Source organism: Pelecanus crispus, chromosome 11 (genome assembly GCF_030463565.1).
Source record: "Pelecanus crispus isolate bPelCri1 chromosome 11, bPelCri1.pri, whole genome shotgun sequence".
Classification (NCBI taxonomy): Eukaryota; Metazoa; Chordata; class Aves; order Pelecaniformes; family Pelecanidae; genus Pelecanus; species Pelecanus crispus.
In genome coordinates this window covers 18,653,410-18,714,114 of record NC_134653.1, presented here as the reverse complement: position 1 = coordinate 18,714,114, position 60,705 = coordinate 18,653,410, and the positions used below count along the sequence as shown (strand labels likewise).

General features: G+C 50.8%; 2 protein-coding genes across 2 annotated transcripts; one reads left to right on the top strand and one right to left on the bottom strand.

Moving 5' to 3' along the window:
* The first annotated feature begins 7,089 nt into the window (after positions 1–7,089).
* Positions 7,090–34,101, top strand: PPL (periplakin). The gene is made up of 22 exons (XM_075718257.1): positions 7,090–7,151; positions 16,982–17,081; positions 17,659–17,813; positions 18,352–18,472; positions 19,418–19,543; positions 19,826–19,867; positions 19,995–20,156; positions 20,620–20,727; positions 21,262–21,357; positions 22,386–22,508; positions 23,418–23,564; positions 24,445–24,596; positions 25,167–25,264; positions 25,564–25,721; positions 26,683–26,861; positions 26,965–27,103; positions 27,921–28,114; positions 28,467–28,617; positions 28,918–29,001; positions 30,007–30,123; positions 30,802–30,894; positions 31,393–34,101. The coding sequence occupies exons 1-22, from the start codon at positions 7,090–7,092 to the stop codon at positions 34,075–34,077; spliced, it is 5,292 nt and encodes a 1,763-aa protein (XP_075574372.1). The 3' UTR covers positions 34,078–34,101.
* Positions 34,102–35,381: 1,280 nt separating this feature from the next.
* On the bottom strand, positions 35,382–60,367 carry LOC104023872 (ubinuclein-1). The gene is made up of 18 exons (XM_075719325.1): positions 59,950–60,367; positions 58,299–58,385; positions 57,235–57,330; positions 56,813–56,947; positions 56,329–56,432; positions 55,165–55,603; positions 51,767–51,837; positions 50,215–50,344; positions 49,870–49,988; positions 49,247–49,375; positions 48,178–48,321; positions 45,069–45,119; positions 43,846–43,888; positions 42,293–43,516; positions 41,086–41,338; positions 40,675–40,764; positions 38,012–38,117; positions 35,382–35,495 (listed from the first exon to the last, which is right to left on the bottom strand). The coding sequence occupies exons 1-17, from the start codon at positions 60,235–60,237 to the stop codon at positions 38,065–38,067; spliced, it is 3,456 nt and encodes a 1,151-aa protein (XP_075575440.1). The 5' UTR covers positions 60,238–60,367; the 3' UTR covers positions 35,382–35,495; positions 38,012–38,064.
* Positions 60,368–60,705: the final 338 nt, after the last annotated feature.

Sequence of the window (60,705 nt, the reverse complement as noted above, 5' to 3'; positions counted from 1 at the left end):
TAATTATTTATATAATTTGGGGTACCATTCTTGCATATTTTTTCGCCCTGTTTCAGGTCGTCTGGTCATACTCAAGCATCTGAACAGTCCCTCAGACTATTAAGAAAACCCTGGGAGTGAGCGCCGGTGGGCAGATGGAAACTGTTTGAAGTGGGGGGGCTCGACCACGTAAATTATCCCGGAGCAGTGAGGTCACAGCTGGCCCCCTCGTGCTTCCCCATATCCAGCTGTGGTTGGGATGGATGGACAGTGGGACAGGCAGAGAGATCCCTGATTCAGGGTGGTGGAAAAGACACAAATGAGCATCAACCTGCAGCACGATGCATATTTTATTTCTCCCTCTCCCCATCAGGCATAGTCCCACGGGATCAGCCTGGGGCTGGGTGCTTGGGGATTAGGTGAGTCCCAGGGATTATGAAATGCATCCGTCTGTCCCCATCCTGCACGGCCTGGGAAAGCTGCCAGCCCCCCAGGGGACAGGTCCTGTGCCCACCACTCCCCCCTGCTCCATGTAATGATGGGACACTTGGGGACTAACTGGGGAAAACACCAAATGGTAGGGATGGTGACAATCCGTCTGTCTGGCCACTGCTGCCCGAGCTGAGGCATTGGGCACGGCAGGTCTCTGGGGACTTGGTGGTGACCAGTGGCACCTCCAGCCAGGGCACGAGTGCCTGCGGGAGACGAGCCAGAAGACCTCAGTCCTTGGGGTCAGTACGGCTGCCCCAGCCCATGCCACCCACACTGTGACAAAGAGGAGGGAGGAGGCCAGCAGGCAGACCCGGGACAGGTGGGTGCAGGGCCCCGTGGCACCCAGCAGCCACCCAGGAGGATGAGCCCATGCCTGGGGCAACAGCCTGCAGGCACTGCTCATCAGGTGTTAACGAAGCTGCCTGGGAGAAGGGGGTGAATTAAGGCTGACCCTGCTCAGCATCCTTTCTGAGTGACTGTGGAGGATGTGTGGGTGCCAAAATCCTTTTTGCCTGCTGCCTCCCAGCCTGGTGACAGGTCCCCTGAGGAGGCACAGTCCTCTGCCTGGGACAGCTGCCACCGCCAGCACTTCATCCCTATGCAACTTTAGGGGTGCAGCTCTGCTTTACACCCTCCCCTGGGCCAGCCCTCTGCAGCACATCCCTGGCCAGGAGGACCCTTCTCCGTAGGGACACCCCGCAGAGCATTTGGGGTGCACGACCTTCCCCAGCCTGATGAACCCTCCTGCCGAGGGGTGCTAGTACCCCACACCAGTGCGGGGAGAGCCACCCACTCCCAGGGCTGTTGCAACCAGGTGCCAGGCAGTGCTGGGTGTGAGCCCCAGGACCAGTTTCTGTTGCCAGGAGAGGACGGGCAGCAGGGTTTGCCGAAACCGCTGGGAGCAGGCAGGTGCAGGGGTGCCAGGGTGCTGCAGCCGGCTCGGGGCTGGGCCAGCCCAGCCTCTCCCAGTCTCACCGGTCGGGATTGTCAAAGGCAGTGTCACCCCGCTCCAGGGCAGGACAGTGCCCAGGGGCCACAGGGATGGCGAGGCCACCCTGATCCTGCGATCCTGCCCTGGTGCCAGCTGTCCAGCTCTGCCAAGGCGCCTGGTGCCCTGGAGCATCAGTTCCACCTCCCTCCCTGCAGCTGCCAGGAGCCCGCAGGGACGCCCCATGGACGTGTCCCCCCTTGCCCAACAACCCTGGGGGGGGTCACAGCATCCCCCAAGCCAGGCTCATAGCGTGAATCACAGAGACGTGCTGGGGAGCGACACGCTGCCTTGCCCTTTCCTCTGAGAGTTTCCGTGCTGGCGGAAACGGAGCATTATCTCCCTCGCCCATCAGAGGCAGCTGCCCGTGGGTGCGCTCCATCTGCATATTTATACAGATGCAAACATTACACCCCGGAAATTCCCAGCCTTTACATCACAGGCCAAAGCCTGCAGTGTAGGCTTGACCTTTTTCTCCCTCTCAATGGGTCCTGGGGAGCCTGCACCAGGGTGGATCCTACCCTGGGACATCCCGGCCAGGATCTTGGCCACAGGTGATGCTCCCCTGTGGGCAGCAGGAGCCTCTTTGGCATCAGGACCATTGTGATGGTACAGAGCTGCAGAGGGGCATGGCTCTGAGCTTTCACAAGGCTGGGACTCCTGCACGGGTGTCCAGGGCTGCAGCATTGTGCCACACAGGAGGCAGAGGGGACACCTAGGTGTCCTCCCTGGGGAGCTGGGACCCCCCTCCCCTCTCCATCCCTTCATGAGACAGGAGAATAAGGACCAAGAGCAGCTGCCACCACCTCGGATGCAGCAAGTGTATCACGATCTTAAAATCCTGATGCCACCAGCACCGTCATACAATGCTCAGTACCTTTCTGAAAGCCATGGCTGGGGGACACAGGGTAGGAACCCACCGAGGAGGGCGTGTCCCCCTCCGTCCATCCCCCCACAATTTGGTGCAGATGCATCCGATCCCTCCTCAATGCCCTCTGTGTGTGCCACCACTTGGTGCCTCCAGCCTGGCACAGGTGGCACCAGCACCCCAAAGCCACCACACCAGCATGCTCAGCTGCACCGCCAGTGACAACGCAGCTCCTCTGCTCCATACCACACCAGGAGGATGAGGAAGAGCTGGAATTTAATTTATTCCACGTTGCATTTTCATGCCAAATGAGTCAGAGCACAGGCCTCGCTCAACCTTTGTTTTGCTTGGCTTCTAGTGCTGGCTTTTGCTTGGTGTTTGTTAAATATTTAACTCCCTTGATGGCACTTGGGCTCAAACCAGCAAGTGCAGCAGAAAAAAGCCACTTCCCTGCTGGGGCAGGAGCTTTCCCAGCCTTCAGCTCCACTTGGGAGCGATGCACTTGTTTTATTTATTTATCACAGCTTGATGAAGCCCCGAGCTTGGTCCTTTGAGCCACTGCATCCCACAAGACCCGTTTAAAACTACCGTGGTTCACAGGGGCTGCAGGATGGGGCAAGAACACCTGGAGCAGCCGGGCTGGCTGCTGATTTCAGAGCAAAAACAGCCTTAAAAGGAGCTGAGGGATGTTTTGCCCAGCACAGGACCAGTTAGGAACGAGCATGGCTGCATTCCTGTGCACGTGGGAGATGGCGAGAAGGAAGCAGCAGCACAGAGGTGTTTTGGTGCCCTGCTTTCCTGTGCTGCGCCGCTGCTTTCCTTCCCACCCTGACAGCCAGAAACCCCCCCAGACATGGGAGCAAGTGGTTCAGCTGGCCCTTCCAAGGAGGCTGTCAAAAAGTCCCACCCAGAAAATAAATGAGTTTTTGGCCAATCCACTATTGGTTTGTGTTCCACCAAGTCTCTCAGCTTTTGGAAGAAATTTCCACCTTTTTTTACCCCCTCCATCCAAAGCTAAATCCTAAAGTTCTTCATTGGGAAATGCTGCTGAAAAGCCCCCAGGGCTGAGTATCCCCATGCCCAGCTCCTCTGCTGCGATGGGTCCCTAAAACCCCTCCGTACCACAGGACATGCCAGGGCTGCAGTGCCTTTTGGGGTGCACGGAGGGGGGCATGCCATTGCCACGATGGTGGCTTGACCCACCAAGCCCTGATGCCTTCCCGAATTAGGATGGACTTGCGTGGGTGGGATGGCGGGATTTGGTGGGGTGGCCAAGCTCATCGTGAAGGTGTCATCAGGGAGCAAGACTCCAGCAGCTGATGCCCATCCTGCACCTCTTGGCAGTGGGGTTGACCTTGGCCAGCGGTGATGGGGACAGTGCAGGGTGGAGCAGGGCGAGTTCAGCAGGGTGTGGGATCTGTGCCGGCAAAGGGCTTGCCAGGAAAATGCAATCTCGTTGCATAAAACGTGTTCCTCTCCTGCTCCCCTCCCGCAGCAGTGGCTCAAGAGCTTCTTACCCAGATTAAGTCAATATTGCCACATCGCTGCCTCTGTCGAGGTGCTCACCCCCGTGGAATGAGCTCGATGGGTGTTTTAAGGGCTGGGGAGGAGTCATGGGAGGGTGACTGGGTGGGGGGGTCCTGGTGGGCTCCAGCCCTGAGCCAGCTTCTCAGGATCCCCGTGAGCAGCACCCAGTGCACCACTAGGTCTCGGCATCCCCCCCACAAGCTCCTGGCTGCTCTGCAGCTCCCTGGGCACAACAGGGCCAAAGCCCTCTCCCCAGCACAGGGACACCCTTACTTCTCAATGCTCAAGAAACTGCAGAGGAACTGGTGCCACCACCTCTGGGTACCAGCATGGGGATGCGCCAGCAGCAGCAGCGGGGGGGCATAGACCGCAGTGGGGATTGGCTTCATCAGCAAAGCTGCCAAAAGGCTCGTTTGCAAAATAAACACTGCAAAAGAAACCCCCTCCTCTCTCAGCTCTGAGCTGTGGCTCCGGCAGACCCCAGCTGGGCACGAAACCTCAGCACAGGGTGTGTGGTGCTTTGGGCAGGCACCAGAGCTCTTACGAGAGCTGCCAGAACCCCCAAACCACAGGCCCCCATGTCCCCAGAAGCACACTTTGTACAGTGCCTCTGATCCCAAGCCAACGTAAAGGCAAAATACCTGGGCAGTTTACATAAGACATAGTTTTCCACTACGACAGAGTTTCTCACCACCCAGCTTTTCACCCAGCAGCTGCAATTTTGCGTCTCTCAAGGGCATTCACACACAAAAATGAGCCACACCAGAGATGCGGGGAGATTAGGAGAATTCAGGCTGCAGAGCTGGTGCAGGAGAAGATGTAATGCAAAACCCCTCCGGTAGGCAAAGGCATTTCATCCCTAAACCCAGCCTCTGCTCACCTTCACAAAGGGTTTAAGAATGAGTACAGCTCATGGGGGGAAGCTGGAAGAGGAGCGACCGGTCCCCTGAGCACCTGGGAACGTGTTGTCACTAGATATTGGCGGGGGGGTATACAAAAGCACAAAATCCAGACAGTGTTTCTAGAGCAAATAAAGACACACAGAACTTCACACAGTAAAATAAAAGTAGGTGGGTTGGACTTCTTCTTCCTCACCTCCCCTTGTTTCAGGATCGGAGCCAGTGCATGCTGCCTGGGGCAGGGAGGATGGGGATGTGGGCGCTGCCTGGCCAGGCAGCACTGCTTCTGTGGCATGGGGATGCTTGCAGCCTCTGAATGAACCACAGCACCGGGCAAATCCTCCCCCCGCAAAATATAGGGAAAGCCTGGTCTGCTCCTTAGTCCGGACAGGAGCCCGGCAGGGATACATGGCTGTAGTGGGGAGTGTGCCAGCCCGGCCAGCCCGCAGGGATTAACTGGTACCAGGGGGATTGGATGAATGGTTCTTACCAAGGGGACTCTCATGAACTGAATCTATTTAGATGCAAGAATTGAAGCTGGACATCCTGAAGACAAAGCGGTAACCTCAGTTATGGTTAAAACAGAGTAGTCATGGCTGGTAACTGATAAAGCCCAGAAACTTGGCCCCAGCCAGTGTGGGGTCAGGCCAGAAGCCCTGATTCAGGCTGTTTCAGGGCTGGTGTAGGAGGGCTGCCGCTGTCAGGCTGCTCCAGCTTCACCCCATCATCCCCTGGCAGCAGACAGGGTATGAGTCTCATTGCACGTTTTCACTCCACAGGAAGCTTGATCCCAGCAGGACCCTGCCAGGACATGGCACCACCAGATCAGGCTATGGCACAGCCTTGTGCACCTGCAAGCATGTTAAGTACATCTCCACTTGTCAAAGGCTTGAAGATGTTAGGCTGGATAAGGCTATAAAAACACAAAGCATTGCTATTTTGCAGGGTGGCAGCCTGGCTCTGAGCAGGGTCAAGGCTCCGCAGGGCATTGGCTGCAGGTTTCAGCCTCACAGCCAAGCTGATTTCTGATGACTAATTTACCACGGAGAAGCAGCTGGCAAAGCTGGGGAGCACAGTCAGACCACCCTGGTGCTGCAGAGCCTCTGGCAGCCTCCCTGCTGCATGCCAATGCGCTCAGCCTCATTAGGAAGCTGCCTTTTGTCCCCCAAAAGCAGCCAGGAGGACAACCTGTGCCAAACTGGGATGGAGGAAACCCTCCTACAAATACAAATACACAGACACACACACACACTTGCCTTGTGCTGTTGCCGCTGGGACCCGCAGCCACCCAGCACCCCGGGCAGGCGAAGCTGGACCCACGCAGCAATGTCTCGCCAGCCCGAGGGCTCTGCGCTCTCCAAGGGCGCCTGGGATGAGCTACCCTGGAGCAGAGGCAATCTGACGTATGCAGGGGATCGGGATCAATAGGTCACCACATGCATTGACTTGCCCCCAGAATGAAAATCAGCAGAGGATTTGGGACTGGTAGGAAAGCTACAATCAGGCCTTTAATCCCACACGGGCACAAAATCCTGGGATAAAAAGGCCAGAGCTGGTCCTAATTGCTGACTGCTGTGTGCTTGTGGATGTGTGAGCAAAACCTCTTAGGCTGCAGTGGGCCTGGGGGAGGCATCTCATTGCCTTCTTGCTGACTGTGTGACCAAGCTCCCCGGGAGGAGGGGATTCCCCCCCCCCCTTTTTTGGGGGAGATCTGCCCCAGCACACACAGCTCTGGCACTGGCTTCCTGAGAGGGGTTGCAGGCCCCGGAGGGGGATGCACCTGGAAGGAGCTATGATGCTCGGCACACCGGGCCTCTTAAAGACAGAAAACACCCGGGAAGTGCTGGGGCAAGGCAGAGGGTGCAGAGGCGCTGGGGTGGGGGCAGAGGCAGAGGCAGCCAGCCCCCTTGGCTGCCCCTCCACGCCTGTGTCCATCGCACCTGGCCGCATTGGGGCTGGGGGAGCACCCCGGCTGCTCCCGGCTCTGCTGCTCCCCGCCTCCCTCTGACTCCAGGGGGATGTCACGGTTGACCCTACACGTTTGGGCGGTCCAGACCTTTCAGGCAGGGCTAGAACCGGGAGCGCTGGGCTCCGCCAAAACACTCCTGGAAGCCGGGAAGCGCCGAGGGCGGGCGGGGGAGGATGCTGCGGGGCGGGGGGGGGCCGGGCCGGGCCAGCCCAGCCGGGCAGAGGCAGGCAGGAGGCAGGCAAGAGGCGGTGCAGCCCCGTCCCCGCCTCCCGGCGCGGCCCGGCCCGGCCCGGTGGCGGTGCAGAGGCTGCGGGCGGCGGCGGGGGAAGAGCAGGCGGAGCGCGGCGGGCGCCGTGCCGGGGACGCGATGCACTCGCTCTTCAGGAAACGCAACAAAGGGAAATACAGCCCCTCCGTGCAGAAGAAGAGGTGAGTGTCCCGGCTCCGGGCAGCCCCGCTCCCCCCTGGCCAAGCAGCGCCGCGATCCCGGGGCTCCGAACCCGCAGCATCCCCTCCCGGCGCCGGGGCTTGGCGGAGCCAGGGCACCCCCCGAGGTGTCTGTCAGCTCCTCTCCGAGCTGTCAGCTCCTCTCCGAGCTGAGTCCACATCTCTGGTGCCCGGTGAAGACACCGAGACGCTTTTTCCCCAGTCCCCCTCGCATCGCAGTAGCGGCAGCTCTGGGGAGCAGGTTCCTTCACTTCCCAGGCGTGTGCTGGATTAGATCTTAGGGAAGAAAAGTCTTGCTGTCCTCAGCCTTCATCCACTTGTTCCATCTGGACCAAGTATTCAGTCGATCGTCTTTTTCTCAGCTCTTTCTGATGGGGTGGGGACGTGTTTCAGTTGTACTGGTCATTAAAAGAAGAGCAGTGTGTTGAATGCGCCCTGTGAAAGGTCACTGTTAAAAGGGAAAAGCTGTGAAAATCCACACGGCCCCCCACCCCCGAGAAAGCTTTGCCCTTCACAGGGCCGGTGGCACAGGGTACATGTTTCCAAAGAGGTGGATGTTTGGATCGGTTCAGAAGTGCGTCCTGTGTTTCCCAGAGGAGCTTCAGGGGCTCTGGAGCACGGGGAGCAGGATGGCTGGTGCAGATTGCGGCCCATTGGTTTGTTCATCCCTCTCCATCCCTCTCCAGAGGCACCTGCCCTGCTGACTGGGCTCAAAGCAGCTGCCCTGCTCCCAAAAATCCTCCTTTGGGAAGGAAACTGGGGAGCTGGTACAGGGGCTGACGTGCCTTCAGGGACCCAGAAAGGGACCAGTCAGCCCAGAAGGCACTGACATGTTCCAAGCTGGGGGAGCCCCTCGTTGCTCCCTGCCCATGGGTGCGGTGCTGTGGCACATAGGAGGGGTGTTCCCCGAGAGGGGAGGGTGCTGCCCTGGCATGGTGGCTGCTCAGGCTTTGGTATTTGCTGAGCTCCCTCCATTTGGGCTGAGGGTCCAGTGTCAGCCCTGGGGATGGGCTCCCCCGGCAGCCTGGCTGGCTCAGCAGGGCCACACAGGCTCCTGCTTTCAAAGCCTGGGGCATGCTCTGCTGCTGGGGAGGGGCTGGCAGGAGGAGATGGGTGGCACGGAGCCCCCTGAGTGTCAGCATGTGCCTCCTTGATGGCCCCGGCTCCAGTCCCAGCATTCCCATGCTCAAAGGATGGTGTAAATACCCAGTTGCACTTCTAGTCTTCAGGGGTGTTAGTGGAAGGCTTGAAAATGAGAAATGCCACACCTGGGTTGACATCTCGGGACTCAGAGCAGCATCAGGGTGCTGGGAGGCAGGAGGAGACAGACCTCCTCTACACCGGGTACCCACCTTGTGATCCCCAGCAGGGTCCCCACTGCTGTGCTCCGAGCCCTGCCAGTGCCAGATACCCCATGCTCACATCATTCAACAGCGGATGGGGCTCAGGAAGACAGTCTTCCCTCTGCCGCCCTGCCCGCAAGCCCAGCTGGCTCTGGGCAGGTGCCAAAGCACCTCTGAAGGCTGCAGGCCAGGCTGAAATCTTTATTTTTCTGGCTGGCTGGTGGCAGCTGAGGAAGCAGCGCAGGGCTGTGGCCTCGGGCCACCCTCCCTCCCTGCACCCCAGCTGTCCGCGCACACCTTGGGGAGAGCTGTGCTCATTAGCCCAAATTTGTTAATTCCTGGGTTGGAGTTTACAAACATCTGTGAATCCAGGGAACACTCCCACCGTGTGGAAACAGCCCCACCATCAAGATGGGGAAGCCGGTGCCGGACCGGTTAAACAACTTGCTGGAGAAGGATTGCGAAGAAGCGAGGAGCTCCTGCTGCCCCGTCCCCTGCTCCAGGCGCTGCCAGACTCCCAGCCGGCTCCCGCCCAGTTTTGCTGCTAGAAAAACAGAGCAACACTGCTAAAATCAACCAACCACCCCCGCCGTAAACAGAGATGGAGATTTCAACACCGTGTACAGCCCAGCCTCATCCTGCACTTCAGCGAGGCTGTGCAGCCGGCGGTGCAGGGGCTGCACCTTAAACGAGGTCTTAGTGCCAAGGTGCTGCCGGTGACCGAGCCTTCAAAGCACAGCAGTGACAGGGCAATAACCAAGCACTGGTTTGGCAAGCGTGCAAGTGTGCTGGAACATTTCCTTCAAGCAATGAGGAGCCTGGGCTACTAGCTCAGCTGATTTAGTTAGGGATTGCCCAGGAAGCGCCATCCTACAGCAGGTTATAGTCTGACAAGGAGCCACTGTGAGTCTTGGTGGCTTCTTCAGCTTTGGGACGAGCCCTTCCCCTGATGGGGGCATCTTGATGAGCAGCGCTGGAGAGTCAAGATCTCCGTGAGTCTGTGCAGCTCAAGACAGGCACTGTAATCTGCCCACAAACAACACTCTTTGTTCCCCTGGATGCAGACAGCCAACTCCTAATTGGCCCTTCAGCCTCCCATCCAAAGCGCCTTGAAGTGTATGGGCTTTGAGCAGTTCCCCTGCCTGTCCCCGAGCTGCCCGCAGCCTGCCTGGGACTCAGGGGGTGACAGGTTGGGGTGGGCAGGGACAGGTTTCCCTGCTCCATCCCTGCTGCCATGCTGGGGATGCAGCTCCCCACAGGAGCCAAACCCCTCTCCAAACAAGGAAGGAGCCATTTGTGGCAATCTCGATACTGGTCAGCCCCACTCTAGCATTAAGAAGTAAGGAGGAAAGCCAGCCTGCTTTGAAGGTCTAATAGGGCAATGGCAGGGAAAGAACAGGAGCGGCATTAAATCCTGCAAAACTGCGATGGTTTGAAGACAACTTGGTGCTGGGTCCTCTGGCCTGCTGTGACTCATCTGGCCTCGGCAATACCAGTTGAGTCTTGGAGCGCGCCAGCCACATGCTGTGCCACAGCTTGGCTGGTGGAAAACCACAGCGACGCGCTGAGCTGAGCATCCTGGACCACATCTCCATCCATCCACCTCCTAACGCCACTCACAGCACCAGCAGTTACTTTACCCCCAGTGTGCAGGTGATGCTCCTCAACAGGCATTCCCCATGGTTTTGTTTTTCGGATGCACAAATTAGCAGGACCAGGGTCCAAGTCTCTCCTTAGGAATATCTGCTGCAGCTCTGGCCTCAGCTTGTGGTCTCCAGGCTCAGCAGCCAGCCCTGTCCAACCCTAGGCATGTCAGTAGGTGTGTGGGCATCTCCCTACCTTGTCTGGCGAATGTGGATGATGATGATGACGACATTTCTTTTGTCTCATGGGCTTGGTTGCTTTGTGTTCTTCTTGCTCATCCCATCCTAGTAGCATAAGGCCCTGGGATTCAGCTGGGACTGGCCACGACTACTGTGTTGTTAGCCCATCATATATATATGTGTGTGTGTGTGACCCTAGAAGGGAAGGTGGAAGCCTTGAATAGGGATGTAGGGAGAAAACCATCACCCTCCTTCCCTGTTATCTTCACCAAACACTTGGCACGCTTAGAAAACAGGAGGTTGGTTTCTCTTTAGAAAGTCCAGGCTTGGGAGGTAGAAAACACAGCTCAGCCTTGAGAGGTTGCTGCTGAAAGTCACCCTCCTGCCAGCAGGAAAGATGTTCATCCTCGGGGTCCCCTGGTGAGAGCATCCACCCAGGAGGGCTCCCAGGCCTGGAGACCCTTAATGCTGTCAGGACACCCAGTGCCCATCTAAGAGGGGGCACAGGCAGCTGGGGCAGAAGCGGGGAGGGCTCTGCCTGCAGGGCTGGCACCCCTTTCTAGAGCCTGTTTGGTAGGACTGGAGTCAGCACAAAGGACCAGACAGCAGGTGAGTCAGGGGAGCTGCTCTGTATTTATGGCAGAGCAAGCCTTGCCATCGCCTGGCCTATTTCTGCTTTAATTTCCATGCACATTACAATAATATATCACCATTACTACGAGGCAAGATAAATATAATTGAAATGAGCTGGACTAAGCACAGCAACCCTGTTGTCCAGCTACGCCCTAACATGGGTAGCTTGACGGCACGCTGCTCTGGAGTTTTGAGCCAGATCTTAATCTCTCCCAAACCTGAATTACACTAGCCATAGCCCAGCCCTTTTGTCCTCTGCTCTGCCTCAGTCTCACTCCAGTGTCGTTATAAGTAAGTGGCACAAGGGAATATCATGCAGTGGTAGCTGCAGCTCAGGGATCTTTAAGGGCATTTATAGTTCTGTGCTGTGGCTTTCTGGAGGATTTGTGCCCTTTAAGTCCTAAAGTCTGGTCTCCAGCAGCAGTGCTCAGATGGGTATGTTTTTTATGAAATCTGTATAAATGGAAATTAAATGGAGATGGAATTGAGAGCAGCAGTAAGTGGTCATTGCCTGATGCACTGTCCGTGCACCCCAGTAGTGGGATGCGGTAAGCAGGACCAGGATCCATGCTTGGACCCTGTCTACAGCCAACTCACTTGTCCCTGGCAGAGCGGTCCCACCTGTGGAGAAGCTCCTGGTTCCCAGCAGGGGCATAGCCAGCTTCTCTGAGCTGGGCAATGGAGCAGGACAGAGCCCTTCCCATTAACCCTCCCAGCAAGTATCTGATTCATGGGACAAGGTCCCAGCAGGAGTTTTCCCAGGGATTGCATTCAGCTGGAGCAGTCAAACCTCCAGGAGTATCTATTTGAACATCCTCACTTGTGGGGATTAATGAAATAGCCTCCTTGTTTGGGAAAAAAGGAGACAGAAAAATCAAAGTGATTTCCTACCACCTGCGAGCAAGCACAAAGCCAGGGTGCAAACCTGCAGACATCCTGGAGATGCCAAACCCGGGGAAGTTTGCTCCCAAAAGTGCTCTTATCAGTGAAGATACAACCTAATGGGAAGGCAGAAAAAAGTGGGAATAGAGAAAAAAAAGTCAGATTTTTAGTAACAAAGTTTCCACAATAATTATCATCACATCTGTCTTTTGAGAGAACCTCTCTTCAAAAAAAAAAAAAAAAAAAAAACAAACCCAAAACCCAAAGAAAAACTGCAAAACCCATAGAAACAGAATATCACCTGGGGTCAGAATTGTGGCACATGGATGAAGTGAAGTCTGCCACAGAGCAGCTGCCTCTTCCCGGCTCCCCAGCTGGGAGAAACCCAAAAAACCCCCTCCCATTCCTCATGGGAATAATCTCAGGTCCTTCACGCCAACCAAGCGATGCTACAGCTGCTCAAGGCAGCATTGAAAAGAAGTAACACTTCTGCCGAGTGCAGCTTTTCATGAGTTATATCATTTTTTCCTTCCTGATCAGAAAATGTTAAAGTTCTCCAGAAATGGCAAAGACAGTTTTCCAGGCTTTTTTTTTTTTTCCATTTTTCAAACAAAGACTTATCTATTTTAGCAGAAAAGCTCTACATTTCCCTTCCCTCTGCTGGAGCCTCACAAGGGCCATGCCCTGGGCACCTTTGCTCCTGCCTCCACTCAGGCACACATGCGCTGCCCTTCCCAGCTGGGCTATAGCCAAATCCTGCCCTTCTCCCTCCCCAGCACTGCTCTGTGCTCCGGCCATCCCCTCCTGCCTGTTTTTTGGCCCTGGCAGCCCCTTGCCTTAGCTGCCAGATGCTCTGCTCCAAAGTCGAGGTGCACCCGCGGCTCTTCCCAGCAGCTTCCCAAAAGAGCCATCTCCTGCAAATCCCATCCACACACCTTTCCTGGGCTGGCCAAGGATTCCTCACTGCTTTGCCCATCACATTGTGCTTCTCCCACATCTTCCTCCTCTCAGCAGATGAAGGGCACAGAAGCCAACCTCCTCCATCGCCTGGCATGGAGATTTCAGCCAGGCTTTAGCTTTCCCACCTGATCCCTCCGGCACCCTGCTTGACATCCAGATGGACACAGGGACCACGCTTGTCCTCGTGTTTTATTAACACAGATCCAGCTATAGGGGCAGGCAGGTTATTAATAGGGCTGATGATCTCATATCAGTAATGTCCAAGTTGGTTGATTAAGTGGCACAGAAATGATAAGTATGCAGAAATAAATACAGAAATAAGAGATCTCTCTCTTATTTCTGTATTTATTTCTGCACACTTACTAATTCTGCATTTCAAGCAGCAGTGGGGGTGAGCGGGAGCACACACCAACCTCCCTGTTCACAGTCCTGTGCCATGTTCAGCACAGGATGGGGTGTGGATGAGCAGCTCCCCTGACACTGTGGCAGCTGTTTTGATATCCGTCTCCTGTGGGACGTTTTTATTAGATTTTCCTGCACCAAAACCTCAGCTGGTGACAGTCACCTGCTCTGCTGGTGACTCTCACATAAACCGCAGAGGTGCAGAGAGCAAACAGCTCTTCTTGTGTGCATCAGGAAAGCCGAGGCTGAGCAGCAGAGCCATGCCCACATTATAACCGAGCATGTCCTTGCTTGCTCTGAGCAAGCTCTGCATTTTCTTTTCCCTGGTCACCCCGATACTGCACATCAAAGCAGTAGTTTCTGGATTACCAGGCAAACCATCCTCTCCAACACAGGGAAATGCCATCCTCTGCCCTCCCTACTCCCCCAGCCCCAACACCCACTTCTGTTCCCTGCAGTGATGGAGAAGGGGCTGTTGCCCCCAGGTACTGCCAGGGCTGGGGGTGGAGGGTGGCTCTGCTGCAGCGCTGGGTTCCCTGAGTTGTGACTCAGGGAGGGTGGGCAGGCGGGGAGGGATGGCCAGGAGCCGCGCTGCCCGCTTGGGAACCGGCTGGCAGGGCGCAGGCAGCCCCGGCTCAGTGGCAGGGTGATTAATGGGGGTGATTAGAGCTTGTGGCTCAGACCCAGGGAAAGAGTGGGGAGAAGGAGATAAGGGGCACATCCTCACCCAGACACGTCATCCCCATCCCGAACCGGCCTGGCTGTTCCAGCAACAGCAGCATGGCCACGGAGGATGCTCCCGGCAAAGCTGGTACCTGAGTAAGAGGGTCAGGGCCTGCGTGTTGCACTCTCCAGTTCCTGGCACCCGAGATCAGTTTTGCTGATGCAAAGCAAGCACAAAGGCTGGGCAGAGGCTCCAGGCTCAGCTCTGCTAGACCAGATCAGCAGCAGCAGCAGCTTGGGAAGCTGTGGCTGAAACGCAGTGCTGCAGTGGATCCCAAACGATCCCTGGCTTAATTTTATTTCCCCTGTAAAATTTAGAAACTTCAATCAAAACCAGAACTAGAAAAGCCCCAAACCTCCTCTGCTTTTTGGGATGGGTTTTCCATCCATACTATAGATCCACTGAAACCCTGAAGATTCATCCATGGGCTTGCTAGAAAACACTGAGACCAAGGTATGAAACACAGAGACAAGCTGGCAAGCCCTGCCAGCTCTTCCTGAGCCCTGCTCAGTGCCGTTCAGTTCCTGACTATCACAGTAAAGCATCCCAAGCTCCCACCTGGGTAATCAGCCTCTCCTGCCCTCAAAGCTCAGGTGGCCTCCAGTTCATCAGTGAGAGATGAGGAAGGCTGCAAGCTTTCTCAGGATGCAGGAGATACCAGCTGTGAGTAACCATCATCTGAAGACACACAAACGCATGTCCAGACACACAAAGTTGCCCATCTTCAAACCACTTTCTCCCCAATGATTTCATCTGATGTTTTCCCTGGTTTACATGGGAGGATGTGGATTAGAAGAAACCTTCAAGTGGATTTTGAAGAGCTACTTCTACCATTGCAGCAGGATCCAGCCACCCACATCTATCTCCCAATGCACCCCTGCACCCTCCAGCTGTGATTATTGAACAGAAAAAGAGGCTCATCCTTGAAATTATTGCAACCAGCTGCATGACTCACAACAACCCCTTCATTTGCTTCTCTGCTTGGAAATGCCCACTTCGTTCATTTCTGCTCATGTGAAAAGGCCCGTAATTATGGCTAATCCCTCTGCTCATCAGGAGGTGCCAGGCAGGCAGCAGCGATAGACACAAACCACCAGCCATGCCGAGTACCATCCTGATGATGCAGCTTCTATAAAAAGAAAAAAAATCAGTGTAAATCCTGCCCACGCCAGAACTTCCCAGGGAACCATGAACTTTTGTGGAGCTGTCAGATGCTACAAGGCTCCTGCAGCCTGGGGCAGGGTTCACAGTAGGGAGGAACGAGCCCAGAGCTGGTTTTTGTTTTGTTCTGCTGCACTGAAAGTGATAGCACGTGGCAGGCAGGAACATGTCCTGAAGCTCAGCACCAGCGCCACGAAGGAGGCCGGCCAGACCTGGGCTTGCCAGACCTGGGCTCTTCCCCCAGTGCCCACATCTCAGCAAGCTGAGACATCCCTGCTGGAGACTGCGTGTGGTCCCCCGAGGTGCGCAGGACTGACAAGGCCACGTACTGCTTTTACCTGCTGGTAGTTGAGCAGTGGCACATGTCCAGGAAAGCCACTGCAAAGCCCTGGAAGAGGACTGCCTTGGTCAACAGGCCATTTCCACTCTCAGCTTTAGCCCACCTCGCTGTGGAAGGCAGGAGGACATGTCTTGTGCTGTTCTGGAGAAGCTCACATGGTCAAACCCTGCCCCGTGATGGACGTAGGTGCTGCAGGACTCCTCAGAGCTGAGCTGACAAATCTGCTGGATGAGGCTGTCCACTGGATGAGGAGCTGCCACAGCAGCCCTCCACACCACGAGCAAACATGGCTGGGATGCTGGTGCTCCACCAGACAACTGTGCTCTCCCTGCCCCGTTGCCCTTCAGCCTTTGCAGGAGACACACAACTCATCTACTAGCAGTTATAACAGCAATTAACACTTCCAAGTGCCACATAAAGATTAATTCTACCACCACATAACAAAGTCATTAAGGCTTATTATCCCTGCTCTATAGGTGGTTGGGATTGGAGTGAGCCAACCCTTAGCTTAAGCCCACATAGCAAAGCAGCACAGCTGGGACACAAGTCCCAGCCTTGCCACCAGCCTTGGCTCTAGGAACCCTCCATCTGCAGGGACTGCTGGGGAGCGCACCCTGCTTTCTGCCTCTGGTCTGCAGAGCCACAGCAGGAGGCTGCGGGCATCGCCTGGCACGCAGCCTGGCACATGGTCCTCTGGAGCCAGCCCTGGCATGCTGCATCCTCTCCTTGCAGCCAAAGTGACAGCAAGAAGATGAAATGTTTAAAAAAACCCTGGCAATGCAAAAGCTGTGTCATGGGTTGTTCTGACTGTGCTCTAGCTCAGCCATCCCTGCAGTGGGGCTGTGAATATTAGGGCTGGCCCTGCACCCTGCCAGCCCAGCTGCAAACAGAGAGGCTTGGACCAGCATCACCCTGGGAGCAAAAATCAGTGCCTAGCAAGAGAGAAAGCACTGGAAGATAGATGCAGTATGTGCTGTCCCATCCCTTTGTTTGGTTTAAATTGTGAATAGCTCCTTGGCAGAGCAAGGCAGCCCTGACCTTGGGGCCCCAAGGCAGGGCTGCGCCCCAGCGTGGGGTGCACACAAGGCTGCAGGCAGGGGCTGCCCAGGGCATGGGCAACAGCCTCAAACGGGCCATCTTGCCTGCATGCATGGGATCCAGATCCTCTCTGCTGCTCAGGCTCCTTCATGTCCATGCAGGAGCCTCCCCTCCCCCTGTCCCCTTGCAAACAGCTCCTTTCTTTCTTGCTCCAAAGCCAAGGGAAGCTCAGGCTCACCTACAGCATCGCTCCCATTTCCACCATGTGGGAGACACTATGTCCCCACCCACCACCCCCCTCCTGGCAGAGCAGCCAAGTATTTTGGAAAGTGTTAGAAAGGCAGCAGTGAGTCACACGCAGCTGCAGTGCCTGGCAGGCTCAGCTGGCCCCCAGCCACCCCCCTGGAGTCACGGCTCCCCGAGGGCAGCCCCTAGCAGCAGCTTAGGGCTGTGGCTGTGTTTGTGGGGTGACCAGTCCCCCTCTTTCTCCTCCTCTTTCTCCCCAGCATCTCCAGCAAAGAGCTGACCGAGCTCATAGAGCGCCTGCAGAAAAATGCCGACCAGGTGGAAAAAAACATCGTGGAGACAGACTCCCGAATGCAAAACGTAAGCAAGCCGTGGCCCCCCACACACGGGCTCCTCCGAGCAGCCCTGTCCGCCCTGCCTCCCTCCTGCCGCAGCCCTTCCCGCTTTGCTGCAGTCTTGTCTCCTCTCCTATGGCATGTGTGTGCGGCTGCCCTGCCTGCGGCGGGTACCTGGGCTGCGATGATCCAGAGGGATGCACAGATTCCCCCGGCTTGTGGGAAGAAGGTGGGAGGGTGTAACAGGCGATAGGGCCTTGAAATTCTTCCCTATCCAGGGCTGGGTAGCACTGTGGAGAGTGGGGATGTGCATCCCTGGACGTGTATCCCAGCAGGCAGCTAGGATGGAGGAGAAGGGGCCTGAACAATCCTCCTCTTCCAAAGGGTACGATGCATCCCAAGGCAATGCAGCACCCCCTGCAGCTACAGCCCTTCCTTAGGGCTAACATAGGTGAGGGGAAAGCAAAATACGTCCTGGGAGGACAGGAGACGGCAGAGCTCCTGCCCATCTCTGGCACCCAGCAGCAGCATGGCGGGACGACCTTTTGGATACCATTTATTTTCCCCTCGTGACCCTTCCTCTCTGCTCTCTGCCTGCCCAGGACTTGCACAAGATCAAGGCATGCCAGCTAGCGCAGTACAAGGACCTGACAGCTCAGAAACTCACTGAGTCTGACAAACTGCTCTACGTGCTGGATGGGGATGCAGCGATCGCCCGGCACATGAAGCACCCCCAGGGTGACATGATCACGGAAGAGTGAGTACTGGGGGGGATACCTGTCCCCGCAGCCTTGCAGCGGGGGAGGACGCTTCTTCAGGGGCTCTGCTCAGCTCCTGCCTGCAGCTGGGGGAGGCACTGCAGTCTCCTCTGCAGCCCAGCTCTCATTAAGGTGCATAACCCGCAGCCATCCACAGGCAGTGTAGAGTGAGAACAGCTGCATGCCTGCCGATGGCTGCGTATAAAGCTCTGCACGAAGTGTGGTGGGGTGGTATCTGCCCAGCATATGCGCAGCCGATGCTCTCCCTCAGTACCAGCCTGCCCTGAGCGGGCAGATGAGTGGAGCAGCCCTTGGCAGACGACTGGTGCACAGGAACCTTTGCCCTCTCCCTCCCCAGCCAATTGCACAACACGGCTGCTGCCAGCCCACCTGGCAGCGTTGGGCTCTCCAAGGTCCCCTAAGGGCAGCCTCTCCCTCCCCATAGGGGGACTGGGAGAGGATCACTTACAGCTACCGACGCTAATGCCAGCCCATGCCCACATCCTGCATCCTACCCTCATCTTTCCCCTCCCGCAGTATCCGGCAGCTGAAGGAACGAGTGGCAAACTTGCGCATGAAACATGAGCAGATCTACAACTTCCCCCTGCAGCATATTGAGCCCCAGGTCAACTGGTCAACAGTGATTGAGGAGAAACAGGTACCAAGGGGACCATCAGTGCCACTACCTGGCCAGCAGCACCAGCTGGGGACAGGCAGGACCTCGTGCATCTCCCCATGGAGAAACAGGCTCCTGGAAACCTTGGCTGCTTGATACTGGGAGCAGCAAACAGCATGGGAAGGAGAAGGGGGGGCTGGGTGGCAGGGTAGGGTGCAGAGGTGAGGGACAAGGCCAGCTGCTGTGGCACCAGGAATCGGTGCTCGAAGCAGCACCGCTGGCAGCAGCCAGGCTAAGTGAGGAAAAGCTCCAGAGAATCGGGGGGCTACGGGGGAGTGCACCAGCCTGGCCTTCAGGGGATGAGCTCCTAAGGCTCAGCCTGACCATTGGCCTCTTGGGTGAGCTTGAGCAAACCTCTGCCCTTCTCCATCCGAGGACAGAGACTGCACTCTTCCAGGCAATGTGCTCCAACACCCCACTGTCCTAAGAGTGAAAAAGCTTCTCCTTATGCCCAGTCTGTGCTTCCCCCATTTCAGTTTACCCCTGTCATCTCTCATCTTCCTACCACACACTACCCTGCAGAGCCTGGCTCTGTTTACTCAACAACTTCCCCATAGTTATGGGAAGGATGCTGTTAGGTTCCCCTGGCAAAGCCTTCTCCTGTCAAGGCTGAACCAGCCTCAGCCTCTCCTCTTGGGTCCTTGGCTTGGCATCCCCAGTCACCACCTGCTTTGGGCTCTACTCTATGGCCCTTCCTCTTTATTTGATCCCAGCACTACACTCTTCCAGCCAGAAAAGGGTTAAAAGCCCTAAACTGGCCTTCCCATAGCCACTGTCCAGCACGGCTGCCTTCACCCACAGGCTCCCATGCTGCTGATACGAGCCTGTCCAAGCCCAGCTCCATGTCCACCTCCAAGAGGAGTTTCCCAGGTCTTAGCCACCACATCCTGTTCCCCCATCGCTAACCTCAACTCCTGTGCACCACAGGATGCATTAAGCAGCAAGGGATTTGGGACCGACCTGCCACTGGTCAACAGCCAAGTAGAAGAGCACAACATCTTCCACAACGAGGTCATGGCCATCGGCCCACACATTGCCAAGGAAGGCAACAAGGTCAGCTTTCCTGCCCCTCTCCCTGCTGCCCTGGGGGGTTGGCCCTGAGCCACTGATGAAGGCAAGGGCATCTGACCATCCAAGCTCCTAAAGGCTGGACCATGTTGGGTGGTTGCCCAGATCCACACCTAACCACAGAGCTGAGCATTGTACACTGACTCTAGCTTTACAATGAGGCAAATCCCATAAACCCCACATCCCCCTCCATTATCCAGCCCCCACCAGACCACCACTCTCGAGGATGTGCTCCTAACTCTTGCCTTGCTTCTTCTCTGTTACCAGGAATATACAAGTGACTTTCAAGCCAAATACCAGAACCTGCTGGTAAGAGACCTCTGAGATCCTGGGGCCAGAGCCCTTTTGCAGGGTGCCCTTGCTGGGGTGGCCAGGCACCCCCAGGGAACCTGTGAAGAGGAGCTTTGGGCTGAACTCTCCCTCTGACCCTTCCTAGGCTAGCTCCCAGCAGCGGCAGCAGGATCTGAATTCCCTGCAGGACTACATGCAGCGCTGCACCAACAAGCTCTACTGGCTGGATCAGCAGGCAAAGGACAGGACCCATTACGACTGGAGCGACCATAACCTGGACTACCCTAGCCGGCGCCGCCAGTACGAGGTTTGTGCACACGCATGTGCTGCCTGGCCCTGTGCCAGCTCGGTACTTTGCAGCAAGGGAGGTGGGCACGAAAGCCAGGGGAGTAGGCTGGGGGTTGGATGGGGCAGGCAATGTCCCTTCACCCATGCCTCAGTTTCCCCCACTCCATCATGAAGCACTTTGAGACATACAGATGATAGCATATGGATAGTAAGGTTAATCCTTACCTCCTGCCAGAAATAAGGCAATGAGGAAGCCTGAGAGCATCCTCATTCTCCTCTCCCTTATCTCAGCATTCACTTGGCAAGAGTTGCATCTTTAGTAACATCTGCAAGGGAAGGAAAAGCGAGAGCTGCAGTAGGGGAACATCACGCTTTCTGTCTTGTGGAGTTGTTCAGGCCCTTTGAGAGTAGCTTAGTCACAGGACACAGCCAGGGTCCCCTCTCTTTGCATGGGGATCAGCATCTTGTCTACCTCTATCTAGAACTTCATCCACCGGAAGCTGGAGGAGAAGGAGGAGGCCATCAATAAGCTGCATGTGGATGGAGATCAGCTGCTCGCCCAGAATCACCCTGGGAAGAACGCCATCGAGGTGAGCATCAGGGATGGGGTCCAGCTGCCTTGCCTGCCCTGGAGCTCAGGAGACTCACCAGCCCTTCTCCAGTGTAGGACCTGGTGCCAGCATGACTCTTGACTTTACTTCCTGGGATGCCAAGTGGGAAAAAGTCTCCTTCACCTGCCAAGTGTGTAAACACCATCAGAGGAGCCAAAATAAACCTAATTAGCTCTTCCCATCTTCTTTGTTCCTGTGGTGATTATCCTGTGCCTACCTATAAAGGATAAATTACAGTGGCAAGTTTCACCTTTGATGGGAAGATGGACATAAGGCCACAGGATTTGTCACCTCCTTCCACCCGTCCCCACGCTCCCATTGGAGCATCCCAACTTTGGACTAGCTCTCCAGTATTCCCATCCTAGCTTTGACCCGAGAGCATCTGGGTGGCTTCACAGGCAGCCAAGGTGTTGTTTGCTCAAGAGGGAAATGGGTACTTTCTGGTGGGCTGCCCAGGCTCACCCCTAGCATAGGGCATCCTGCTAATGTCCACCTCCCGCCCCTGTGTTGCAGGCTCACATCGAGGCAGTGCATGCTGACTGGAAGGAGTACCTCAACCTGCTGATCTGTGAGGAGAGCCACCTGAAGTTCATGGAGGACTTCCACAAGGTACCACATCCCCAGGGGCAGCAAGGCACTGTTTGCTCTGCACAGCCCAGAGAGTAGGTGCTGGGTTGCGGGAGACCCCAGCAAACATACAAGCTCCTGCTGATCTGGAAACAGGGTAGAAGACATTTAGTCCTCTGGTCTACGGGGCTTTTAAGGCTAGGAGGACCACTTTGAGCTGATAACACAAGTCATAATTGCTCAATCAGCAAATGAAGTAATTGCTTGGCCAAAGCATAACTTCCAGAAAGCACCCACTCCAATGTTGAGGTTCAAGAGCCACAGTCCAATGTCATCATCCTTGTGTGCAGGACAGCAGAGGTATCTCGCAGAGGTACCTCACCTCCAAAACAAGGCCCTGCATGCTCCTCTCGGAAGCAGAACAGGTTCAAGTGGGGAAATTACACCTGCAGAAAGCAGAGTTGGCCCCCCAGGGAGCCCTGCGCAAGGACTCAGTGCCCCAGCTGAGCTCAGCAGACAGATGTCTGCTGGATAAATTGCATCCGACAGCCAGAGAGGCTCTGCAGGGGAGCAGGTTAGGCTGGATTCCTTTCCCACAGCCTGGGTGTGTTGACGACATGATGAGTCTATTGCCAAAACTGAACCCTGGTGCCTAGCCCAGGCAGTGCCTTTTGTGGGTATCTGCCAGAATAACTGCCCCAGGGGGTGGTTTGTGTGTGGAAGGGCTTGGCTCTGCCTTCTCCTTGGCCCTGGCAATGGAGACACCACACACCGTCGTGAAGCTGTCCAAGTGAAACAAAATTGAGGGTGGGGAAAGGTGGGATTTAACAACTCTGCAGGAGAAGACCATGGAATAAGCTGCCCTGGTTGTCTTTCCCCTAGCTCGCTGTCCTGAGCATGGGAAGTAGCGATTCCTCACCTTTCTCCATGCGCTTCTGAGTGCTCAGATGCCCATCGTAGTTCCTGGTGGCTGTCCCTGCTCTAGGCAGCACAAAGACCAGGGTGCTGGGGTGGGTCTGCTTCATGTTTCAGGAGGACCCACTCTCACAAGAGACCTTTCCTTTCTGCAGTTTCAGAAAGACACTAAGGATGCCCAGGAGCTCTTGAAGAAAGTGGATACAGACCTGGACCAAAAATTTAGCCCAGAGTTCAAGGACAGATACCAGCTTGAGTCTCTCCTCCAGGAGCTGGATGTGAGTATTGGCGCAGGCAGGACCAAAGGGGAGGCAGCAGCAGGAGCCAGTGTCCCTATGACACCGATGGAGGGATATCCCAGCAGCAAGACCATGCTGCTGCCTCCCTTTGCCTGGCCTTCATCCGACTCTGCCTTCCCCTCTAGCTAGAGATTGCCTCTCCCATAGCAACGTAATTGCTCACTGGGTTGGTTTTTATTTGTTCTCTCATTGAGTTAGCACTCCTTAAGGGCGGGAGCATAATTAGACCTGCTGCCAGAAGAGGTTGTGGAACTTGCTGTGCTGCCGAGAGCAGGGATGAGAGATCGCCCACTTGGGAAGGGCTATGCTGAGCCAAGCCACTGGCCCAGCCCAAGCCCAAGCATGCTGCAGCAGGCCCAGATGATGATGCACATGTCCTGGGACAGCTGATAGCTCTTTCTGAGAGCTGTCCCTCTCCTCCTGTGTGCTCAATCCCACTCAACGTTGTGGGATACCCACCTGCACAGCTAGAAATAGAGCAACCAATGGAGAGCCTTTTCACGGGGCTCTGATTAGAGCTAATAGCTGGGAATGGGGCTGTCCATCAACATGCAGCCGGGCATGTGGACCATTCACCAGGGAATGCCTATTACTGCACGGTGGCTAGTGCTAAGACATGGCAACTCATCGGCACAGTCCCAGTCCTCAGCCTGGCTGCAAAATTATGCAGGAGAGTGCAGGAACACTTGGTGTAGAAACACGATGGCTGCAGAGCAGGACCCAGGAGCCATTTTCACTAGCATAAGCAAAAAAGAAGCTGCAGTCTCTGTCCCAGCGGCATTGGTACGAGCTCCTCCCCAGCCCTTCCCCACCTTCCCCAGCTGGCAGAGCACAGGAGCTCATTCTTCCCATGTTTCCCTCCTGGTTTTGGTCGTTACCCTGTGCTAGGACCAGGAGAAAGCCTTGGACAAGTATGAGGTGGTGGTGAAGTCCCTGCAGGAGCGCAGCCAGCATGTCCTGCCCCTGCGGTACCGCCGTGAGATGCCACTCCAGCCCATCCCCGTGGAGGCTCTCTGCGAGTATGAAGGCGAGCAGGTAACATCTCCCTCGTCCCATAAGCAATGCAGAGGTGCTGCTGGGGACCGGCTCCTCAAGGGGCACTGGGGATGGAAGAGACACCTGGGGAAGGAGCAGTTTTTGCCAGTGCCCAAGCAGCAATATCTCCTGCAGCAGGGACAAGGCAAAGATCGTGCTTGCCCCAGTGGGAAAGCAGGTTTTGCAGCTCAGAAAGAGCAGTGCAGGAGGGGTCTGGGGGAAACACAGCCTCTGTCCACCCTGTGGACAGTGGGTTAGGGTTAGGGTCCACCCTGTGGACAGTGCGTCTATCACACGCCCTTTGGCAGGTTACAACAGCCCAGCTCCGTCACATTCCCACGCTCCCTGCGCTGGGACGGTGAAGATGTCTGGGCATGTTTCTGATCAAAGAAACTCACCCCAACACCACCAGCACAGCCCCAGCAGGCACATCTGCATCCCCCCATTCCCACCATCACGGCATCGGTCTTTGCAGAACTGAGTAGTTGACTGAAGGGATGGGACAGCAAAGCCAGCAGACACCAGGCAGGGGCCTGGAGATGAGTGAGCAGCTAGGGCTGACTCAGCTGCTTGCCTCTCCAAAAAAGCCACAGCACAGCCTTGGAAACGCCTTCTCATCTCTGCCCTAGTGGGAATTTGCTTGCTGTGGTTGTTTCAAGAGGAGGCATACCTGGAGGCTCAGGGGAGGGAGGAGCAGGCACATGAGACTTCTGCAAGCAGCAGATACTTGGAGAAGCAAGAGGGTGCAGAGAGAAGGGATTGGGGTTTATGCCGGTCCTGCCGCCCTGCAGGTGTGGCTCCCTGGGGCTGCCAGCATGGAGCAGGGTGGGGGGTGGGGGTGTTTCCTGACCTGCTGCTGTGACTGGTTCCTGTCCCCCAGGGCCAGATAAGCCGAGGAGCCCACTACACCCTGCAGAAGAACAGTGGAGACATTTGGGAAGTGGCAGACAGCTCAGGAGACAAGATCAGCGCCCCAGGGGTCTGCTTCATGATCCCCCCACCTGATGCAGAAGCAATAGCACTGGCGGACCAGTATGTGCCCCCCAGCCTGCCTTGCTGGACCCTCCTGCTGCCCCAGCAGCCATTGCCCTTGCCTTCACCAGCCCCAGGCCATGCTACCAACACTGCACCCCCCCATCTGGCAGCACTGATGGGGAGGCTCCTGCCCCAATTCCTGCAGCGAAGCTGTGCCTGCTTGAAGCCTCAGGCTTCCTCCAGGAGGGATTCCTGCACCTTCCTGATTGCATACAAGATCCCACCTGGCAAAGCGGGGCCAGCTCAGAGCCGTCCAGGTCCCTCCTCCTCTGGGGCGCCATTATGGCGGGGAGAGCTGCCCATCCCTCCCTCAGCAGGCAGGTACCTGCCTTTGCTGCCTCTCCCCTGCTCTTACCCCTCCAGTGAAGACATGGCTCTACCCCTTTGCCAGCATGGGGTGAAGGTGCCTCTCCCCGACTTGCTTCATGGCTGCCTTGACGGACCAGGTCCCGCAAGTCCCTCCAGAGCCGCACCTCCTTCCTGGAGCGGAGATGGGATGGGCGACAGGGTAATGGAGGGGCTGAGGGCCTGACTCTGACCTCATGCCCTTGCTGTCCCGTTTTGCAGAATTGCTGATCACTACATGACCATGAAGGAGAAGACAGCCAACTGCAAGAACATCCTCCAGCAGCGCTATGAGGGGCTGAAGGCAGACAGCATTGGAGGTGCGGGTCTAGAAGGACAGCTTGGGGCTTGCCCCTTCCCAGGCACAAAAAGGCTGCTGTAGCCTTGGAAACTTAGGCGGTGGCCCATCTTAGGGAGGATGTCACCAACAGCTTCCATTCTCCTAAGGGTCCTGGGGACAACAGCGTTGGGATGTGTGCAGGGGCAGAGCAGCCAGGCTGCAATCACACCAGGCAGGGCTCAGGGAGTAGAGGGGGATGTGGGTTTTGCACTCACTGGTGGGATTGAGCCTAGACCCAGCTTCCAACCAGCTTTAACCTGGTCCCCCCTCATTATCCAGATGCTGCATCAGTTCAGGGGCGCCAGCTTCTGGCAGGGCTGGAGAAAGTGAACAGTGACCTGGACAAGCAGGAGAAAGCAATAACGGCAAACCTCCGTCCGCCGCTGGAGCAGAGTAGAGCTGTGCAGGACAGCACCGAGCGCTCCAAGGACCTGAAGGTACGGGCCTGTGGAAGCAGACAGACAGTGCTGTAAGGGGACTGTGCTCCCAGGGGGCTTCCTGGGTGGTCCTCAGTATGCTGGGTACTGTAAATGCTCCTTGAGTCCAGGAGCATGGGGGCATGGAGTGATGCTTACAGCTGGCTACTTCTTCCAGTGGCGATGGGGAGCAGCCCTTTGAGCAGCCTCAGAAGCCAAAAACATTTGCCCTGCTTCTGGCCCAGCTCAGTCACAGAAAGGTTGAATGGGAAAAAGGTGATGGCTGCAGATTGTGTGCTGTGAGGAAGAGAGGGGAGCCCCCAAATTTTGATCCTGTCTATATTCTGAGCACAGCAGGGATGTTAACTTTGCCACCACCATCACCAGCTCAGAAAGAAGCAGGAAAACACTTATGGCCCAGGGCACTGTTTCTCCTTGTGGACCTGCTCCCCCTAGGCTCCGGTGCTGGTAGCATCCTGCTCCTTTCCTCTCCTTCAGACCCCTAATTAAGCCAGGCTCCGTGCCACAAATCTCCCTTGGTTTAGGAGGAAGTTCAGGTCCTGGTTACATCACCTGCCGAGGGCTGTGTCAAAAGCCAAGGGCCACCACAAGTGAAAGGAAATTGCTCCAACTGCCTGCAGCGCTTTGACGTCCAGGCAAGAATTCATCCGTCAGGCTGCAGAGCCCAATGGTCCAGATGAGTCCAGCATGTTTCTGACAGAGCTAGAGCTGGTGGGAACCACTCCCCAGCCAGCGTTTCCTTGCTAAGGGCTAGTTAGCCTGCCCCAGAAGAGATACAAGTCAACAGAAAATCAACAGAAAATATCCTTCTGTCCCCTACAGGGCTGAAAGGCACCTGCCATCAAACACAAGCCCTCAGCCCTGACCTCTCTTCTCACACTGGACAGCCAAGGGTCAGCTTCTCTGTCCTGTAGCCCCAAGGTCTTATTTCAATTGCTCAAAGGCTTTGTTCCTACTGCAGAACATCACCAATGAGGTCCGTCGCATTGAACCCGAGAAAACAAGGAAGATCCAGGAGTGCGAGGTCTTCATCGAATCTGTGCCGAACACCGGCAGCGCCACCTTGGTAAAGAACAAGGTGGAGAATACCAACAAGAAGTACGACCGTGTGGTCCAGCTGCTCAGCGCTGCCCAAGAGAAGTAAGTCATGACTTAAGTCATGGCTTGAGCCCAGCATGATGTAGGATCCTGCAGGAGACAGGTGCAGGTGTGCTTAAACACCTTTCCTCTTGTGTCCATACAGAGTTGAGGTGGCCACACACCTTGAGAGGAGCCTCCAGCAAGGCCGAGACCTGCTGTCTACCTATGAGAACAAACTGGTCATAGATGACACGGTACCAGAGGATTTGAGGGTGGTAGACCGTAAGAAAGAAGAGCTGCTGGTGAGTGTTTTCTCCAGCCAGTTTTCTACCCTATTGACATGCTCCACATACAAAACCATTTTCCAAAAGCTGGGGTAATTGCTGCTCAACTCACAAAATTGGATCAGCTGGTAAAGGGATGGCCTCCCCTAGCTGGAGATGAGACCCCACATTAACTGCAGTGATCCCCACCTACTTTAAATGCAAACTATTCCTATCCCCAGACTAGAAAGCAAATGCCAGTTAAATATTTGTGATTTGATGAAAGGACTAATGAAGAAGTGAAGGATAAAATGATCTAGGAAAAGCAATGCAGAAGTCTGATACATGAAAGATATGGACCTAGCAAGGCTTTGAGAACAGTTATCGCTAGGAAAAGCTACTGACCAAAACTGGTGATCCTTCTGCTAGAAAGGCCAAGAACTGGCTAGGCCAGAATTTTAGGTCCTTCTTCAGCTTTTCCATCAAGTCCCCAAGTTCAGACTAGCGTGCAAAAGCTTTCACGGCTCCTTCTGGAGTTGTTGCACTGGCAGGAATGGGGCTTAAGGCTTGTGTAAGGAGCACCAAATATTTTGCACATAGTATGCTTGCTTTTAAAGATTAACAGGTGGAGAAGGGAGCAAGAGCTAGCTTTTCTCCCCATCAGGTTTACCAGATGGCTCTGCTTACCATGCAAGCCTCTAACTTACCTTTCTCTACAACCTGTAGCACTGCTGCAGCTCAGCCATTCCTTAGCATCCTCTGCAGCTCCAGTGCAGTAGCTGGAGTTGATGGGAAACAGTAACAAAAGCGTGACACGTGTGCAACCCTGGAGAATCCCCCTCTCCTTTTTCCACAGGCCATGGGCACCGAGCTCCAATCCAAGAGGTTCCTGCTCAATGAAGCAGAGCAGAACTTGGTAAGGACGAAGACATGCTCCAATACCCTGGCCAGCAAGTTCCAGGAGCACTGCCCTGACATTGAACGGCAAGAAGCCGAGCTCTACAAACTCAACCAGCGCTTCAACAACCTCAGCAAGCAAATCGACCACAGGTAAGACAGAGGACAGGATCTAGCTAGGACTGGACCAGCCTGGAGAGCTGGGATGTTTACAGTAGAGTTGGAACCACACTGAATCTGGAAGAGGCATAACACCGTCAGGGGAATGAGCAGTTGCAGAAGGTCTTCCAGGGAGGGCTAAAGAGGAAGAGAGAGAAGTTCCTGGCACACACTGGCTGGGTAGATCTGGGCAGCATTTAGGATTATGTGGGGACTTTAGCAAGAGAACAACTCTGGCTCAAACCTATGTCTTTAGGGAACAGGGGAAGCGGGAACGGGTTAAGAGGTGTTTGCAGAAGACACAAGAGATGTGATAGTATTGAAGCTGAGCTGATTTCTCCCACAGAACACAGACCCTGCAGAAAGCGAAAAGTGCCTATTCCAACTACCGCACCAACTACGACAAAGTCAACCAGTTCCTGTGCAACATACCTAACTACGAGCCACAGGAGACTGACAACATCCAGCAAGTGGAAATGAAGCTGAAGAACCAAGCGGTAATTCTTTCTGAGAGCACCCTGGGCTCTATGGGGAGAGGAGAAGGAACAACATTAAAAGATAAGGAATAGAATTTCAATAGCTCCTGAATATAAAATAGAAAAATGTAAATACTTATTAGCTTTATTTATTTTTATGCTATAAGGTCCCACTGTCCCCTCTGCCTTGTTAACATGTAGTGAGGCAGCTCGAGAAGGTTGTAATTCTCAGTGTTGTAATTTTAATGGCAATCCTCAAAAAGGCTGAATGAAGCATTTGGATTTTGTGTTCCATTTGACATGTATCTCCGTGCATGCCAGGTGCTCCTCAGTGACATCGCAAGCAAGGAACGGGAGGTGCAGAAGGTCTCCGCCACAGCTCAGCTATACCAGCAGGCAGTGAAGGTAAGGACTGCAATTCTGCCAGTGGGAGAACTTTAACATAGAATCATAGAGTAGTTTGGGTTGGAAGGGACCTTTAAATGTCATCTAGTCCAACACCCTGCAATGAGCAGGGACATCTTCAACTAGATGAGGTTTCTCAGAGCCCTGTCCAACTGGGCCTTGAATGTTTCCAGGGATGGGGCATCTATCACATCTCTGGGCAACCTGGTCCAGTGTTTCACCAGCCTCAGCATAAAAAAATTTCTTCCTTGTATCTAGTCTGAATCTACCCTCTTTTAGTTTAAAACCGTTACCCCTTGACCTATCACTATGGGCCCTACTAAAAAGTCTGTCCCCATCTTTCTTATAAGCCGCCTTTAAGTATGGAAAGGCCACAATAAGGTCTCCTCGCAGCCTTCTCTTCTCCAGGCTGAACAACCCCAACTCTCTCAGCCTGTCCTCATAGGAGAGGTGCTCCAGCCCTCAGATCATTTTTGTAGCCTTCCTCTGCACCCGCTCCAACAGGTCCATGTCTTTCCTGTGCTGGGGACTCCAGAGCTGGATGCAGTACTCCAGGTGGGGTCTCACCAGAGCAGAGTAGAGGGGCAGAATCACCTACATCCTACAAGGAACCACCTAAAGAAAGCCTAGTGCCCTTGCTCAGTCAACTGATGAGCCTAAACCAGGTTATATCTGCTCTGACATTGACATCATGTGGCTTTTAGCAAGGCAACTGGCTCAGATTTACTGTCTCTCAAAGGAGGGTTTCCACTCCAAGCTCAGCATCAGTAAGACAACTGGAAGGTCAGCACATGCCTGCATCTGTGCTGTAATGGTCACAGGGCAGAATCCGACTCAGAACCTGCTGGGAGGTCCTGCCAACAGTGCCCCACATCCCACCATCCTCAGCAGCTCACTTAACACACAGGTCAAGGGAAGAAGTCATTAAAGTCAGGGTTTAGGAGGGACCTGTGCATGAAGGGGACCCAGTAATCTCACTTTCTTCCTGGGAACTTCTTCCCACAGGACTACGAGTTGGAAGCGGAGAAGCTACGGTCCATTCTTGACCTAGAGAATGGCCGGAATGGGTACATGAGCAAGAAGCCAAGGCTCCAGTCTCCAGCTGCAAAAGTGAAAGAGGAGGTAAATTAAGGGGTGGCCTACAGCAAGCTAAAGCAGGTAACAGCTTATGGGACCAATGGAGATTTTGCAAAATTATATTTACTGTCAGCAACCTTGGTCCCAGAGGGGACTGCAGGGGAGGGCAGAGAATCAGGGGAGGAAGGGATTTTTCATTATTCTTAAGCCATCAATTTTTTTGGACTAGGTTGGCCAGAATGAGAGGGAAAACACTGAATTTAGCACTTCCCTTCTGAAAGGGGAAAGGGGGAAGAAAAGCCAAAACCCTGAAATTTTTCCCCTCCCAAGACTTTCAAACAGAGAGTAAGATTTCACCACTGAAGACTGCATGCTAGATAGAAATACTTACAGTGAGAGCAGGCCACAAGCTAGTTATTTATGCAGGATCTGCTCAAATTCATCCTGCCTATTGAGGCAGGCAGCCAAAAGTGTCCACCCAGTTCTTCCTCGGCTGAATCTCTTTTTGCGTATCTTGAGTAGGAAATGCACAGTATGACCATGAGAGTGAGTGTACATGAGAATCGCTCTTCCTCCCCCAAAGCTTGGCAGATCACTGCTGTAGGTTTTTAGAAGAGCACCCAGGGTTACTTCTTTAGGCCGTGACCATTGTTTCTATGCAGCAAGTCTTGACCAAGCACACCTGGTTCCATCACCTTTTCTCAATGCATTTTTGTTCTGTAGGAGGCTGTTCTGGCAGCCAAGTTCACTGAAGTAAATGCTGTGAATAAACAGAGGCTGCAGAATCTGGAGTTCGCTCAGAGCCTCCTGCGGCAGGTAAGTGATCACCAGGAGCAATATGATACTGAAAGGACAGTCATGTAAACAATATACACATGTGCCTTTGCTATTACAAGTTGAACTGAAAACAAATCTAGCTGGTGTTTCATGCCTCCAAAATCATTCATCAGAAGACACTTAAATCAGATAGATAACCCCTCCGTTTTTCCCAGTCCCATCTCACCCTAGGAAGCTCCACATCATTTTTAACACTTCTTTTGCCAAACCCATGCCAGAATTAATGTCCCTTGTGGCTAAAAGCTTTGTTTTGACAGCAACAGGCACCACAGAAAGCATTTGCCAGGCTGGGAATCCACAGAGCAGTTCAAGAGCAGCCTGTTTGCAAACACCCCCTGTTTAGCATTTGCAGTAAGCAAGCTCCATTAACCAAGCTTAACATCCTCCTGTTGTTTTGTCACAGGAGGCACTGAAAATAAGCACCAAAAGTATGATTATTTGGGCTTTTTTGACTACACATTCTTTTTTCAACAACAGCAACCAGAGGTTCAAGTGACACAAGACTTTGCCCAGACCAAAAAATCCATAAGGCCCGTGGAAGAAGTCTGGAAGTTGAAGAAGGAGCTTGAAGATGAGACTCAGCGTCGGCAACAGCTAGAAGCAGAGATCAAAGCCATTCAGAACAACATTGTCCACCTGCAAAACCAGAAGCCCCAAGAAACCATTGTTAAGAAAGAACTGCTGAAGAAAGTGCCTGACCCTCAGCTGGAGGAGAGCTTCCACAAACTGCAGCAAAACCTAGCAGAAGAGCAGCGCAAGAACCAGGTGCTCCAGGATGAGCTGGAGGCTCTTAAAATCAGGCTGCGCGTTTTGGAGCACGAGAAGAGGGAAGGAGGGCAGGAGTATATAGTGAAAGAGGTACTACGTATTGAACAAGATAAGGCTCAAGCTGATGAAATCCTGAAGCTGAAAGAAGAACTGGAAGAGCTCAGGAGGCAAGAAGGAACCAGAGAGAATGAAGTCATCCTTTTACGCCAACAAATTGCTGTGCTGTCCAGCGAGAAGAACAAAGAGCAGGAGAAGGTAACAGAGAAGGAGGTGCTGAAGCTGCAGAACGATCCCCAGCTAGAGATGGAATTCCGGATGTTGCAAGAGAGCAAGCAGAGGGAGAGTGCCCTTCGGCAGAAGCATGAGGAAGAGCTCAGCTTCCTCCAGGACAAGCTCAAACGTCTTGAGAAGGAACGGGCCATCGCTGAGGGCAAAATTACTGTCAAGGAGGTGCTGAAGGTAGAGAAAGACTTAGCCATTGAGAGAGAGGTGAATGAGCTCCGGCGCCAGTATGAAGATGAGAAGTCCAAGGGTCGTTCCAATGAGCGGGAAAAGGCTGAGCTGCTCAGGAAGATCCAGCTGCTGGAGGAAGAGAACGCCAAGGTGGTTGTCCAGGAGAAAGTGCGTGAGATTGTGCGCCCAGATCCCAAGGCTGAAAATGAAGTTGCCAACCTTCGTTTGGAGCTGGTAGAGCAGGAGAGGAGATACAGAGGTGGCGACGAACAGCTGAAGAGCTGCCAGAATGAGTTGGCTGCTCTGAGGAACAGAGGGCCACTGGTAGAAGTCAAAGAAGTCATTAAGGAGGTCATTAAGTACAAGAATGATCCAGAAACTGAAAAGGAACTACAGCGACTCCGGGAGGAAATCATAGAGAGGACAGGAGCAATTGAAAGAGCTGACCTTGAGATTTACCAGCTGAAACAAGAGATACAAGCTTTGAAAGATGCCAAACCTCAAGTGCATATGAAGGAAGTTGTTCAAGAAATTCTACAGTTTCGGGAAGACCCCAAGACTAGAGAGGAGGTAGAGTCTCTGAGAGTGCAGCTAGCAGATGAACAGATGAAACACATTGACCTGGAGAGGGAGCGGCTACTCCAAGAAGAGAAAGTAAGACAGAAGGAGGAAGAACTTTCCCAGGTGAAGGAGAAAGTGGTCCAACAGGAAGTAGTGAAGTATGAGCAAGATCCTGCCTTGAAAGCTGAAGTCAACTCCTTCTCTCAGAGCATTGAGAGTGAGCTGAAGCAAATTGATTGCCTCCGTGAAGAACTCCGCAAGCTGCAGAGGAGACGGTCTGAGCTAGAGCGTCAGCTAGAAGAACTTGAGAAAGAGAGACAGGCCCGCAGAGAGGCTGAACTGGAGGTGCAGAGGCTGAAGATTAGATTGAATGAGTTGGAAGAACAGGAGAGGGAGACAACAGAACGAGTGACTGTGAAACAGAAAGTGATCCTTCAGCAAGATCCCCAGCAAGAGAAGGAGCACTCCCTCCTCAAGCTGGAGCTAGAAGAAGAGAAGCACCGGAGACAAGTCTTGCAAACTGAACTAGAAGCCCTGAGAAAGAAGCTCCTTTCTTTGGAGAAGATGGAGGTCAAAGAGAAAGTGGTCTTTTCAGAGAGCGTCCAAGTGGACAAAGGAGACACAGAGTATGAGATTCAAAAGCTGAAGAGCAATCTGGAGGAAGAAAGTAGGCGTAAGAGGGAGCTAGATGCAGATATCAACCGCCTCGAAACCAGGCTGTCTGAGGTGGAATTCAACAACTCCAAGTCATCAAAGGAGCTAGACTTATTAAGGGAGGAAAACCACAAACTACACCTTGAGAAACAGAACCTGCTGATGGAAACAAGGAGACTGCAGTCAGAGATTGAACTCACAGCAACAGAAGCTCGGGATTTGAGAAGCTTGACCCACGTGGACAGTGGAATAAACCTGGACTCCAGATTCCAAGCTTTGGAAAGAGAGTTAGATGATCTGAAGCAGTTATCCAGAGAAAAAGATGCAGAGATTGAGCAACTCCAGAATCGCCTCAAGACAGTGGCTATCAAGAGGGAACAAAGAGAGAACCACCTGAGGCGCTCCATTGTGGTCATTGACCCCGATACAGGAAAAGAAATGTCTCCAGAGGAAGCGCATGTGTTTGGCCTCATTGAATGGAGCCTGTTTGTCAAACTGAAGAGTCAGGAATGTGACTGGGAGGAGATCTCAATAAAGGGTCCCAATGGGGAATCATCTGTGATCCTCGACAGAAAGTCTGGTAGAGAGTTCTCAATTGAGGATGCCTTGAAGAGTGGAAGGCTAACCATGGCTCAGTACAACAGTTACCTCAACAAGGAGATGTCGATCCAGGAGTTGGCAGTTTTGGTGTCAGGAAGTAACTACACAGCGCTCCCTCCACTTTAGAAACTTTTTCTTAAGAGCAGCTAGTCAGAGCTGCACCACTTGTTAGACTACCAGATCACTGCAAATCCTTGCCCTCCTTTGCATCTTCCACAATGCTAGAGCCTCTGCCCCAGCCATGCTATGAAGCCACACTGCTTGCTGTCATACATTGCAGAAAAGCACCACCAGTAGTGGAACACACATTTGTCAGGACTACAGCAAAACCTTCTCCCCTTCTTCATCCCTACCTAATCACTCAACCTAAAAAAAACAAGACAAAAAGCCTTAGGACAGTGAAGTACCTGAAGTCTAAAGACTCAGTAGAACCTGCAGTTTCCTCAACATATACTCACGTAGTCACATAAAAAGCTGTATACAGCAGTCATTAGAGAGACTGAAGGTCAAGATGACTCCGAGGTGACCAGCAGGAGCTGGTTACATCAGCTGCATGTTGGTAAGCCAGTTTCATTGTGGACAACTGACTAAATGATGGGATTGTCCTCTGAGAAAACCAGCTCTGTAAAAACAAAGGTGTGCTACACATCTTAATTCAGTATCACCACATTAATACCTAAACACCATCATTTTGTTCACCTACATGCCTATGCTGCTGGGGAAGAGTGAAGCAGATGTAATTTGATGGCGTCAGCCATAGATCCAGGAGGAGCATTCATACACCACAGAGGTCACCAAGAAGTACGTGAAGAGATGGCAGTGTTGCCCAACACAAGAGGGTAGTGTAAAGCATGCAACTGTAACCAAACGCAGAGTGCCTTCGAAACACAGTTAGCTTACCTCATGGTTAAAAGCCATTTGTGCTGGTATTTTACTGAATGGAGTTACATGCAGCTACATGTTTCATTTACTTGTGTAAGGGAATGGGAAATAGAGGGGAATTCTATTTATAGTACAAAATAAAAATGCAGTGGTTCCAGTCAGAAGTTGTTTTTTCTTTATTAATTATGGCAGTCTCTTCATCTTTGGCTTTAAAGAAAGATGCCATTTCAGAGTCAAAGATCAAAAAAAAAAAAAAAAGACTGTTCATTTTAGCTGTTGACTCTTTTCCAAGAGGGAGATTGCTGGAGCAGCATTAGAGCTAGGGCTAATTAGCAGCATTAGATGGGAGTGAACTGCACAAATAGGACTGCAGCTGCAGGAAAACAGGGAATTACACTGGGATGTTATCAAGGGCTTTTCCACATTTAGAGCACGTTCATTTCCTTTTTCCCAAATTTCGTTTAATACCTGAACCCCAGTAAACTCTGCCATCAAGAAAAGCAGCCATAAGCATTCACTGCACATCCATCCTGGCTTTCGGGATTAACATTATTTTACCTTTGCGAATGAAAGGATCAGGCAGGATCGCATCACTGCTCCAGGGTCTGAACCCTGCATGTTCTTTCCAGCAGATGTCAACTTCAAGCATCAGCAGGAGGACACTGCATGAGAATATGCAATTCTACCACCACAATGGCTAGAAAGAGAGCTGTAATTTACTTACCAGCTAAGAGACTTTAGTTAAAACAGTAAATAATTCATTACTCACTCAAGGAACAAGATGATCAAGAGGTGATCATCTAAGCTGAAAGACAAATTCTTGAAAACAAAGTCATGAAACTAGAGGTAAGGAGATGGAAAAAAGCATTTTGGAAACTTTGAAACAATTTATTCAGTTGTTCTGTACAAGATTAACAGTTTTCATACCATCCCCCACTATCTTCAGCAAGACAGTCCCAACACACACAAAAAAAAATATAATAGTAAACCGCAGCTCTTAACACCCGAAAGGAACTGCCATACTAAGTAAGTGCCATGGGAGCCTCGCCTCCCCACACTGTCACGAAAGCGTTGCAAGTTGCCTCGTCAAGGCAGAGATGCCAGACTCCTGGCTCCGCATCAGCTGTCAGGTCTCTGCATGGTTCTGCCTTGCTGCGACTCTGCTCCATACCATTCACTCATTCATTATAGCATGTAAAGAAAAAAATATCCCACAGAATTTCCACCAAATAAACATTTCCCTGAGGCAAGAGGCTTCGCTAAATTCCTAGAAGGAGGGCATTCTGCTCTGGCCATGCACACGGGTGCTTCCCAGCAGAAGCATTCAAGTGAAAGAAAAGAGAGGGAGTAGAACCAGTACCTCGGGTCACTCGCTGAGAGTCCCTATCCTGCCAGGTGTTTGAACACTCTTTCAGCTACCATGGGAAGTTGAAGGTGCAAAGTACCTCTCAGGATTAGGCCTTCAACGGGAACCATGCGACATCCACTGCTCAGAGTCTATTCGTAACTGCTGTGCTTAGTTTTAATAACACAAGTTCTGTCTTTGGCTCTTTTGCTACAACCTAGGTATTTTCTGTAAACAAATTTTAAATCTGAGCTGCATTTTTTTAAAAAAAAATACAAACAATGCACTGATCTTGGGAAATTAGGTATCAGCTCAAATTGAAAACAGTCCATCTTGGATCTTACCAAAAATGGGGAAAACTAAAGCAGATATTTGCTGGTATACTCTGTCAGCATCCTTCCCCAAAGCTCAAGAAGGAAGGCTGCAAGCTTTTGCTTGAAATACCAGTAAAGCCTATGCGGATCAGCGCTACTACAGCATGATTCAGATGTGGCTGTGGGGGCCTGAGAAAAGGCAGACTGGGGGAAGAGCAGAAAATCAAAACCATAAAGCTTGGTTGTAACCACAGCCTGCCCTTAGCTATGCACAGACTGAAAGGGTGTACTCAGGAGAAGTATTTAGGTCTAAGAGTTAAAAAATTAAGAAGAAAAGACACACCCCAATTCTAGATGGTCCCCACTCCTGCAGCTGTGACAAGCACATGATCCTAGTGCAGAAATCATCGAGGAGAGCAATATTATTCTCTGGAATTCATTTGACTAGTAGTGACCTTGGTTAATCTAGATCATTCCCTCTGCCCACCAAAGAGATCATAACCAACGACCCTAGAAAAGAATGGCTTTAGGGGAGGGTCTGGAACCCGCCTGCACAAACTCAGATAAGAACTGGTGCTCTTGCTGGATTTGGTACTGTGTTTGCAGTCACCAAGACACCACTGAAGTCCAGACAGTGCAGCTTTTTTTTTTGATGTGCAACCATAAAAAGCTCTATTAAATAAAACAGAATACATTTTAAATACAGAATGATTAAAAAAGGGTTGAGGAGCACACAAAATAGGGTTGAAATGTGTGTCACTAGTCCATTCTTGCTCCACCATAAAAGGCACTGGAATTATGTCTTCCTATACATGTGACATGCCGAGAAGTGTCCCATTCAATCCAATGCATTCGATGGTAATGAGGATAAAACTGAGCAGGAGGAAAAAAATCCAAAACCCAAAAGTAGTAGAATTCTCAAAGTCAATGACTGCATCTAAAAATGTCTCTCTAAAGAGTCTTCCTTCTCCTCCAGAGGGGAACATCAGGTGGTTCATTAGATTCACCACACAGGAAATGTTAGGTCCTCCAATTAACTGTAGCACAGTTTTATAGTACAATTGAAAAGTTAGTCAAATGTCTTCAGAAAGCACTGGCAGTGCTAGAATTATCCAAGTAAATCTAAAGCAGAAGAAAGAAGCACCTTTCATATCCTCCACTGGGAGACCAAGGAGGTAACTGGACTTGGAGGTACTTGGCAGAAACAGACACAGGTGGGTGGGTTGGAATCCACTGCAAGAAAGCCAAGCCACCCAAGTCTCCCTGGGAGTTCTAACTCCTGCCAGTGCCAGGGAATGCGTGAAGGGCAGCAGCAATAAAACAGTGCTACAAAATGCTTCTCTCATTAGGGCATGGCTCAAGGTGGCCCTTTGCTTGGGACTTAGCTCTGAAAGCCTCTGAGCAAACGCACCAATGAGTTCCTCATTGTGGTTCAGTCTCTCCAGTTGTTTGGGGCGGGGGGGGGGGGGGGGGGGGGGGCCGGGGGAGAAAGACACAGCCGGTATCCAAAGTTCATGACCTGTTCCTCTTGGTTTTATCCTATGTGTGCTCTAGCTCCCCTCCTTGCAGACATCACAACTTGCGCTGCTGTGCATTGGACCCTTTGCCGTGAAGCTGAGAAGCATCTGAAAGAAAATAAAGTGGGATGGGGGTTCAGCATCAGCTCCACAGAGCTGCATGCAGCTGGGACAGCCAGATGTCTCTATTTTTCCCTTCCAGCACCAAGGATTCAGGGGGTAAGAGAATGTGCTTGGAGACATCTTAAAACTGGGAGCAGCCCTGCCTCTGCACCTGAGTAAGGGACACGGGAAACACTGAGGGTCTCCTGTGGCCTCCCAGCAAAAGCACCATGGCATAGATTCAGATTGCTGGTTGACTAGCTAGCCTATGCCCTCCTCTAAAAGCCATCCTACCATGTCTCCCCATCTAGGAAACTAGAAATACATGGTACTGGCTGCCTTGCATCTAAAGGTGGTTTGAAATAACACCGTCAGTACACCTTTGCTATTGTAATGAAGGCTTTAGGTGCCCACTGATAGCAACAGGAATCAGGAATCTAACCACTGAAGTAACAGAAAGGAATAGACATGGAGGGAAAAGAGAAAATGCACTGAAGGGAGAAAAAGGAAGGAAGTTTAAGGAAGCAGAAGTTTTCCAGGAGCAATTAGAACTACCATCAGACTATGATGAACAAATGGGTGTACTGAGATGTGCGGTTAAGCAGCAGTGGCACTGAGCAGCACAGCAACAGGTTCTTCTCCAGGACAAGGACAGTTCATTCCATGCAAGAGCTCAGCCCCAGCACGTCGCATTTCTAAAGCGAGCAGTCAGAACCATCACCACAGCACCAGCACACAGGCACCTCCACCAGCAAATGCAGAAGTGACAACACACAAGCAAGCACTGGATGCTCCTTGCTCAAATGCTTTTTGATGAATGCTGGTATAAGCACTTTCGTTTAAGGCATCAATGTTTCCCTGCATTCATAGCAACCTCCCAACACACCAGAGTCCTCACAGCTTTCAGACAGAGCAATGCAGCTGTGGCCATTTGCTTACACAGCCAACCACAGTTTATGCCACAAAACAAATTAAGATCACAGTGGTCACTTAAATATCTACTGTGTTCTACAAAACACCACAACTGGTAATATTCCCAGAGATAACAGCACTAGGCTCAATCTCCAATCTTTATGTGAAAACACCAAGTGAGAAAGTGGGTCCCTGATGAATCTGTCTCAATGGTCAGTTTTTCTTCACTTATTCCTAGTCACCTTTTGTCTACTTGCAGCTTCTAGCACTATGGCCTGCTTAAGAGCAGCAGTCCATCAAAAAATTCTTTTGTTATAAGCCCTATAAGCAACAGTGAAGTAACCACTCTAAATTCCATCAAATAATGGGACAGAGAACCCCTTCTCAGTGACACAGAATACATTTCATATCCCATGTTCAAAGCAAAATCGGTCATCTCTCCAGTAACTGTGAATTTACAAACAGGAAGGAAGGGTCTGTCACACCAGTGATTGCTGCTAGTACATTCTTCTTCTGCTCCACCACATCAGAGTAGCATAACAACCTGCCTCCGACAAACTCTAACAAAAGAAGCAAAGACAACAAATTCTTTGAATTTTCACCAGTGCACGGCACTCTCTTCTTTCTTCATCAAACAAGCTCTGCGCTCAGCAGTCAAGGGCATTTTACCCCATGACTGCTATGGGAGGCCACATGAACTCCAGCAGGTTATCCATACATCTAACGGCCTTGGTGCCACAGTATTAGGTTAGCACATCCACTCCTAAATCAGGCTCATATTGCCCAGTAAGACAATCACAACAGGAGCAGGTACTAAGACAGTGGCACTGAGCTGCACTGAAGCGCTAAAGAACACTTGATCAAGAAAGCAGAAATAGCAATTACCAATGGAATAAGCAACTCCCTGAAGCAGATAAGCCCATTCTGCTGGCCCTGCATTTCAATTTTCCAAATGCTGCATGAATCCCCCTTACTTCTCTCCTACTTCCACAGTGCTACACATTTACACATGCTCATAGCCCACCAGGCAGGACTCCATTTACGAGCAGAGAAGGTGTTCTTCAGAAATCTCAGGTTTATGCATTGCTTCTGCAGGCATCAAACTAGGGCAGGAACAGGCTTAACTGCAAAATCATCACATTGTCAACACCAAGTAAAGCAGTCTCCATTTACACTACAAACTTGTCACGAAGGAGATACAGGCAATTAGCTCAGAGCACAGATGCAAGACATTCTGGTCTGACACATTTTATATAGGTCACCAGAAACAAAACTCCACAGAGCCAGAATATTCATTCCTGGGCAATCCTGGCAGACTGTGCATAAACATGCACAGCTTTAATCCTGGCAGGATAATTCTTCACCACGACACAAGCAGCAAAGCTGAGTACCTCCATGAACCAACACTTGCTATAAGCACTGAGGGCTCATCATTCCAGAAACGCACAAGTTTGCCCTGGCTAACTAAACAGTAAAGGACGCAGAGGGCTACGCCTCACTTTGTACCTCGGGGAGGCTGCAGGCTTTAGCGACGACCGCACCGGTCAGACAACGTGGACAACCGCTTTGCTTTCACCCCTAGAGGAAGTATCTGCTGAGATACAGGATGACTCACAACGCAGAAGACAAACACGACCGTCTGACAAGTTACCTGGCAAACTTTGTGGTAAATGAGTGGACAGGGCAGAATGTGGGAGTGGCGCTGCATGGTGGGGGCTGGAGTGCAAGCCAGCCAGAAGACCTAGAGAGAAAAACAAAGAAAGGAGAGGGGAAAAAAAAAGAACAAATACACATCGAAGACAGAAATGAGCAGAAGAGCTGCAGCAGTTAGCTTATAGCTCAGCTTTCAGCTATTGGGACTTCTGGGCTAGCTATAGGGACGTGCCCAGCGTTCTCCAAATGCAACTGCTGGAGATATAAGTGCATGAACTACAGCATGAAGCAACAGCAAGAGAGATGGGTTGGTCTGCAATGGGTTAACACAGCAGAGCATTGGTGTCCTTGTTATTTGACAGCACAGGCACAAGTCACACACACATGCATGACCATGAAGGATACTCACTGTGGCCAAGGCCGTGGTGGAAAGTTCCTGGAGCAGGTCCTGTAACTATTGCATCCTTTGACACTCCTGCTTTTGGGGAGGAGTCTGAACTGAAGGAGATGACATGAAGAGGGAAAGAATGAATAGGAGAGATAATACCTAATGGGGTGGAGCTCAGGGCAGCTGGCAGCTTTGGATTGCTGGACTTGTAGGATGGAGCCAGTACACTTAAGGAGGAAGAACTTGTTAGCAGCACAGCTCCACTAGTTCCTTTCTGAAAAGCAACAGAAAAGGTCACTCAGGAGTAGGAAAACCAAGGCATAGCATCATTCATACTTAAAGAACTGCAAAACATGGGGTGCTCAAGCATTCCTCCTTGCAAGAAGTGCCCTCCCAGCCAGGGCCCAAGAGCTGCCAACTCCTGAGGCCATCTGGAGGTGCCCAGTACACTGGCAATCCAGCTGCTGGACGCTGTGCTCTTCTAAATGAGACCATACTGGATTTCACTCTGTTGTTCCCTTATTCTGGAACTGTGCCTCCATTAGGCAGAGGAAAAGCTTACACACTGCCTGTGAGTTCTGGAGAGTACTTCCTACTCACTTCTAGCAGCATCACTGCTGACAACTCAAGGTACCAAGGTTTGGTGTACCCCTGCATCCAAGAATGTTATCTGAGATCTCTCCCATGGAGATACCGCTGGAAAATGCTTTTCAGCTCTCTATCTCAGTAACAGACAAGGTACATGGGCTAAGCAATACCGGGTTTTCAGGCCCATTTAAATATTCTCATTTAATTGCCCAGCTCTTTCCACGTGCCACAAAAGAAGGGAGGTATGAGCAGCCAACAACAAATTAATACAGCAGCATTAGGAACAATTACTTTTTTGCTATAGATGAAAATTAAGGTCCTTATACCATTAAATACAATGGCTGAATAATACAAGTCTGTATAGGTAACCCAGGAGTCCTTCATGAGACATTATTGAACCATATTTTGCTTAGTTCTTACTTTAAGCTGAAAATGAAAGCTTGAATTCTGGAGTGCAAGCCCATGGCAAAGGCCAGGACTTCCTAGCCTAAGCAGCCAAGACCCAGACAGCGATTCAAGAATTTCAGGAAATTCTTTTGAAGTCGTCGCTTTACAGCAGGTCTGAACAAGTTAGGAGATGGCCTGACACACTGCCATGCATTCTGCTGGCTTCAGGCTAGGCCAGCACACCCCTGCTTACCGGCACAGAGGTAGAAGATGCGGTGCTGCTAACAACAGCTGGCTTTAGGGAGGAGGTCAGCAATTTGGCCACTCCTTGAGTGCCCCCGCTAGAATCTCCATTTGAACCTCCAGGAGGTGCCACCAGAGTCAGCTTCTGCGAAACGGGCGTCTTCTTCACCGAGGAGCTTGAGGATGGGCGGCTGGACGCCTGGCCTGAGGAAGGCGTCTGCACACTGGGCAGCAAGTTCCCAGAGGAACAGCCCTGATTTGCAGAAGCTCCAGATGAGGAGCTGCTGGAAGAAGCCCCGTGCTTGGAGAGGGAACCAGAAACAAAGGGTGATTTGTAAGATTGTCCTGAAGAGCTAGAGCCACTTGAGTGTTTTCCTGTGTAGCTGAGAGATGATGAGGATGAGCCTGGGCTCTTGTGGGAGCTGCCGGAGTTTTGGGTGCTGCCTGGTGATGCAGAGGAATGGAAGCTCTGAGCTTTGGTTGATGACTTGACCTGCTGGAGAAGGGAGCGTTGGGGCAGTGGGGAGGACTTGGGATTCTGCAGTTTGACAAATGGAGCCGGGGAGGTGAAAGTTTTCTGTAGCTGGCTGCTTGAGTGAAAGACCTTCACCTGAGAACCCGGCACTGGGGTGGAGGTCTGAGGCCCGTGGCTTGGCCGGATCAGGCTGTGGTGTTTCTGTTTAGCCTGGTGTGCATCAGGAAGGATTTTGTTGGGGGAGGCTTGGCAGGAGAGCTCTTTGTAATTAGAGTTCTCTGTCTTTTTGTCTTGAGAAGACTGGCCCAATGCCAGGGCCTGCTCAGCCAGGAAATTTAGAGGAGACTGGAGTGAACCAGAGGAGGATGTAGGGGAAGGGTTGGACTTTGGAAATGTCCTCTTCTCCTCTGAGGATGCAAGAGATGAGATCTTCTCTGGTGGAGCTTTTGGAGCTCCAGAAAGAGTAAAGTCAGGGCTCCCTCCCGCTCTGCTGTTCAGCACAGCCAGCTCCTTAGAGACTGCTTCGAGAGAGGAAGTGGGATTATGAATTAAGTCCTCATCCAAGGAGTCATCCATGAAGGCAGCAGGAGTGCCAGTGCTGCTGGCTGCTTGGGCTGTCCCAAGGGACAAGAGTTCTCTGGTTTGGGCACTGATACCCAGAGCTCCCCCCTGGGGCTCTGAAGACAGAGCTAAGGTGCTGCTTGAGTGCATCGAAGGAACGGAAACTGACACCTTTTTATCCAGCTTGCAGGAAGATTCCTGGAAGAAAATCACAAGAGAAGGCAGAGTCAGAAGAGAAGCAGGGTTTACTGCTGAAAAGGGAAGGGAAGGTTCCTGATTGGGGGATAAAAGGCAGAATAGGCATGTTCTGTGCCTGCTGGCCCCATCTCCCTTCCTGACTGCTGCTGCCATCAATTTTAGTTGCTGTTCTAGCTGTTTTTTCAAGCCCAATACTGACTAGAGCTATTTCCCAGCACAACTTCCCTGTACCTAATGTATAGATACAAGGCTCAAATATAGGATTTAAGATGGCAGACACTTGACTCTTATGTATGTCAACCATGGGAACCAGAAAACAATGAACTCACCTTCACTTTCACCTTAGTAGGAGCTATAACCTTCTTCTTCGCCCTGTTTTGAGGGAGACAAAAGAAACATGGCTCACTGAAAGCCCACAGGAAAGCATCCAATTAGGGAGCACACTTGGGCCCTGTTAATGATGATCCACTGAGTCTTTTGCAAAGAACCAAGGGAACAGAGGCAGCATCTCAGGTTGCTAGGATTCAAAACCATATGACATTTGGTTGCTGCTCTAGAAAGCCCCAACTCCCACACAGGGGAATGAATTAGGGAGCGGAGCAGAGTCTTGAAATGGTAGCAGAGCAGTGAAAGCACTCAACAGACACAACCTGCACCGACTGCAGGGCTAGGAGCTACTACAGGAACCCACTGCTGACCTGACTATAGCAATACCCAGAGAGAAACTGGTACAGAGACTGTTTTGGAGAAAAGTTACACATTTCTTTTAGGTTCCCAGAAGAAGTCAAGGATGCAAAAGCATCTGCCAAATTGACGGAAAATAGATCATTTGGTCTGGTCAGATGCAATCTCTGGTACAAGACATCCCTGAACTGCTGGAATGGTATGGCTGAGGGAAGGATGACTCTACACTCTGTTTCATAATCTCTTTCTCACACTTCCCCTCGTTCATCCAGTGCCAAGAACAGGACTGTCTGTCAAACAGACATCAGCCTAATCCATATCATCATCTATTATAGACTGCCAGCAAGATCCATGAGACCCTTTGGCATTAAAGCACCTGCGCAGCTGGATTCCGATGGCTCTCTTGGTTTGCCACCCACAAGCCTGTTGCACCCACCTTCACTAGCTTGATCTCATTGTACCCCTCCTTTAACCAGCCAACAAGAAAGAGGGAATCCAGAATCCAGTAAGGACCGACTGAACAGGTAGCAATCATCACAGTGCTGGCATCACACTCCATTTTACCTTGATCTGCCTCCTAGGGACTAGCACAGAGGCCTGACTCCAGTCTGTTGAACAAGGCCAGGAGGCAACCTGGCTTCAAAGTTCTTATCTTTGAGCTTACTGTAAGGCTAAAGCACCTCAGGAAGGCTGTCGTTGGGAGATGTCACACACAAACAACCACGCTCCCTAGACCTCCCCAAATGAAGCAGCGCCAAACTATCTGATGGGAGCCAAGCAAGCTCAGGTACTCCTGCGTGATCCACCCAGGCCCCAGGGAACGGAGTTCACCAGTTATCACTCCAAAGGAATGCTGCGCGATACTCACAGGACTGATGTGAGGTGTCCATGTACACGCCTGCTCTCCTTAAACAGTGTCCTAAGAAGGGAAGAGAGCAATGAGAAGTGATATCCAGCAAGACCCAGTAGAGCAGCTGGGATCACTGGAGACAGAGCTGCACAGTACAGCAGGGGACTTAGTGAAATTAAAACCACAGAGAGCAAACAAATATTCATCCCTTTTCCAGGAAAATCCTCCTGAACTCCCCCACACAATTCCCTCTCTGGGGAGCTATACTTGTAGGCGCTGGAAAGGCCATTAAGGCAGTTGTTGGACAATAACTAAGGAAAAAGCTCTGCCAGCTTAAAAAGCTGACAGCCAACTGGAGAGGCAGTACAATCATTCAAACTGGGCATTACTGCTGCCACAGTCCATCCAAGAGCTGGCAGATCATACAAGAGCACTTCACCAACTTCAAGGGAGGAAGGTTACCTTCCCCTGTGTCAATACAGCAACATGGATGAAAAGCCTTTGCACACTGCGTGTCTCTGTTGCTTTTGCGTCCCCAGCAAACAGCTGAGGTGACTTTTTCAATCAGCACAACCATTTCAGTAACAATTGACTAACCACAACCAATAAATACAGCTTCATCCAAAACCCTTTACTACTGAGGCTAAGTGAACCAGAATCTCACACAAACACTATTTCACCTAAAACAGCTGCCACTCAGCTGCCGCCTTAGATATCAGGGTGAGAAGCTTATAAATACACCTTCAGTACTGGCATATGGAATATGCTTCCTGCCTGGAATTAACAGCCTGACAAAGACTTTTGTCATCCTTTTTCTTTTAAAAAGGAAGCTTATTTTAACCTTATTTCTGTTAATTGCCTTTTAGCACTGCCTGAGAAAATGGAACCATGGCAGGGCCTCTCTGAACTCATACACAAAGGTTCTACTCCGTCCATCTTCAAGTTCCTCTTAAAGATGAACTTCTATGATCATGATGACAGTGAATGAAGCTGACTTGACCATAAAATTGTTTACAATTCTCCTAGTGTTGCCAATCCCTCCCCTTCCCTTCTGTGTGTCTATCAGTCTACCCTCTGTCTTTAAACCACAAAGTCATAGAATCATAGAATATCTCAAGTTGGAAGGGACCCATAAGGATCATCAAGTCCAACTCCATCAAGTCCCAGCAGGAGAAACCACTGTCCTTGAGCCACTGGAAAGCAACCAGGAAAAGCACTTTTATTCAGTCATTCTGTAGTTAACTTCAACGGAAGACCCTCCTACACTGAGTCTTAGGTGAAAATTTGTATGCCTAAGAACAGTTTCACCCACAAACTAGAGGGAAAAGTTTTTAATTTCCTTTTATTCAAAGAAAAGTTTTTAAAACTTGGCAAGCTAAGACCCTCAAGCTGGTAATATCTTCATTAACTGAGTAGGAATCTGCACCCACCTCTTAATGCCATCATTCAGCTCCCATACACTAAAACAACACACTACAACCATGCACATTACTGTACTTCATGTGCACATGCAACTGCAATAAATGGCCATGGATTTTTCCAAATGGATCTGTAATGTGCTACTCATACTTACTGCTCTTAAGAACTGGTACCTACTTCTTCCTTTATCCCCCATGAAACCCAAAAAGCAAATTCAGCAGAGAGAAGACGACAGTGCTGTCCAGCTCTTTAAATGCAAAGAGATAGATTCCAGCAGTAAAACTGTACAGTTGTCCTTTCTTTAAAACTATTGAGCAAAACAAAGCAGGCCAGAAGCTGATGACGTTGCCAGCAGAATGACTCTCTGCAATTTGTATGGCTCTCTGCAATTGCCAGCTCAATGGCATGATGATGGAGGGCGTGAAAGAGCAGGAAACAGCAGTGAAGACACCAGATAGGGTAAAGAAAACCACACCAAATTCCTACTTACTCTGCTATCTGATGCGTCTAGTGCAAGTCCGAAGCCCCTAAAACTTTCTGCTTTGCTTTCTTTTGGGAATACTCTAGGGTCTAGGGAAGACTTCCCAAAGTGTCTGAAAAATGCATCCGTTGTGAGACAGATTACAAAGTGATCCTTTGTAATACAGCTTCAAGAAACCACAGGCCAATCAGCCTCACCTCAGTCCCGGTTCTACCTTGCAACTTGTCACTGCCAGTGGCATCCATCAGAGGCCAAGGGTGGCCAAGACTACTCAACACTGTCATTTACAACCTGGACGACAGCACGGACTGCACTCTCAGTAAGTTTGAGGGTGATATGAAAACGGAGGGAGGGGGAGAATATGTTGGAGGGCAGGGCTGCCATTTACAGGGACCTGGACAGGCTGGAGAAAGGAGCCAACACAAACCTTGTGAAGTTCAACAAAGACAAACGCAAAGTCCTGCAGCTGGAATGGAATAACCTCACGCAGCAACACAGGCTGGGGGCCAACTGGCTATGTAGGAGCCTTGCAGAAAGGGACCCAGGGATCCTGGTGGACAAGTTGAACATGAGCCACTGCTGCAAGGGTGTACTGCTGAGAGCTAACTATATACTGGCAGGTATTAGCAAGAGCACAGCCAGTAGTTCAAGTGCTTATTCCCCTCTGTTTAGCACGTGTGAGGTCAAATCTGGATACAACATCCAGCTTCAGGGTCCCCACAATACAAGAGAGATGTCGACAAACTGGAGACAGTCCAGAGCCACTAAGATGGCTGAGGAACAGGGACACACGACACACAAGGAGAGGTGGAGGGAACTGGGTTTGCTCAGCCTGGAAAATGAGAAGACCAAGGAGGGATCTAATGGCAGTCTTCCACTACCTAAAGAGTGAGGGGGGGCAGGGAAGCTACAAAGAAGATAGAGCCAGACCTTTCTCAAAGGTGCACAGTAAAAAGCAAAAAGAGGGAATATTCAGTTCAGTGCAGCAAGGGGAATTCTGATTGGAAATAAGGAGAAAAGATTTCATGAAAAGTGATTAAGAACAGGGGCCCAGAGATGCTGTAGTAATCTGCATCCTTGGAGATTTCCAAAACTCCATAGGGCAAGGCCCTGAGCACTCCAACCTAACTTTGAAGCTAGCCATTCTTTGAGCAGGGGTAGAACTAATGACCTTCCGAGGTCCCTTATGACAAGGAATCCCTGCAGTACAACTTGATTCTTGCTCACCTGGCCTGCATCCAGCCTTTTGGCCAAAGGGGCTTCACCTCTCCATCTAGGAAGGTCTTCACATAATCCTCTAGAGACTGAGCCTTATTCTTGTCAAGGTCATAACCATCCAACTTAATCTTCACCAAGTGGCAAAGCAGCTCCCTGAAGAACAGGAAGATTTCAAATACAGTTACGCGGATTAACTTTCCCCAGTTGGAGGTCATTCTGTTTACCCAGGGCTGGATAAATACACCAAGACACGCCTGGCTCTGCATAACACCTTGCTAATAAAACCGACCCTGCACTGCCTCTGCAAGGAAGAGGAAGGGAAAGGCACGTTCCTCGCTCTGTGTGTGCACGCACATCAACGCGCCAGGGGGGAAAAGCCTCGTCACCCCTTCCCATTTCAGTATCCTGAAACAGCAGAGGTACTAAACCAGTGCCAGAATTACAGGCATCATTAACAACCGCAGAACTGAACCTCTCTGCAGACCTTCGTGCTGAGAGGCAATGAGAAGGCAGGAAATGAAGCTTGATTTGTTCTAAAGGAATCAGCCATCTACAGGGCAGCACCCCAATTTCTTACAGAATAAGAATGAAGACGACCACAGGATTGATTCCCGTTTTATCCTTTGTCCCTCTCCCCTTCGCCCAGCACTCTGTTCTTTGTCAGACCCCTGGGTGCCAGGGGCAGCAATCCCCATTAGCTTTAACTGCTTCCACAGCCACAGATCTGGTCTTGTTAAGAGTCTAGTCTGTAGGATTTCAGCAATTCAGCCGAGGTCCTTCTTTCCCCAAAGATCTGTCCCTCTCTTTTGGCCTCTGCACAGAGGCTTCTTAGCACTTCTCTCAGAGTTGGCCTGTGCCTGAAATCAGCTTAGTTTTGCAAGGTAAATAAGGGTGAGATTTAATAAATGCAATAGTGGCTTCCATAAACAGCACAGTCTGCCACAAACCTCCAAGCTGGCTGTTACTACAGATGATCAGCACTGCTCTGAAAACAAGATACAAATACTGAAATGCTTCATTTCCAACTGCATAAAACAAGACAAGTCGCAGGTTCTTTTAATATCTAAATTATGCAAACCTGATTTCATCATTCCATTGAAATTTCTTTCGTGGTCCCATGATGCGCTTCCCTCCCTTTTCTTCATCCTCATCATCATCAGAACAAACTCGATCTCGTTGCTCTTTGTCCTTTTCCTCTTCCAGCATCCTAAAACAGAGACAGAGATAACATGGAATTAATTATCCTGGAGATTCAAGGACAGGATTAATTATCTCTGAACAACACTGTTCAGAGGTCTCAATAGTCAATGATAACACACGCATGGGAAGAGGGCCTAAATCTCTTGCTTTGGGTGCAATCTGAGCTAAGTGCTCAAGGTTAAGAAATCTCCCAATACTGTGTAATAGAGACCACAGGACTAATCCAGTCTGACTGTTCTCAGACTGCCATGTTCCTAAAGACAGGCCCACATAGAAGTGAAACACTTCAGCCAAGTTCTGGTCCCATCAATGCTACTGTAGTTGGCATCACCATAGACAGCACAAAGAACGCACACAGCTTAATTAGACAAATTAATGCCCGTCAGCAATTTTTTACTACAGAACAAAAATAGGTGGTAAACTTCATCAGAGCAGCCTACAGGTCACAGGGAGCCTGCTGAGAAGAGCTACAGGTGCGTAGCGAGCAAATGAGGAGCTTACTTGGCAAACTTGGCCTGAGTGTGGGCTTGGCATTCCTCCTGGTACTTGGCCATCTGCTCTGGCATGGCCCTTCCAATGGCTTCCTTCAGCTTCTGTAGAGGTTCCTTCAATCGGCCACCCTAGAGCACAGCACAGAACAGCCTGAAGTTCCACATGGTGTGTTCCAGCTGAGACACCCAAATCTGGCAGGTTGAGACCTTGACGGTTCTGAGTCCACACCACCACATGTGGTGGCTGAACCACGCTCAGTGGAGGGCAACACCACGTTAGGTAGACCACAGCTGTGCTCTGGACATCAGGGGTAACATGCACACAACACAGGGATGCGCTACCAAATTCACTCACCTGCTCATAGAGATAGAGCTTACGGGCACGCTTGACCAGAGTGTCCTTACTGCACGGGAAGAAAGCAGCCAAGTGGGCATACACCCCTGACCGGATCTGGCTGTTCAGCTCCCGGGTCTGCAGCTCTATGCTGAAGAACAAGACAACCACCACAACATTGACCAGGGATCTGGCAGAGGTTCTCTCAGCAACATAAATGCAACTCTGATGCAACCTGGGGAGCTGGAGGCAGGCAGAGAGGGACAAAGTACAAGCCAAACTACGTGAACGTTCTTTAGATTTTAGAATCGGATGACTCAAGCCTTTTATGCCAAGCTAGGCCTTTCATTCTAGTTTGATTATCTGGAAAAGGAACGAAAGGATGTCAGCAGTCTCATTTATTCTGCATTTCTTCCTGGCAGCTGAAGTGCAGGAGTGTCAGGCAATGAAATGAGACGTACACACTGCTTGTGTCAGATACCATGGTGGTCTAACGCAGGATAATATAGAATCAAACTTTATCCCTTGGGCTTGAACTTACTTCCCAGTGAGTAGATTCGAGAGGTCAGTGTGTGCCAAACCCTTCTAGTCTACCCTTGATTGGTTTAGTGTGGATTTGGTAGTGTAGGTTAATGGTTGGACTGGATGATCTTAAAGGTCTTTTCCAACCTAAACTATTCTATGATTCTATGATTCTATCTACACAGTTACGTATAACTTCAGAGACTTAGCTTTTTAAGCCATCTCTCAGTGTCAATAAGAAGTGTAAAAAACCCCAACTGATTCTATGGCAAAGTCATACAAATCTATTTAAATCACAACTGAATGTGGTTAAAGCTATCAGTTTGAAAAAAGGTTAGGACTGTTTGTGCAGTCAGCACTGGAATGCTAAAAGGTGGTAATCACCACTTGAAACAAGAGGGAAACAGACTCCCAAACTTCCCTTCAGCAATTCCCTTCAAGTGCCTTGATAAACCTTAATGAAATTAAAGCCTCTGTGTAAGTATTACACTGCGATGATCACAAAGCTGTGTGCATTCATCAGCCTTCTCTAGACACTTGAAGAAGAATGAAGCCATTATCAACAGCTGCGTGAAGCAACACTGGCATTCTATAATTGGAGGACTCAAAACCACAGAGCAGTAATGGAGTTCCTCCAGTCTGCAAAGAAAACCAGTTGAACACAGCAGCCTTATCCCAGTTATAAAATATTCCATATAGCATATAACTTAAATAGCAAAGAACACGCCTGACATCTCTGACAGGGAGAAATTTACTGTTCTTGTATCAAGCTACAATCACAGGTCAAGTGACCAAATTTAAGTACACGGGTATCAAGCATCATCTTGAGAACAGGAGGCCTGGATACATCCCTTCCAATCTTCTCCTTCCTCAGTTATACATCATATTTCAACTGAAGGCCATTTCTAAGAGACTTTCACGTAGGCATGTTCTGCGTAGAGGACCTGTATAAGGACACCCCCACAAGTCCTGCTAAACCTGCTCCTGAATTTACCAAAAACACTCTGCCTAATATTTTCCTTTCCCACTCTTCTCTCCTGGCAGCACTTACTCCAGTATGATGTTGTTGATATCCTGAGTGAAGAATCGCTGTTTGCCTTCTCCCTCTGCAGCTCTGGCGGCCTGGAAATTAGCAAATAACACAAGTCATCATCAGTTCACAGATACAGACAGGCACAAGCAACCAAGTGTTTTTTGAACTACTTCAGAAATACTGTAAAACAAGGCACAGTTTTATCCCTCCAAACTCTGCACCAGCTACCTGCTGTAGATGGGCTAAAAGCTGCAACAATTGACAGACAGAAGAGAGACTGCATCCTCTCCTCTTATGCCTCCTCACTGCAAGTCCAACCCTGCCATCTGAACTGGCAAGACCATGTCCTGCCCACAGACCTTCCCATTCTGGATTCTCCTGTGCAGATACACTGGAGTTGAGTGCACTGGAGTTACCACAGTAGAGTGATGATTTCTCCATTTAATGGGGCAAAGGAGATGGCTTGGTGGCCACTGGCTTCCTTGGCATACTTCCCACGGGGAGAAGGGACTCCTAGAACTCTAGGGCATGTTTGTAACTTCACACTAGAGCTGTTAGGTTGAGTAATATGAGCATAGAGCTTGTCCCTAGAACAGGGAAGACCATCCTAGTCACATTTAATGAGGGTTAGGGATACTTATCATCAGGCTTTCTAGACCAATCTGGACGCTAAGCCAAGAAACCAACAGAAAGAGTAGCAGCCACAGGGGATATGTTGTTTCCAATCAACACCATGGAAGCTAAAAAAAAAAAAATCCTCTTCAGGAAGCTTCCAGACCTATGACTGCACATACAGAGCACTGTCCAAAAATCACACCCATGAAAAATATGTCCAGTGGGAAAATAATTCCAAGAGATGAATGAGATAGTAGAAAACTGCCAAGAGCTTTCAGTCTCTTCTGAGTGGGGATGTAAACAAAGCTGGGATTCACCACGAGGCACCATATCAAGCTAGTGATTCCTGGCATGGGAAAGGAGACCCAGAAAGAAGGGCAAGATTTTGAAATCCCCTGATTTAATACTTCAAGGTTGAGGCTGGTAAGTAATTAATTTATGCCCAAAAGGTATACATTCCTCTCTGTCAGCAGTAGGTCACATAGACAGCTGGTGGTATCAAAGGAGAAGGCTCAATGCTAAAGAGAGTCCTCAACAGGAAAATTCTTTTAAGAAGGAGAGTCAAAATCAAATCAGTTCAAGCAGAAGAGGAAATGCCTGAAGGCTCCATTTAACCCAAGAGATGCTCCCACCTGCTGGGATGGAAGAGACCTGGCTCTCAGACAGAGGAATGGCACCTCTTCATTCCCACCTGCACGAGAGTACATGTCCCAAAGTCCTAACTGACCCAGAGGCTTCAGCTTGTTAAATCTTGTATTTCTCCTCCTTGGTTTCTTTTCTTAACATACACAGTCCAGCAACAAGAGAGACAGCAGCAGGAAAATCTAACCAGAAAAATCTGTGGGTAGTCTGCTATGACACTACCTTGCAGCAACAAAACAATTAACTTGATATCATGAGAGCCTCCATAATATTCTCCTTTAGCTGAGATACAGTTCAGAAACAGCTGTTTCAGTGTTTTCTGTTAACAGCCTGAATAGCAAATAGAAACATCCATGAAGTGCTTGTTCTTTTTATCAGCTATGGCGATACTTTCTTCAATTCCTCCTCTTCCATCTGCTCACCACCACTATGCACATTCAAAATTTCTCAGCAGAACACAGTTATCTTTAACAGAAGCTTATCTTTAGTAACAGGAGTTATTAAGTAAGAGATGCTTAAGTAACAGGTGCTCTAAATTGATGTGCCCCAGAAGGCAGAACACACAGCACCACAGAGGTCTAAGAGCACTGTTAATGACTTAAAATCAATGTTTAAAAACAACACTAATAGCAGGAACAAAACATCTCAGCATCTGCCAACAGGCTGATGGTGACAGCCCTCACACCAGAAAAGGCCCACAGCAAGCCTGAAAGTGCACTTCTTCGACATGCCAGGAGAGGGATCTCTGACCAGCACCCAATGTTTTCCCTGCTTCTCCGGAACAGCGGTTCCCAAAGCGGGTCACAACATTTCGGAGAGGACGGGGGACTCCCGCAGGGGTCCAGCTCCAGGAGGAGCTAGCTACTGGTGAAAAGATGTGGGATCACCCTTCTGATATGCTCCACTCCCTCAACAGTCTCCCAACACCGAGATGTTAAAGATGGGGAAAGAACCCAAATTGCCAGTGATATGGCTCCAATGCAGGGCATGCCAAATTGTACCCATGCTTCAGTGAAGGCATCTACCTGTGTATGACACAGGAAACGGTTCTAACAAATCCTCAAGCCCCATCTACAGGGCTTTTCACGCCTTCTCACACTGTAGAACAGGTAATGCTTTCCAGCTGCACCCACTTATTTTACATACAGAACACTATATGCCACTTCACAGACACTGTCCTGACCATCACAGCACATTAAAACTATTACGGTGGAATTTGTCCTTCAGCCTCATTAGTTCACATTTTAAGTTCATTCATGTTAAATTGACTTTGGAAGTTACCTCTTGCATCAGGTCGATACTTTGCCAAGAGAGGTAAAGAAACCATAATGACAGGTGGGATGCTGAGTGTTACATTCAATAGATAACAAGGTGTCCTGGTTTCAGCTGGGATAGAGTTAATTTTCTTCCTAGTAGCAGGCATAGTGCTGTGGTTTGGATTTAGTAGGAGAAGAATGTTGATAACACACTGATGTTTTTAGTTGTTGCTAAGTACTGCCTATGCTAGTCAAGGACTTTTCAGCTTCCCATGCTCTGCCAGGTACACAAGAAACTGGGAGGGGGCACAGCCAGAACAGTTGATCCAAACTGACCAAAGGGCTATTCCATACCATATGACGTCATGCTCAGTATATAAGTGGGGGGGGGTTGGCCGGGGAGTAGCGATCACTGCTCGGGAGCTGTCTGGGTATCGGTCAGCGGGTGGTGAGCAATTGCATTGTGCATCAGTTGCTTTGTATACTATTATTATTATCATTATTATATTGTTATTATTATCATTACTATTTTACTTTACTTCAATTATTAAACTGTTCTTATCTCAACCCAAGAGTGTTTCTCACTCTTACTCCTCCAATTCTCTCCCCCATCCCATCAGGGTAGGGGGAGTGAGCGAGCGGCTGCGTGGTGCTTAGTTGCTGGCTGGGGCTAAACCACGACACAAGGTCAAGGACTTTGACACTACCTGACATCTGGGCATTCAAGAAAGTGACTTGGCAATAAGAGAAAACAGGATGACACAAAGGTGTAATCTGACGTGGCACTGCGAAACTCCCCCGCTGGAGTGTGCTCTGTCTCTGGGTGAAGCTACACAAACCCAGCAGAGCTGTTCCCTCTCCAGTAACCACTCAATCCTACCGCCCTGCAATGAACTGCCATACCTGAGCCAGTTCTTTGATGCGTTTCTCCAAAGGAGTTGGCAGGCCTTCTGGGAGGGATGGTGGTTGCTTGAAATCCTGTTCCACACCCGTCCCAATAGGATCGCTCCCATCCTCCACATCAGGAAAAGGACTCCCTTCTGGGGATTCACTGAGGAGTCGCTCCAGGTCTAGGTCAGTTAACGAGTCCATAGCCGTCGCTGCCTGAAGCAGGTCGTTATCACTGGCATGGCCAAAGAGCGAGAGCAAAGGGTCAGGCATCGCCTCCGTCTCCCTTGGGGCTGGAGGTTCTGCCAGTGAAGGAGTTGACACTTTCTGCTCTTCATCTTTTTTCTTCTGCGCATCCTTCTCCTTCTGAAACTTTTTCAGCATCTCCTTGACACTAAGAGCGCCAGAGTATTTCTTCTTCTTCTTCTCCTTACTTGCATTTAATGCTGTAAAGCTGTAAACAAAGTACAGAGGATGAAAGCAAAATGAAATGAATACAAGATTAAGGGAAAGAGACAAGGATACCTTCATCCCAGTTCACTTCGGCCATATGTACCAATCCCCTAGAAAGTCTTACCCCTTTACCAATTACACCAGGAAGAATATTCTATTGCCTCTTAAGGTCTTAAGGTCCTGCTGCTTGTTCAGCTTGGAGAAGAGAAGGCTGTCCTTCCTCACTACAGAGAGGTGATGGAGCTTAAACCACCTCCACCGAGTTATGCTCTTACTTAGCTACGTGCATTGTTCCGGCAAGGAAGATTTGGAAATGCACAAACAACTAGTGCAGAGGCACTGAAGCAAGAGGGAGTTAGCATGACAGTAGCTGGACGCTTTTTGCCTGTTAAAACCAGGAGAGCAAATTCCTTTTCCTTCTCTTCAGGCTCTCCAATATCTGTTGCCACTGTCAGTGCCTAAACAGAGCTCCAAGAAACACCAACACTGCAGCTAGCTGTGCCCCTCTTTGCTCGGACACTCGTGCTGTGGGGCTGTGCTCCTTCCCTAAGCACCAGCTGCCTTTTTTCTCCCACTTTGGAAGCAACGGGGCTTTACCTGCTGGTGTTTATGCAGCACGCACTCAAGCCACCCCCCACTGCAACAGGTACTACCGCAGCGTAACAAATCCCACCCGTAACCCTGAAGCAAGGTGTCCAGCAGCAAGCGTTCCCTCCCGCTCCTTACCCAGCTTTTGGAAACTTGGACTTTTTGGATTTCTTTTCCTTGTCGTAAGAATCATCTTTCTTCTTTTTCTTCATTTTTTCACCTCCGTCTTTCAACTTCCGCTTCTGGACAGGGTTAAAACCAAGTCACAATCAACGCATCTCCTGCCCATGGAATTGGACCTGCACCCCCACAGCCACTTTAGGCCCTCTCCCAAGAACTGGAGAACAGCTTCTTCCCCACTGGACACGTTAACCCAACCCCCATACATGTCATCACCACGGTTCTGGCACACACTGTCTTCAACATTTCACAGTGCACCCAGCTTTTACACTAGAGACAATCCTATCAAGAAAGGGGCAGGGATGCCAAGTGCTCCTGCTCTTTGCCCTTTTAGCCGCCTTGCTTCGGCATTATGAAAACGGGGCTGTCTCCAACAGACATTGCCACCAAAAAGGAGCACACCTCTAACAGAGGAAATAATCGAGACAGCTGCCTTGCTGACCTTGGGACACTTCTTCTTCTTCTCTTTAACATAGTCATCTTCAGATTCAGATGCTTGTCGAAACTGCAGTGTTCCTGAGTTGATGTAAAACCCTCCATACTTCGTAGTAAGAGAAGCCGGAACAAGCTCATCGTACTGGAAATAACAGAGGACAATCTATTGGCACTGTAAGCTTTGTTACTTTATTCTGTAGCTCAGCTGCTTGGAGAATGGAGTGGGACTTGTGCTCCCCCAGGAACGGATGGGGCTGTGGACACGCCTGCCAACCAGCATTCTCCTGCCATGCGGTTGCCCCGGGAGCTCTCGTTCCCCAGCCCTGGCGCACTCCTGGCCTGCACCCAGTTCAGGTTCTCCCCAGGTGCCAGCTCAGCCCCCTCCAGGCAGCTGCCTTTAACCACCCTCACTCCTGCCCCAGTACTCACTGCTTCAGAATTATCAATGAAGGAGTCAGATTCGTCGTATCCATACCCCATGTCAATCAAGTCCTGAATACGGTCCTTTCTACGTCTCTTGCCACCCTAAACAATAACAGATTGACAGTGCGTTCATCTTTCTTTTCCAATTACCACAGGGATGGCCCCAATACACGACACTGACATTGGCTCTAGTACAGAAAAGAAGAATGAGATCTTTTTTGCTCCTAGCAGCAGCAGAACCAAACCAGCATTAACACCCATCATACTGTAATCTCAGGATATGCTAAATCCAGTTTTAGGCCTTGTCATGTGGAATCAATAACAGTGCAGCCAAATGAAACTGAACACTGACCTGCCAGGCAGGCTGACTTTGTGGCAGCAGACTTTACGTTGAATTGGGTCTGCACCCCTTCAACATTTCTGCCACTGCAGAGATGGAGTGTTCTTCCATAACCACTATACAGTCGGCACAAACTCCATACTACACACTTCAAACATACACACAGTGCATTAGAGTGAGTCATAGGTCAAATTCACATCACAAGACAATACAGCAACTCGCTATCCAAAAGTGCCAGTTGTAAAACATAACATAGTTTTATTGCCATCACTTTAGTGAGAGGAAGAACAGAAAGGAAATGGGTAAGACAGCTCAGCATCTATCACACTACCCAGCGCAGTACTGTCCTAAGGGTAGCAGACTCACCAGACCACTGTATGTAGAGACTTAACAGATTACATTGTGCCATGGCTACAAGGCCTAAAAATTAATTTTTGCTTCAGAAAATTAAATTTTTTAAGTTATATTAAGATAATGGTATTTGCCACTACAAGTGAGACCATCATTCGCATTAATCAGACTGTCATTGGATTTAAGAAGGTATCTGAACTATTTTCGTGGACCACAGCCCTGAGACAGGAAAGGGAACATGAAAAACAGAACCTTCCAGCCAAGATAAAGGACTGCAGGAGAACAGGAACATAAGAGCCAGTGACCATTACGACTGGTTGAGAGCTGAACAGCACTACCCATTCTAAAGGATAACATAACAGAAAGAAGAAAAACATACATATTTTTCTTCAAACTTCCTAGCAAGAGCCTCCACTTTATGCCTTTCCTTTTCATCATCATTAAATGGATCAGCGGGTTCTTTCTTCTGTAGAAATAAAAGACACAAAAATATCAGAATTAATCCTGTCACGCAGCCACCAAAAACTCCGTGCATTAAGCCCTTAACTATCACATCCAGGCAGAAGCTCAGACAAATCAACCTTTAGTACAGTACTGCTTAATATGTTCATGAATGACATACAGTGGGATAAAGTGTATCCTCAGAGAGTTTGCAGACAACACCAAGTTGAGTGGTGCGGTTGACACACTTGAGGGACAGATTCCCACGCAGAGGGACCTGGACAGGCTAGAGAGGTGGGCCTGTGTGAACCTCACAAGGTTCAATAAGGCCAAGTACAAGGTCCTGCACCTGGGTCAGGGCAATCCCTGGTATCGATACAGGCTGGGGGATGAAGGGATCGAGAGCAGCCCTGCGGAGAAGGACTTAGGGGGTACTGGTGGATGAAAAGCTGGACATAAACCAGCAATGTGCATTTGCAGCCCAGAAGGCCAACCATATCCTGGGCTGCATCAAAAGAAGTGTGGCCAGCAGGTCGAAGGAGTTGATTCTGCCCCTCTACTCTGCTCTGGTGAGACCACACCTGGAGCCCTATGTCCAGCTCTGGGGCCCTCAGCACAGGAAAGACATGGACCTGTTGGAGCGGGTCCAGAGGAGGGCCATGAAGATGGAAGGGTTGGAGCACCTCCCCTGTGAGGGCAGGCTGAGAGTTATTCAGCCCAGAGAAGAGAAGGCTTGAGGAAGACCTTATAACAGCCTTCTAGTACTAAAAGGGGGCTTGTAAGAAAGATGGGGAGGGACTTTTTAGTAGGGCCTGTAGCGATAGGACAAGGGGTAATGGTTTTAAACTAAAAGAGGGTAGATTCAGACTAGATACAAGGAAGAAATTTTTTATTCTGAGGCTGGTGAAACACTGGACCAGGTTGCCCAGACAGGTGGTGGATGCCCCATCCCTGGAAACATTCAAGGTCAGATTGAACGGGGCTCTGAGCAACCTGATCTAGTTGAAGATATCCCTGCTCACTGCAGGGTGTTGGGCTAGATGACATTTAAAGGTCCCTTCTAACCCAAACCATTCTATGAGTCTATGATTCTGAGAGTGTCTCTAGGTCTTGAGTGCTCTCTCAGCTAGTTCTGTACCTGTCTCTGCTTCTCCTGACTATCAAAACAAAACAAAACAGCACGAACCATTAACTGACCGCTAAGCAGCAAAAATGAGTAGAATCCAATCAACTTTCTTTTCATAGAAAAACACCCATGAGGCAAAGTTCAGATGCTACGGAAGTTTGCGTGCCGTCGTATCCTGAGAAACGGCTTTCAACAGGCCAACAGAATTGTCAGGCAACACCTGGAAGCACCACGTCCACCACACAGGAAGAGATGCCAAGCACTACAGTGGAAATACTCGTGTGCAGTAGAGCAGGGTCCTCAAAAAGATACAGCCACGTATTGTAGAAGCATTTCTCCTTTGGATGCTCTTTAGAAAAGAGCTGCTCAGAGCTGCTAGCAAGCCAGGTACCAAAAATCCCTTTAGGTCAAGCAATTTAAAGTGAAACAAGCATTGTTCCCCACAGGCCACGAGGACACTTACCTTGTCTCCTGAAGAACCACCTTTCACTTTCCCTCGACAACTCTTCAGAAGATCTGGGTAGAAAAATTCTGGACAACGTTTGTGATCAGGCTCAAAGAGAGTGAGTGTGATTCGAACAGCTGTTGCAGCCGGTTCAGAGTCCTGGGGCTGCTCTCCATCGTCTTTCCGAGACCTTTTCAGGAAGCTGCTGCTCAGTGGACCATGGAGAGTGGTGAACGAAACCCTGTGGGGCTCTGTCATGGCTATGGCCAAGTCTTCCCAGTGCTCATGGCATAGTTCCCATTGCATCAGAAAAGGTATGCCCCAGCTGCACAGATATGAGTTTCACCGGCTGATTAAGGATAACCAAGGACGTTGGAAGTGGAACAAGTCGTCTGATTTTGAAGTTTGCTTGGGAAATGACAAGTGCCCGCACTGCTAGCGCTTGCTGCAATCATTAAAGAGAAAGAAAGAAGTCGACCCTCAAACCACAATTCCCTCCACCGTTGGCAGCCCCCCACGTTGTCACTTCTGCCCACCCCCGCGTCTCTGTCTGAACACCACACCGCTCCATTTCCAAAGGCTGAAGGAACTACAGTTGTCACGGAAACCAAACGACCCCACCAGCCTTGCTGGGACACCGCCCAGCAGCCCCGGGCAGAAACGCCGGCCTGGGCTGCACCGCCTCGGGCAAGGGCTCCGCTCCGGCCGGCAGCTCTCCCGCTGCACGGAGGCCCGGACACCCCTGCCCCGGTAGAGCGACCCCGTCGCCGGCAC

What these genes read in the sequence shown, in the direction of transcription:
- PPL (XM_075718257.1), top strand. Translation starts at nt 7,090, where the DNA reads ATGCACTCGCTCTTCAGGAAACGCAACAAAGGGAAATACAGCCCCTCC. An exon ending in CTGGGAAGAACGCCATCGAG is followed by an intron (nt 20,728 to 21,261) that starts GTGAGCATCAGG and finishes CCTGTGTTGCAG; the next exon opens with GCTCACATCGAGGCAGTGCA. An exon ending in AGCAAGCAAATCGACCACAG is followed by an intron (nt 28,115 to 28,466) that starts GTAAGACAGAGG and finishes TTTCTCCCACAG; the next exon opens with AACACAGACCCTGCAGAAAG.
- LOC104023872 (XM_075719325.1), bottom strand. Translation starts at nt 60,237, where the DNA reads ATGCAATGGGAACTATGCCATGAGCACTGGGAAGACTTGGCCATAGCC. An exon ending in GGAAGTTTGAAGAAAAATAT is followed by an intron (nt 57,331 to 58,298) that starts GTATGTTTTTCT and finishes GTTATTGTTTAG; the next exon opens with GGTGGCAAGAGACGTAGAAA. An exon ending in CTACTAAGGTGAAAGTGAAG is followed by an intron (nt 43,517 to 43,845) that starts GTGAGTTCATTG and finishes ATTTTCTTCCAG; the next exon opens with GAATCTTCCTGCAAGCTGGA.